This window comes from Cenococcum geophilum (genome assembly GCF_001692895.1).
Source record: "Cenococcum geophilum 1.58 unplaced genomic scaffold K441scaffold_11, whole genome shotgun sequence".
Classification (NCBI taxonomy): domain Eukaryota; kingdom Fungi; phylum Ascomycota; class Dothideomycetes; order Gloniales; family Gloniaceae; genus Cenococcum; species Cenococcum geophilum.
Genome location: NW_027137569.1, coordinates 2,172,650 through 2,230,004, shown reverse-complemented (window position 1 = coordinate 2,230,004; position 57,355 = coordinate 2,172,650). Strand labels below are relative to the sequence as shown.

Sequence of the window (57,355 nt, the reverse complement as noted above, 5' to 3'; positions counted from 1 at the left end):
GCAGAGTTACTATGTAGTAAAAGGGATAAGGCTAGTAGATAATATATATATATAGAGGGATAATAATATGCTATAAGAAACAAAAGAATGTTTAATTAGAAGTTTTGCGTTTTGTTATAATAATATATACTAAATTTATAAGGACGCTAAGTACGGCGCAAGCTATTAGCTATAGGATCTAAGTTTATTAAAATATTAAGGAACTAATAAACTAGTTCGCAGATTGGATATTAAGGATAATAAATTTAATATAGGCGAAATATTCCGTAACAATAAGGTAATAAAGGTGGTTTACTAGGAACGTGCAGCTATTAGAAATATTATACTAAAGGTAGAAGATAATTCTACTATAGAATAGGGAACATTAGTAGGGATTAAGACCCTACTAGATATAATGTCTATCGCTTCGCAAGACGTAAAAGAAGTAGGACAGTAAGCTACTTTGGCACTTAAAAAAGGCAAAAGGCCAAAAGCTTAAGATTCTTATAACAAGATGCGAGACGACTAAGATTCTCAGAATAAGATAAGGTAAGCTTAAGGACCCACAACGAATAATAACCGATGGAGTAGAGTAATAGCTTAGTTTAGTAATATACGAATAAGCTTAGGACGAAGTTTCCTATAGGTATAAGACTCTTAAGACAAGATAAGTAAGATTTAAGACTTTTAAGATAAGATAAGAACACTAAGTAAGCCTAGTTAGACTAAGGCTGGAGCTAAGCTTAAGTTAAAAGTAAGCTTAGGATTAAAAAATCTAAGGGACTAAAGATTTAGAGTACGAATAAGGGAACCTATAAGTAAGAGGCAAGAGGCTTCTTTATAGATTAAAGAATCTATAGCGTAAATAGTAACTAAACTAGGAGACAGATATATAGACCTAGAAGACTTACTAGGGGAATATAGTGTTCGGCCTAAAGATTGAAAAGTTAATACTAGGATTAAGAAGTAAGACAACTTTAAGGATTAATCTATAAGACGTAAACCGAAAGAAACTATAGAAGAGTTTAGGTAAAGAATTATCGTATAGTAAGAACAGAAACTAGATAAGAGATCTAGCATATTGGGACGTACTAGGGATAGAGCGCTAGTATAAAGAATTACTAATAGGCCTAGGGCAGGTTACTAAGAGCTAAATAGCTTACCAAACTAGAAAATAAAGAGGATTTAGGAATTCTAACTAGATTTAAGGAACGATATATAAAGGGCTGTTATAACGTAGTAATAAGAAGATACTTCCTTATAGATAAGCCGTATATACTCTAATAGCTGTACTAAAAGTGGTATAGACAGCGACACAATAATAAGTAGAAAGATTTCTATATATAGTTAGATAAAAAAGTTATCTAAGACTACCTAATTATAGAAAAGGTAATAAGTCACATTAAAGGGGCCTTAATTATAATGTTAAAGGATCTAAAGGAATAATTAGAGGACTAGAGAAGCGAGAGACGCATCTTAGTACCTATAAATAAAGTTATAACATTTAGATTAGTATAATAAAGGTTTAAACTTAAAGATAAAAATAAGTTAAGAGTTAACCTAAAGCACCTAGTATACTATACGCTATTATAAATTATATATATAGATAATATATGCAAGATATATAAGAATCTAAAGGAAAAGAATCGGAAATACCCTATAAGGATATACTGGATAATAGATAAATAATAGTATAGGAATACTAAGTATATATATAGATAGCATTTAGTAGAAGTCCAAGAGGAAGAAAATTTAATACTTTAGCCAAAAAGATTCCTTATAGAAGAATACTTAGACGGACGATAGTAGTGGGAATGCCTAGAGAATACGTGTCTATAGTATATTAAAGATAAAAAGCGAACTAGGTATTAGTTAAAGAATAAGCTAAGTATAACAGGATTAAGCAGCTAATAGTTAGGAAAAGTAAAGGCCTATAGGACTAGAGGGAGCTAGTAGTAGAGCCTTAGACCCTTAAAGGAATTTAAAAACAATACCTAAATTTATAAGTTAAATAGCTAGATTAGTAGTTTAAAGCGCTAATAGATAGTAAAGCAACGCGAAACCATATCTTACTAGTAGTAGTTAAGAGAATAGAACTACCTTATAGATAGAAGGAGTAACCTTACCTATTAGTTACGATTTTAAGAGATCTAATAGCCTATAGAGGAGGGATTATTAACCTTAAAATAGGACCTATTTAGATAACTATTAAAGGAAAACAAATTAAGATGTTTTTTAATATCCTACTATTAGGACGGGATAAGGCAGTATTAGGGATGCCTTAGTTATAGGAATATAATCTAAAGATTAATTAGATTACAGGTTAAGTTAATATTAGAAATACTTAACGCCACAAGATATAATAACAGGCTAAGTTAGTATAGTACTAAGTTGGAGCAACATATAAAGAGACTAAGTAAGGCTTAAGTTATATACTAAAAAGATACTATAAATATAGTAGGAAACTATAGTCACCAGAAAGTAAAAAGCTATTAGAGTATATAGTATAAGACTATAAGATAGAATTAAAACCAGGAATAAGTCTAAGGTTCTTTCTAATCTATAAGCTTATTAAAAAAGAAGGTAGAGCATTAAAAGAGTTTATCTAAGAAAATCTATAAAAGGGATATATTAGACTATCGCAGTTATTAGCGGGTTATCTAGTACTATTTGTACCAAAAAAGAATAGCAAACTAAGGCTATATATCGACTATAAATAGTTAAATAGTATTACCAGAAAGGATAGGTATTCTTTACCCTTAATTAGCGAAATCTAGAATAGGATAGGCAACGCGCAAATTTTTACGAAAATAGATCTAAGATGGGTATACCATTAGGTTAGAATTAAGGAAGACAATAAATAGAAGGCAGCCTTTAAGTTAAAGGAAGGACTATATAAACTATTAGTTATATAATTCGGGCTTATAAACATATTAGCAACGTTTTAAAAGCATATTAACAATATATTAGGAGAACACTTAGATAAATTTGTTATAGCATATTTTAACAACATTATTATCTACTTAATAACTAAAAAAGAACATAGAGAATACGTTAAATGGGTTTTAAGGAGACTATAAGAAGAACAAATACTAGTAGCAATTAAAAAATGCGAGTTCTTTACTAGGAAGACCAATTTTATTAAATTTATTATTAAACTAGGCCAACTTAGTATAGATCTAAAGAAGATTAAGGCTATAGTAAATTAGTAAGAACTAGAGAACATTACGTAATTAAGATTATTTTTAAGGTTTTACAATTACTGCAGAAGGTTTATAGCGCAATAATTAAAGAATATTAAGCTATTTACGCGATTAACAAAGAAAGAAGAACTGTAGGTATGGGGAGAGGAACAGCAGAAATTATTTAAGGAAGTTAAGAAATTGTTTACCTAGGAGCCAGTTCTTAAAATCTATTAACTAAGACTAGAAACGGTTATAGAGACGGATATATTAAACTATATACTAGGGGCGTGCTTTATATAGAAATATTAAAATAGATAGCACCTAGTAGCATACTATAGTTAGAAGATAACACTACTAAAGTTAAACTATAACATCTATAATAAGAAGTTACTAGGTATAGTTACAGCACTAAAGAAATAGAGAGCATTCTTATAAGGCATAGAAAAACTATTTATAGTTAAGATAGATTATAAGAACCTAATAGGATTCCTAACGATAAAGGAACTTAACTAAAGATAGGTTAAATAGGCAGAGATACTTACAGAATACTATTTTAGGATTTAGTATACTAAGGGTACAAACAATATGCGAGCAGACGCTCTAAGTTAAAAAGCTAAACTATAAAATAACAAAAAGCCATTAGGGGCTTTACTGCAAAAAGATATAAACAGATTAATTAGATATAATTATCCAAAAATCATAGCAACTTAAGAGAGTAATAAACTAAAGAAAGTCTATAAGATACTAGAAAGCTTTTAGGCACAAAAAATTCTAAAAGTACAGCTAGAAGATCTATAGACGGATATATACAAAAATTAAAAAGTAAAGTATATCCTAAAAAGTATAGCAAAGTAATTTATAGAAGAATTCTATAAGGGATTAACTTAAGGACATAACGGAGCTATAAGCTTAGTGTTAAGACTCTAGGAGGAGTATATTATTAATAAAATCTAGGGCTTAATACAAAAAGTTATAAAAGAATGTCTAGATTATTAAAGAAATAAACTAATAAGGCATAAGCCATATAGAGAGCTATAACCTATTAAAATACCAGAGAGACTATAGGAGGTTATATTATAGGACTTTATTATTAAGTTACTAAAGTTAAGAGATCCTATTACCGGATAAGATTATAACGTAATCTTAGTAATAGTAGATAAGCTTATAAAGTGGGGATACTTTATAGTATATACGGAAGAAATATTAGCAGAAGATGTCGCTAAAATCTATATTAAGGAAGTGTTTATAAAATATAGAGCACTAAATAAAATTATATCAGATAGAGATCTAAGATTTATAGCAGCATTTTAGAAGATATTCTTAGCGGAGTAAGGAGTTTAAGCAGCAACTTCCACTATATATTATCCGTAGATAGACGGTTAAACAGAAAGACTAAATTAGATACTAAAACAGTATCTAAGGCATTATATTAATTATACACAGAACAATTAGGTATTATTATTACTAGTTATATAGTTTATATATAATACAACACCTTAAGAAGGACTAGGCATATTACTATTTAAGGCAAATTACGGATATAAGCTAAGAATATTATTGTTACCTTAATAAGCGAAGAAAACGAGTAGCACAGCTAAAAAAAGAATAAAGACGTTAATAAATCTTTATATAGACCTTATAGAATTAATAAAAAAAAGTATAAGAGAAAATAAAAAGGTACTATAATGCTAAGAGATCTAAGGGACTAGATCTTAAGGAGGGAGATAAAGTATAGCTACTATACAAAAATTTTAAGAGTTAATAACTAAGTAAGAAGTTAGAATATGTTAAACTAAGACCTTTTAAAATTATATAAAAGATTTTACCAGTTACATTTAAATTAAACTTACTAGCTAAAATAAAAATTTACCCTATATAGTATATTATAATGCTAGAGCCAGTATATAGGAATATTAAGCCACTAGTTTATAAAGTAGACACATATAGAGGATAGAAAGAAGATAAATAGTAAGTTTTAAAGATTATTAGTTATAAGGACGTTAATAATAAAATATAGTACAAGGTTAAGTAAATAGGCTATACTAAGACTACCTAGGAGCTACTAGAAAATTTAAAGAATACTATAAGAAAGGTATAGGAGTATTAAAGGAGATTAGGTTAGGCAGTATTAATAAAGAAGAATCGCCAAAGAACAAGTTACCTAAGGGGAACTTAAGAAGAGCAGTTGCCGAACTACTTAGATTTATTTCCTTCTCTATTAGAAGAGAATCCGTTCTTTTATTACTAAGTTCCTACAAACCTTATTCTACTAGCTTCCACTCCTTAGATTAAACCTTCTTACGAACTTTCTTAAGACGGATTAAATAAGTAGACGCAGCGAGATAAGAATTAAGGGCTCTTTGCTAAGCTTTAGTAGCCTCTTATTTAGCATTACAGGAATAATATAATTCCGCCAGAGTAACAAATAGTTTATTATCTAGCTGTGTAGCAGTAGATTAAATATAAAACTCTAAGATAAATTAATTAGGAAACCAGATAACTATTAAGAGTAATAGGTCGCGTATATTTAGCATTAAAGATAAAGCAAACGTCATAGGACGAATAAATATTTGCTTTAGTGCACTTTAAATAAAAGGACGGTTATCGCAAAGATGGACTCGCTAATATAATATAAACTAACCCCTCTTTTAAACAACGAGAACACGGAGACGGCATTATCTCACTAAGAGATAATATTACAGCAACGGTACGAGACCTATAAGCTATAGAGGAAGAAGAAATTGCTTTAGGTATAATAAGCAAAGATATTAACTAAATTAATTAAACGGATATTATACCTCTAGTAAACAACTTGGAGATATTTAGGATCTTTAAGGACGAAGATAGAGAGGAGGGAGATGGTGTTATGGACGCTTTAAGTATAATATTACGACTACTTAGAGAAGAGTTAGAAAAAGCTAGTTAGTTAATTTAAGCACGGTCTAGAATAGAGCCGGTAGAGCTATATAACGAGGAATAGTAACTAAGGTTATATGGGGTAATCTATATAATCTATAGGATCTATATAATCCGTAACAGAGTAGATAAAGTATACATATATTACGTATAAGAAGGATTTTATAGGAGTACGGTTGTGTATTTAAGGACCCTTAGTCCCTACCTAGATAGTTCCTTCCTTATAGTAATTCTCAGAATATAATTAGAGTTAATCTGTTAGGCAACTACTCCACTAGTTGTTATTATATTGTTAACTATTGTCTTTGCATTTCCTATACACCTAGCCTATTAACGAGCCCATTGTAGTTCCTGCTACAAGGTTCCGTTACAGCTGTACTAAAAGTAGTATAGGCAACGATATAATAATAAGTAGGAAGATTTTTATATATAGTTAGATAAATAAGTTATCTAAGACCACCCAATTATAAAGAAGGCTATAACTTATATTAAAGGAGCCTTAATTATAACGTTAAAAGATCTAAAGGAATAATTAGAGGACTAGAGAAGCAAGAGGCGTATTTTAGTACCTACAAATAAAGTTATAATGTTTAAATTAATGTAATAAAGGTTTAAACTTAAAAATAAAGACGAGTTAAGAGTTAACCTAAAGCACCTAGTATATTATACGCTATTATGGATTATATATATAGATAATATATATAAAATGTATAAAAATCCAAAAGAAAAGAATTGGAAATACCCTATAAGGATATATTAGGTGCTAAATAAGCAATAGTATAAAAATACTAAATATATATACAGATAGCATCTAATAAAAGTTTAGGAGTTAGGAGACTTAATACTTTAACTAAAAAGATTCCTTATAGAAGAATACTTAGACGGACAATAGTAGTAGAAATGCCTAGAAAATATATATCTATAGTATATTAAGGATAAAAAGCGAACTAAGCATTAGCTAAAGAGTAAGCTAAGTATATAAGAATTAAGTAGCTAATAGTTAGGAAAAGTAGAGGCCTATAAAACTAGAGGGAGCTAGTAGTAAAGCCTTAGACCCTTAAAGGAATTTAAGAATAATACTTAAATCTAAAAGTTAACTAGTAAGATTAATAGTTTAAAGTATTAATAGATAGTAGAGTAACGCGGAACTATATCTTACTAATAGTAGTTAAAAAAATAGGATTACCTTATAGATAGAAGAAGCAATCTTATCTATTAGTTATAATTTTAGGAGATCTAATAGCCTATAGAGGAGGGATTATTAATCTTAAAATAGGACCTATTTAAATAACTATTAAAGAAAGATAAACTAAGATATCTTTTAATATCCTACTATTAGGACGGGATAAGGTAGTACTAAAAATGCCTTAGTTATAGGAATATAATTTAAGGATTAATTAGATTACCGGTTAGGTTAATATTAAGGATACTTAATAATATAAGATATAATAGTAAACTAAGTTAATATAATATTAAGTTAAAGTAATATATAAAGAGATTAAGCGAGACTTAAGTTATATATTAAAGAGATACCGTAAATATAGTAAGAAACTATAGAGCCTAAAAAGTAAAAAGCTAGTAGATTATATAGTATAGGACTATAAGATAGAGTTAGAACTAGGAATAAGTTTAAGGTTCTTTCTAACCTATAAGCTTACTTAAGAGGAGTTAAAAGCACTTAAGGAGTTTATCTAAGAAACCCTATAAAAGGGATATATTAGACCATTATAGTTATTAGTAGGTTTTCTAGTATTGTTCGTACTAAAGAAGAACGGGAAACTTAGGCTATATATTAACTATAAATAGTTAAATAGTATTACCCAAAAGGATAGGTATCCTTTACCCTTAATTAGTAACATTTAGGATTAGATAGGTAATGCGTAAATCTTTATAAAGATAGATCTAAGATAGGTATACTATTAGATTAAAATTAAGGAAGGTAATAAATAGAAGGCAGCCTTTAGGTTAAGAGAAGAATTATATAAACTATTAGTTATATAATTTAGATTAACAAATATACCTATAACATTTTAGAAAAGGATTAATAGCGTATTATTATAGTATACCTTAATGATATTATTATCTACTTAATAACTAAGGAAAAGTATAGGGAATACATTAAATAGGTTTTAAGGAGACTATAAAAAGAACAGATGCTAGTAATAATTAAAAAGTACGAGTTCTTTATAAGAAAGACCAACTTTATTAAATTTATTATTAAACTAGGTTATATTAGTATAGACCTAAAGAAGATTAAAGCTATAGTAAGTTAGTAAGAAATAGAGAATATAACACAGTTAAGGTTATTTTTAGGGTTTTGCAACTACTATAAAAGGTTTATAGTATAATAGTTAAAGAATATTAAACCGTTTACTAGGCTTATAAAGAAAGAGAAACTATAGGCATAGGGAGACGAATAAAGGAAGTTATTTAAGGAATTTAAAGAACTATTTACCTAGGAGCTAATCCTTAAAATTTACTAACTAGGATTAAACACGGTTATAAAAATAGATATATTAAACTATATACTAGGAGTATGTTTACTATAGAAGTATAAGGACATATAGTATCCAGTATTATATTATAGTAAAAAGATAACACTACTAAAGTTAAACTATAATGTCTATAATAAGGAGTTATTAAGGATAGTTATAGTACTTAAGGAATAGAGAGCATTCTTATAAGGCGCGGAGAAACTATTTATAGTTAAGATAGATTATAAGAACCTAATAGGATTCCTAATAACAAAAGAACTTAATTAAAGGTAAGTTAGATAGGTAGAGATACTTATAAAATACTATTTTAAAATTTAGTACACTAAAGGGAGTAAGAATATAAGAGTAGACGTATTTAGTAGAAAAGCTAAACTATAAAATGACGAGAAGCTATTAAAAGTAATACTATACAGAGATAAGGATAGATAGATTAGATATAATTACCCTAAACTAGTAATAACTTAAAAAGATAATAAACTAAAAAGAGTCTATAAGATACCTAAGAGCTTTTAGATATAAAGGATTTTAAAAGCATAGCTAGAAGACCTATAAATAGATATATATAAAAATTAAGAAGCGAAGTATATCCTAAAAAACATAGCAGAGTATTTTATGGAAGATTTCTATAAGGGAATAACTTAAGGGCATAATGGAGTAATAGGCTTAGTGTTAAGACTTTAGGAAGAATATATTATTAATAGGATTTAGAATATCGCAAGAAAAATAATAAAGGAGTATTTAGATTGCTAAAGGAATAAACTAATAAGATATAGGCTATATAGAGGGCTATAACCTATTAAAATACCAGAGAGACTATAGGAGGTTATATTATAGGACTTTATTATTAAGTTACTGAAATTAAGAGATCCTATTACCGGACAAGAGCACGATATAATCTTAGTAATAGTGGATAAGTTAACTAAATAGGGCTACTTTATAGTATGCATAGAAGAAATCTTAGCGGAGGATATTGCTAAAATCTATATTAAAGAAGTGTTTATAAGATATAGAGCACTAAATAAGATTACATTAGATAGAGATCTAAAATTTATAGTAGTATTTTAGGAAGTATTCCTAGCAGAGTAAGGAGTTAGAGCGGTAACCTTTACTATATATTATCTACAGACGGACGGTTAAATAGAAAGATTAAATTAAACGCTAGAACAGTATCTAAAATATTATATTAATTACGCATAGAATAATTAGGTATTGTTATTACTAGTTATATAGTTTATATATAATATAACACCTTAAGAAGAAATAGATATATTACTATTTAAGGCAAATTACGGATATAAGCTAAGAATATTATTATTACTATAATAAGTAAAGAAAACGAGTAGTATAGCTAAAGAAAGGATAAAGATACTAATAAATCTTTATATAGACCTTATGGAATTAGCAAAAAAGATATAAGAAAGAATAAAACGGTATTATAATACTAAGAGATCTAAGGGACTAGATCTTAAGGAGGGGGATAAAGTATAGCTACTATATAAAAATTTTAAGAGTTAAACTAAGTAAGAAGTTAGACTATATTAGACTAGGACCTTTTAAAATTATATAAAGGATTTTACTGGTTATATTTAAGTTAAACCTACTAGCTAAGATAAAAATCTACTCTATATAGTATATTATAATGCTAGAGCCAGTATACAGGAATATTAAGCTATTAGCCTATAAAGTAGACATGTATAGAGGATAAGAGGAAGATAAATAGTAAGTTTTAAAGATTATTAGTTATAAGAATATTAATAATAAAATATAGTATAAGGTTAAGTGGATAGGCTATAATAAGACTACCTAGGAACTATTAGAGAATCTGAAAAACGCTATAAAAAAGGTATAGGAGTATTAGAAAAGATTAGGTTAGGTAGCATTAATAAAAGAGAATTATTAAAAAATAAGTTACCTAAGGGGGACCTAAAAAGAGTAGTTGCTAAACTACTTAGATCTATTTCCTTTTTAGCTAAAAGAGAATCTATTTTTTTATTACTAAGTTTCTATAAACCTTATTCTATAAGTTTCTACTCCTTAAAATAAACCTTCTTACGAACCTTCTTAAGATGGAGTAATTAAGTAGACGCCGCGATATAAGCATTTAGGGCCTTTTATTCCGCATTATAAGAACATTTTAACTTAGTAAGGGCTTAAAATAACTTACTATTAAGATAAGTAGTAGTAGATTAAATATAAAACCCTAAGATAAATTAACTAGGGAACTAGACAACTATTAAGAATAATAAAACGCGTATACTTAGTATTAAAAGTAAAGTAAACGTTACAGGATAAATAAATATTTACTTTAGTATACTTTAAGTAAGAGGACAGTTATTGTAAAGATAGACTCGCTAATATAATATAGACTAACCCCTTTTTTAAGTAATAAGAATATAGAGATGGCATAATTTTACTAAGTAATAATATTGCAGTAATAGTGTGAGCATAACATTAGGCGTATAAAGAAGAAGAAGTTTTAGGTATAATAAGTAATAATATTAACTAGACTAATTAAATAGATATTACACCTCTAGTAAACAACTTAAAGATATTAAGAGTCTTTAAGGACGAAGATAGAAAGGAGGGAGATAGTATTATAAACACTTTAAGTATAATATTACAACTACTAGAAGAGGAGTTAGAAGCAGCTAGTTAGTTAATTAAGATATAGTTTAGAATGGAAGTAGTAAAACTATATAATAAGGAATAGTAACTAAGGTTATATAACGTGCTATATATTAAATAAGAGGAATAGGGGGAACTTATATACCTTATATATAAGACGTACCTTACGTATAAGGAGGATTTCTTAGGAGTACGGTTATATATTTAAAGGATCACAGTCCCTACCTAGATAGTTCTTCTCTTTATAGTAAATCTTAGAATATAATTAGAGTTAATCTATTAGGTAACTACTCCACTAGTTATATTTACGTTGTTTACTTCTTATCTACCTATATACCCAGCCTATTAATAAGTCTACTATAGTTCCTACTATAAGGCTTTATTATAAGACTCTAACATTTAATAAAGGGGTAAGGGCCTACTAAACAACGTAGAGTTGCTATATAAGCTTTATAAGGCTAGTATTAATTAGCTTTCTACCTTATACAAGTAATATAGGTTACTTATAGTTGTATTTAGAGACCTACGGCTTTAAATTAGAATTGTATTTATATATAAGGGCCTTCCTATCTACACCTACCTCTTTAATATATCCCTAACCTAAGCCTCTATATTAATCGTTAGTAAAGCTTTTACCCTCTTTTACTTATTCTAAGAGTAGTTAGTTATATAAGTATATTATATAAAGAGGAGAGTTTACTTATAGTATAGTAATATTGCCAGAGAATCTATTATACGGTAGGATAAGAAGTATACTAGACAATTATATTTTCTAATTCTTAATAAAAAACAACGTTAGTAGGATTTAAACTTATAATCTATTAAGTTTAAAGTTAGTATATATTTACCTATACTACCTATATGCCTTTAGTGGTTACCTTTTACCTATCACAGTGCTGCAATGAAGTAGACTAAATAACTACGTTGTGGTATAAAGAGGGGAAGAAGGTGGAAAGGGGGTATTGTATATAAATAGTAGGGCCGGCCGCTAAGTCGCTAGTGGTGGGCTAGCTAATAGTAGGAAACAGTATAAGACAGTATGAAACAGTATACGTTAGGTCAGTGCCGTAATAGTACTCCTCTCCCCTAGATGGTTTGGTCCTTAAACTAAATAAATAACTTAAAAATAGGCAGTGTACGAGGTTGCCTATTTTTTACCATAAAGATATTAGTTCCGCTTACCGCCCTTAACTAAGCTAATAGCAATTTTTTATACCGGGTATAAAAAATCCTAATTAGTTAGTTTAGTAAGTAAGGTTAGCAGAACTCCATACTACCACCCAAATTAATCCGCATGGCGTTTCTTGGCAAGAATTTAGCTAATTAGATAACTTTAACCGCTAGTTAAAGTTCTATAATATCTTAACTACTACAAATTTTAATACGGTGGTCGACCGTGACCTTAGTATAACTTTTCCTTATCTTATACCCAGTCTAGGGGTCCTAGCTTCTTAGGGTGTTGCTTATAAAAGCGCTGTATAGCTTATTTATAACCCTTTAGGTTTTCCTCTAGCTGCCAGGTTGTATCCTTGTAATATTTCCATTTAATCTTATAAGTTAGGCCCTAGGGGTCTTCGTTGTATATATTAAAGATTTTCTTAAACTCCCATTTGTCTTCTATATTGCCATTATTATCTCTCTCTACTACTTATCCTTATATATTACAACGCTTTATAGTATTAATATTTGCTTAGCTAGGGATCTCTTTAGTAGCCTAAAGGCGGACCTTAGATGTATAAAAGGATTTATTTACTTAGATGTAGTTTAGGAGGTCTACTATAACTGCCCCTTAGTATACTACGAGTACAGGGTATAGGCCATCCTATTTATTATCCCATTTCTTCTTAAGTCTATTTATCTTTATATTTTCTGGGCTAACTGTAACTATATCGCCTTTATAGAATAACACGCTCTCGTCCCTACGGGTATTAGTATTATCTTTATAGCGTTACTATAAAATCTAGGCTAGGGCCTTAAGCTATATTAATATCCGCTTAAAGTAGTTGGCCATAGAGTCTACGCGGAAGAACTCCTTCTTTGCTTATACTAATAGTGTTAGTAAGTAGGGGCCAGTAGGCTCGATTCTAAGGCGAGGGTTAAAGCTATAGTTTGCAAAAAACGGGGAGATACCTATATTCTCGTTAACTTGGTTATTTATAATAAACTTAGTAACCGGCAGGTAGTTAACCTAGTTGTCCTATATAAAGCTAATAAAAGTATAAAGGTATTTATTTACAGCAGCGTTAATAATTTCGGTTTAGCCGTCTGTTTCTAGGTGCTAGGCTAAGCTTAGTCGCAAGGTTGTCTTAAGGTGTTTACTTAGTTATTACTAGAAGTCGCTAATAAATTATATGCTATAATTGGAGATAATCGTGCTTAGTGTACCGTAGAGCTTATATACGTTGTTAACAAAGCCATTAACTAGCTCCTCTATTAAGAGTCCTATTACTAGGACAAGGTATCGCATTTTAGTTAGGCGGTCTATAATAATAAGGATATATTCGTATACCTTACTATAGCGTTAGTATACTGGCAGCGTTATAATATAGTTAATTAAGATATTAGTTTATGGGCGGGTAGGTAATTCTAGTAGCTTTAAAAAACCGGGCGGGGCAGAATAGGGGGTCTTAGTGCGAAAGTATAGGGTATAGTCTTTAATAAAGGTAGCCGTAAACTAGGAGATTCCTAGCTACTAGTATATTCGGTTTAAGAGGTTAAAAGTCTTAACCTAGCTAGGGTAACTAGCGGGGCCGCTGCTATAAGAGTAATAGGTAACTTCTAGGCGGAGGTCTAGGGTATTAGGGATAAAGAGATATTAGCGGAAGTAGATCTGTCCGTTAATAATACTATATTCTAACTTATTATAACGGAGTGGTTTCCTAATCTTCTTTAGCTAACGGTAAGCTTTTTAATTACATAGGGCTGCCACTATATCTCTTGCGAGTTTGTTCTCCTAGTATCCTAGCCAAATTAACTTATCTAGTGACTTTTCGGCTATTTTAGGGTCTAAAGCGGCTATAAACTCTATATTATTAGAGTTACGGGACTTATATAGTAATTTTTCTAAGATTATAGGGTTAACTTTCTGGGGTAGTATAACAACTTAGGCTTAGTAGCGGAGGCGTTTGTTATTGGCGTCCTTAGGCCTTATTCCTAATAGCTAGCTTAGGGCGTTAGGGAGCGTGGCTTTGCTATTAGGTCTATATATAATTATAAAGTTAAACTATAAAAGGAACTCTACCTACTAGACTTAGCGCTAGTTTAGCTACTTAGTAGTTATAAACATCTATAGGTTCTTATAGTCAGTAATAATTTTAAATAGCTCCTTAGTCCTTTATAACTTAGGACGCTATTCCTCTAAAGCCTTAACAATAGCTAAGAGTTCTTTATTATAGATCTTATAGTTATACTCTAGCGTAAAGTGCTTTGCGGAGAAGAATGCGACCAGTTTTAATTTTCCGTTATTATTATACTAGGAAAGGACTCCGCCGGAAGCCTAATTTAATACGTCTATCTCTACTACTGTTTTCTTTATATAGTTATAGTATGCTAGTACTGGTGCTAAAGTAAAGGCTCCCTTAAGGGCCTTAAATAATTTAGCTTGTTCTAGTCCCTATAGCTATCTAATATCCTTCTTTAAAAGTTTTATTATAGGTATAGTAATAGCAGAGTAGCCTTAAATAAATTGTTAGTAGAAGTTCGCGAAGCTAAGAAATTGTTATAGTTCTTTAATTAATATTGGGTCCTTCTATTCCTATAAGGCCTGTACCTTCTTAGGGTTTATAGTTATGCTATTAGTTAAGATAATTAAGCTAAGGTATTTTATTTTAGTAGAGTAGAACTTAAACTTATTAATATTAATCTAAAGTCCAGCATTGCCGAGTCTTTAGATGACTTTATTTATATACTTAGTATACTTAGCGCGTATTTTAAAAAAGATAAGGACGTTATTAAGGTAGGCAGTATAGTAGTTATTAAGGGCGTTGTGTAGAATATAGTTAATATAGTTTTAAAATATAGTGGGTGCGTTATAGAGGCTAAATAGTATAACTAGTATTTTATAGAGTCCGAACTAGGTAATAAATACTATAAGTTACTTATAGCCCTCCGTAATCCGGATCTAGTTAAACGCAGCAATTATATTAAGTTTAGTAAAGTACTTAGCACTATAGAGTGCGTTAAGTGTCTCGCGGATTAGTAGCAGTAGGTATTAATTCTTAATAGTAACTATATTTAGGCCTCGGTAGTCGTAGTAGATTTATATACCGCCGCTAGGCTTAATAGCAAAGAGGAGTGGTACGGTAGCTAGTAAGGTTAATTTACGGATAAAACCCTTATCTAGTATCTTATTAATCCACTTCTTTATACACCTAAGTTTAGTAGGTAAGAGTGGTCTATTTTTATAGTACGGGGCCTAGTTTCCGGAGGTAATCTTAATTTTATAGTCCTATAGTCAGTAAGGGGCCAGCTTATCTATATTCTTAGGGAGGAAGTACTTAATATATTTACTAAACTCCTTTAGTAGGCGTTATAAAATGTCTTCGCGGGTTAATCCCGGTTTACCTTTTAGAAAAATTTTAACATTAGTGTTAACTATCTTCTAATATAAAAGCTCGGGTTTAGTTTTTAAATTTATTTTAAGGAAGTTATAGAAATAGGGGGGGAGCACTTTATGGGCTTCCTTTATTATATAGTCGCCTTTTACCAGTTAGCGGAAAGACCTTTCTAATAGGTTTGGTACTTTTATTAGGCCTATAGGCAGCTCTTTAAGCAGCTATCGGTGCTTATCTTATTTAACTAGTTTTACTAGCTCCGCCATATAGATCCTTATTACCTTTACGTCTTTTTATTTATAGAACTAGGTAAAATTAATAGTATAAGTGCATTTAATATTATCTAGGTTAGGGCGTATCTAGTTCTCTAGTACTATAGCTAGGCTGGCACAGCTTAGTTAGCCTAGGGGGGTAGAAATAAGGCGGCGGCCCTATACGGTACGCGCGGGAGACAGGTATAAGGTTAGGCGTTACGGTAGTGCGGTTTCTATTATCCGGGTCTTAGTAGTTCTATAGCCAGTTCTTGCTATAACATAAGCTGTAGTATACGTATATAGCATATGGCTTAGTTCTAGGTATTAGGCTAGGCGGTTAGGGTTTAAATAGTGCCTAAGTTAGGGTTAGATTCTTAATAATAGCGGCGCAAAGTAGGCCTTCTTCCTTAGTCTCGGCAGGGCTAGCTAGCCCGTCATTTTAGTCTTAAGTGCTAGGGTAGTCCAGTCTTCCACTATCTCGTTTCTTTACAGCTATACGGGCTCCCCTTTATTAGGAACGTCTTCTACTATTAGGGCTTTATATATAGTCCTAGGCACTAGGCTTAGTAGTGTTAAGTATCTATATAGGGCGTCCCTGCTAACGTCGGCTATCCCCTATAGGAGGTAGTATTTAGAATAGTAGTCTAAGTTAAAGCGGATCTTAAGTTTTCTAAAGCTAGGACGGGGCTTATGCTTCTAAAGCTAGGGCATACCTAGGATAATTAGGGTAGTGGGTAAGAGTTTAGTAATAAAAAAGAGCATGGCTTTAGTATAGAGGCCGATTAATATTTAGGCGGTAAAGTAGTCCGTAATAAGTAAAGTTGGGATATTATCTGCGAGGCGTAGTGGCCTAGGTGCTAGTAGCTTCTTAGTTGTAACGTTATACTTTCTTATAATAGACTCTATGTTAGCAAATGCTATTATAGTACTACTAGAGTCTACTAGGCTTACTATATTAATATAAACTTAGGGGTATAGGTTACATAATAAGGAGAGTTAGGTTTAAATAAGGATTGATTTTTTATTACTATTTGCTAATTTAAGATTAAGTAGCAGTTTACTAATAGAAAGGACTAATTAATCTAGTAATAAAGACCTAATCTTCTCATCTTTCTCCTTATATGGTTTAGACCCTTAAACGCAACTTAGTCTAAAAATCTGCCTTTTAACAATTAGGGTATAGGGCTGTCTTAGCGGGGTAGTCTAGTGTCCGTCTAACTAGTAGTGTTGGTTTTAGTTTTAGTTAGGGTATAGGAAGACAATACCTTGCTAATAATATAGCTATATTCGTATTTGCTAGCGCGAAGTTACTAATACTAGGCGTTATTAATGGGTTGGGCTCCTATATAGGGTATAGTTTAAAGTAACTAAGCTATAGGGTTAAAGGGGGGGGGGGTTATCCGCTGCGGCTATAATAGGCTCCGCGGTTACCGCGTCTATAATAGACTCTATAGTCGCTATATCCGCGGTTATTAGTTCGCGTTATTTAACGGGGTGGTATTAGGACTAGGTTTACTGTCTTAGCGGGGTTATAGGCATCCTTTTAGTGGCTAGGCAGGCCATAGATAAGGTATAGTCTATTATTAACGTGGCGCTTACGCTCTGTATTTAAGATTCTATTAAGGTCTATAGGTTCTTTAGTTACTACTAGGGTCGGGGTTAATATAGGGGCGGGGGCTTAGGTAGGTAGGCGGTGGTTAGTATTCTTCTTAAGGTTGGCTTGGTGTATATAGTTTGTAAGGTTTTTAGCAAATATATCCATCTACTTACTCCAACCTATATAGTTACTGTTATTAATTTCATAGGCAAGTCTAAGTACCAGCTCTTCTATCTTTAGAGAGATAAACTTTTAAAGTAGGTCTATCTTCTATTCGTCTATCTTTTTAGCGCGGACTATTAGCTTATTAAGCTCTCCCTTCTAGGACTAGTAATTACGCTCGCCCTAGGGGAAATGGTTAAGCTTATTCTTTATAACTTAGGTTATATTAAGGACCTTATAGTGGGCAGTAAGGTCTTTAAGTATATCTTCCTTAGTAGGCTATTTTTATATAGATATATTATTTGGGTTCTCGTATATAAGCTTTAGGCCCTACTTAATAAACTTATAGGCCTTATCCTCTAGCATATCTAAGATATAAAGAATTTGGGACTAAACTATATTAAAGTAGTCCTAGTCCCGGTTAAAGACTCTCTTAATCTTAATATGCTAGGTCTTAAAATTAGCTTATTGTTCTAGTAGGGTACCTTTTCCGCTGAATATTAGTAGGTCTTTAGATCTCCATTTTTTCTACTAGGTTACTACCATTATTATAGGGGTTAATTGTTTTAGAACGGTGATAGTCTCTATTTAGGAGTTAATAGTTTCTATCTAAAAAGCAATAAGGGCACTAAGGTTTTCGTTAGCTTTTTTATTGGCGGTGTTTGTGTTATATATACACTATAGTCCTACTTTAATGTTATTAAGGAACTTATTGGTATAGTTAATAAAGGTAAGATAAGCTTTACTAGGCTTAAAGGTCTTAGGTTATAGTAGGGAGCGGCGGATTGTCTATATAATATTGGGGTATATCTTTATAAAGAGGTCTACAAAGACGTCGCGGGGGTTTTAGGTTTCGGCCATTTTGGCATCGTTAGTGTTACCTATCTAGGCGCTAGGTAAAAACTAAGGATTATTCTAGGACTGTGTTGGGGACGTATTAGTTTCAGTAGAGGCGCGCGTAGGTTGCGATTACTCTAGGGCGGAGGTTAATTAGCTAGGGTATAAGGAATTAGTAATCGCGATAGGGCGTAAATTAAAGATACCATAAACTATTACAGTGCTGCAATAAAGTAGATTAAATAACTACGTTATAGTATAAAGAGGGGAAGAAGGTAGAAAGGGGGTATTATATATAAATAGTAGGGCCGGCCGCTAAGTCGCTAGTGGTGGGCCAGCTAACAGTAGGAAATAGTACGAGACAGTATAAAACAGTATGCGTTAGGTCAGTGCCGTAACATTACCTAAAATTATTTTATTTATATACCCCCCTACCCCCCTTTAGTATTATACAACATACCCCTTATATACTTTCCCTTATACAACTATAAGAAAATACTTAAAATCTTATAAGCTGCCTAGTCCTTCGCGCATTCTAATACCTTAAATATTTATAGAGTAGTACTTATATAATCTCATAGAACGCAATATTAAACCCCTAAAAATACTCTCTCTAGCTTATTACTTATTCTAGGTATTAAGAGAACTTTAATTATAAGCTATAAGAGTTATAGAAATCTTATATACTAAAGAGGCTAGTTTTACTATTATATAGCTATTATATAGCTATTAAGCGGAATTAAATTCTTATTAATATAGTTATTAAACTTATCTAGACTCTATAAATAAGTATATTTTAAATAATACTAAAAACAAGCCTTATAGAAGGTAGAGAGGTTTTCTTTAAACTCTAAAGGCGACCTTTAAGTTTTCTTAGTTATCCGCCCCACGGACTATTCGCTTACGCTCATAGTCCTACNCAGCTCAACGGAACACCGAGCTCAACGGAACACGAGCCCCACCACATGATTTTAAAGCCGTAGATTTCTACGTAGGCTACATATATACAGAAATCCTTGGTGGAGCACCTTGAGCAATAGCCTAGCTACAATCCTGCCAAATATTACGAGTCTGAGGCCTCTGCACGTTGTGTAGCGTCCTCCTTTGCCTGCTTCTTTACCGCACGTGCAGCCGCCCTACCTGCCTTCTCTGCTTCCTTTTGAACTCGTTGTGATACTTTAAGCCGTCCATCTACTGCAGATATTAAGCCTCCCTTTTAAACAACCCGTTAGTTGGTCTTTTAACGCTTTGCGCGGGCGCGTACTGCTACCTACATTAAATGTAGGTCCTCCTCTACTAATAAGCGAAGCACGGTATTCTTCCTAGCGCTCTTGCAAAGCATTAACAAAGGATTCCTTACCCTATTAGGCTGCTAAATAATAAAGCTGCGAACCCAATTTATCGTTATCTGTAAGCTGCGCGGTATATTAGGTGTTTGTAGCACTATAGGTCATGGCCGCGGTAGCTGTAGTGTCGTAGGTAGTGGCGTAGATGGACGCACCATAGCTGTTTTAACGTCGCAATCTGGTTAATATAACCTCAGGATTATATAGAATAAGGCCAGTTTTTGCCTATCCTAATAGGATAGATGAGGATTTAAATGTAGTTGTACGAATTTAGTGCAGAGCGTGGAGGAATTCAATAGTATTAAAGTTTGTGTAGCCTGTTCGCACAGCCATCTTAACAGCCTGTCTATGGTAGTGCTTAAACAGCTAGAAGAGAATAATATTAAGTAGTTGCAGGGAGTGGCTTATATGGGGCGGAATAGCTAATAAATGGATGTTCTTCTCCTTATAATATTCTGCAAATTCCTTTATAAGGTATAAACCATAGCCATCTAGTAATAGTAGCTGATGCGCACCCATCTATTGAGCAGCGCTTTGCCTATTAAAGTGCTAAATCCAATTAAACGCGAGGTCGTTATTTAAATAGCCTTTGGTTTGAGCGCCTAGCATATAGTTACTAGGTATACTTATATCATTAAGGTATTAATACATAATTTGTTAGCCCTTAATAATAACTGCTGGAGTAAGTATAACTCCATTACTAGATATAGCCTCTAACACCGACGCAAAATCGCGATTTGTTTCGCTAGCTAAGTGTATCCTCTTAGTGTCTGATACACGCGTAATTATCTACTAGCTGCCACCAATTCTAATACGAAATCCAGACTCGTCAAAGTTGTATTCGTTGTATGGTAGAATACCCCATTGCTCCTTCGTATTCCTATATAAAGTATACCATTCCTATATTACGGTAGGATCGTTCGCAGCAGCTTAATCAATCTCTATAGGCTTCTGCTTAACCTTATATACTATTGGGTTTTGTTTAAGGAATCTCTTAGTCTAGTCGCGTCTAAGAGTAGGTAGTTTGGTGTCGTCAGGCGCATAGAGCTTAAGGATACGCTGCGCGCAATTGTGGACTTGGTGGAATAGCGCGCCGACTCTAAGGCGGTCCATTTAATCGATATAGGATAGAAGTATAGCCTCTTGGTATTAATTAAGCATCTTATTACTACCAGGCCTCTGCATCTTGCTTTTAATGCCGTTGACGCGGTTATAGACACGTTTGAACGGCGCGTTATGTAGGCGGGCTACCAATTAAATATTGGGTATTTCCATGCGTAATAACTCACGAAGTGCATCTTGCACGCGTATCTCAATAATTTCAGATTCTGTAGGCATGGTTGTGGTGATTTAATTGTATGAGGAAGTAGGTGAGGCTTGATCTTGGGTAAACGTTCCGTTGAGCTCGGTGTTCCGTTAAGCTGCGTAGGACTATGAGCGTAAGCGAATAGTCCGTGGGGCGGATACGTATAATATAGTTAAACCTAAAAGTATTACTTTTTTATGGAATCTCTCCTAGAGCTTTTATACGCTAAAAAGCTTCTTTTCTCCTTTAACGGTAATATAATTGTTCCAATCTTTTAAGAAAGCCGTATAACACTCTAGGTTAAGAACTTATGCCGCTAAATAGTAGGGAAAATTATTTGGCTTTTTAACGTACTTTATAAGCTTTTCCTTAGCACGTTAGAGTTAAGAAGTTATAAACTTATCCTTAGCCTTAGTAGCTATTACCTATAGGAAAGTTAGCTAAAGAAATATTAAGAGTATTATATAATATACTAATACGGTCTATATTATATCCTTAAAAATATTAACTAATTCTAGAACCCTCTTTAGTATTATATAATCTCCTTAAAGAAATAGAGTTGCTTTATAAAAAGACTAAAAGAAATTATAAATTATATAAAGATATATCCATTCGCTTATTAAGAAGATATTATTTTTTAAGTTATCCTTATAGTACTCTACGTATAGTTAAAGCCTAGCCTTTGCCTTATCCTCTAAAGCTATATATAGCATAAGAAACCAGCTATTCTATCTTATACGGTTATTAAAAGGAACTATTTTACTAGTATATTTGGTAAACTATATTATATAGTTAGCTAAGCTATAAATATAAACGATATAGTTATAAAGCTTTCCTATTAGCCCTATAATATTTTAAATATTTTAATCTCTTTTACGCTTTTTGTCTAATGCTAGCTCTAATTCTTTATCCTTCTTTTTCTTTTTAACTAGCAGTAGTACTTATTATATAACTTCTTCTTCTTCCTCCTTTTTTTTAATCCTATTCTTTATCCTCTTTATTATATAAGTTTATAAGCTTCTTATCCTTTTTTAAACTAAATAGAAAGGCTTAAATAATAAGATTAATAACGTGCCCCTAATAGCGAATTCTTTAATACGTTGGAATTTAGTTAATTTTATACTTAAGGCTAAGCTATTAGCCAATCATATAATAGAGAACATTGTTTAATCCAGTATTATTACTAATAAAAGCTCTAATCTTTGTTTTAATGCTATATTTAATAAGAACTAAATAAAGCGCCTCCTGTTAATCTATATTACTCTAACTAAATACTATATAAAGGGCAATTAAGGGGTTCTGGTATTTATCCTAGATATTAATAAAGCTAGCACAAATTCCAAAAAAAGAAAATAACTTAGAGAGGTCTAGATATCTATAGTAAGGTAAATATTTATTTTTATAGATTAAAGTACTTTTTATACAATATCTTAACTCTTAGTAAAGTATTTAAAAATCTAGGCTATAATTATTAAGTAGTATATAGGGATAATTAAGGGTAATTCTTAATTTAATGCTTTTATAAAAGTATAAAATTCTAGCCATTCTATATATAAGAAGGGAAGCCGTTATATAATAATTAGATCTAAAAGTGCTTACTTTATAGTATTTTAATATACTATACGCTTTAGAACCTTACCCTTAAAACCTTAAACTTCTCCTCTTACTAAAAGCTTTTAATATAGTTCTAAAAGAGATCTCTCCTCCTAATCTTTTACTATTGTATACTCCTAGTTCTCTACTAGATTCTATTTAATAATAATTTTTTTAAAATAGCCTTATAATCCAACGGTTAAGAAATAGTGTCCTTTTAGGTCTTAAGGTGTTACGGAACAAGAGCAGTGGCTATAGAGCGTATATATTTAAGGAGTTTATAAAACGTTACGCGATCGATTATAAGGGTCGAGGGCGTAAGGAGGTGATATACCTACGCGTAGCTGATATAAGCTGTACGCGAGGTATATATAAGAGCATAGGGTTTTCCTATAGAGGCCCCTACGGTAGGGTTCTGTAATACTACCCCCCCTTCTATAGAGGCGGAGCTCCGGTAACGCTGTGGTTACTATATATATAAAAGGGACACTTAAGGTATAGAAAAGAAGAAAGGGGGGTATTATTAAAGGCTTAAAACAACGTTATATAATAAGGCTTAGCATTTAAGAATCTAACTAATTAGATAACTTTAACCGCCAGTTAAAGTTGTTACGGACGCTTTAAGTACGACATTACGACTACTTGGAGAAGAGTCGGAAGAAGCTAGTTGGCTAATTTTAGCACGGTCTAGGATGGAACCGATAGAGTTATATGACGAGAAATAGTAACTAAGGTTATATAACGTTATACGTAGTGTATATAGTGTATAAAGGGAACGTATGTATAATATGTATAATACATACCTTACGTATAAAGGGGATTTCTTAGGAGTACGGTTATGTATTTAAAGGACCATAATCCCTACCTAGATAGTTCTCTCCTTTATAGTAAATCTTAGAATATAATTAGAGTTAATCTATTAGGCAACCACTCTACTAGTTATTATTACGTTGTTAACTTCTTATTTACCTATATACCTAGCCCATTAATAAGTCTACCGTAGTTCCTACTACAAGGCTTTATTATATATTTACTACTAAAGTTACAGTATTAATAAAGTTAAACAACATGCCATTAAAAGCAGCTACTATAACGCTATTAACGGCGGTAACTATATTAAAATTAGGTAACGACACTAGTATAGCAGATACTAACTTATAGTAACCAGTAACAGTTAGATAATTATAAGAAATAGTTAACTAGTTAACGGAAAATAATATAATGCTAGAAAATAGGATTAATGGGATAGGAGTAGTAAAGATTAAGCTACTATTAATAGAAAGGTACTTAGGGGAAAGATTAAAACTTAAAGGATTCCTTATATAAATGCACTTTAAGGTTATATAAGAAGGAGTAAAGCTGCTAATACCTATAGATTAAATAGTATATACGGGACTATTCCTATTAGGAAGAGCACTTAAGTAGTTTAAGCCTTACTTTACGGAGATATAAGCGAACGGAATAGCAACCACTAATTAAGAAGTGTGGTTTATATTTATAAGCTAGGAAGGGTTTATAAAGCGACTTATATAAATATTTAAAGACCTAAAGGTGTAACGGAACCTTATAGCAAGAACTACGGTAGGTCCTATTATTAGGCTAGGTATATAGGAAATGCAAGTACTAGGAGTCAACAAGTAATAACAACTAGTAGAGTGGTTGCCTAACAGATTAACTCCAATTGTATTCTGAAAATCACTATAAGGAAGGAACTATCTAGGTAGGGACTAAGGGTCCTTAAATATACTACTCTTAATAGTTGTCTGGTTCCCTAATTAATTTGTCTTAGGGTCTTATATTTAATCTACTACTATACGGCTAGATAGTGAACTATCTTAAGCCTTTGCTAAGTTAGAACGTTCTCATAATGCGGAATAGAAGGCCCTGGATACTTGGATCGCGGCGTCTACTTATTTACTTCGTCTTAAGAAGGTTTATAAGAAGGTTCGTTTTAAGGAGTAGAAACTTATAGAATAAGGTTTATAGGAACTTGGCGATAAAAAAATAAATTTTCTTCTAATAGAGAAGGAAACAGATCTAAGTAGCTCGGCAACTGCTCTTCTTAGGTCCCCCTTAGGTAACTTATTCTTTAGTAATCCTTTTTTATTAATGCTACCTAACCTAATTTCTTCCAATACTCCTATACCTTTTCTATAGCGTTTTTTAAATTCTCTAGTAGCTCCTAGGTAGTCTTAGTATAGCCTATCTACTTAACCTCGTACCATATTTTATTATTAATGTCCTTATAACTAATAATCTTCAAAACTTGCTATTTATCTTCTTCCCGTCCTCTATACGTGTCTGCTTTATAAACTAGTGGCTTAATATTCCTATATACTAGCTCTAGCATTATAATATGCTATACAGGGTAGATCTTTATTTTAGCTAGTAGGTTTAACTTAAATATAACCAGTAAAATCCTTTACGTAATTTTAAAAGGTCCTAGTCTAACGTAGTCTAACTTTTTACTTAGTTGTTAACTCTTAAAATTTTTATATAGTAGCTATACTTTATCTCCCTCCTTAAGATCTGGTCCCTTAGATCTCTTAGCATTATAGTACCTTTTCATTCTCTCTTATACTTTCTTTACTAATTCCATAAGGTCTATATAAAGATTTATTAATATCTTTATTCTTTCTTTAGCCATACTACTTATTTTCTTTACTTACTATAGTAATAACAATATTCTTAGCTCATATCTATAATTTGCCTTAAATAATAATATACCTATTCCTTCTTAAGGTATTGTATTATATGCGAACTATATAACTGGTAATAGCGATACCTAATTATTCTATATATAATTAATATAATGCCTTAGATACTATTCTAGTGTCTAATTTAGTCTTTCTATTTAACCGTCTATTTGCAGATAATATACAGTAGAAGTTACTGCTTAAACTCCTTACTCTACTAAGAATACTTCCTAGAATACTGCTATAAATCTTAGATCTCTATCCGATATAATTTTACTTAGTGCTCTATATCTTACGAATACTTCTTTAATATAGATTCTAGCGACATCTTCCGCTAATATCTCTTTTATGCATGCTATAAAGTATCCCTACTTTATAAGCTTATCTACTATTACTAAGATCGCGTTATAATCTTACCCAGTAATAGGGTCTCTTAACTTTAGTAATTTAATAATAAAGTCCTATAATATAACCTCCTATAGTCTCTTTAGTAATTTAATAGGTTATAGCCCTCCATATAGCTTATACCTTATTAGTTTATTTCTTTAGCAATCTAGATATTTTTTTATAACTTTTCTAGCTATCCTCTAGATTCCATTAATAATATACTCCTTTTAAAGTCTTAACACTAAGCCTATAGCTCTATTATATCCTTAAGTTAATCCCTTATAGAATTCTTCCACAAATTACTCCGCTATGCTTCTTAGGATATACTTTACTTCTTAATTTTTATATATATCCGTCTATAGATCTTCTAGCTATGCTTTTAGAATCCTTTATACCTAAAAGCTTTCTAGTATTTTATAGACTTTTTCTAGCTTCTTATCTTCCTAAGTTACTATAATCTTTGGATAATTATACCTAATTAATCCGTCTGTGTCTTTTTACAGTAAAGCCCCTAATAGCTTTTTATCATTTTATAGTTTAGCTTTATAGCTTAAAGCATCCGCCCGCGTATTATCTATACCCTTAGTATACTAAATCTTAAAATAGTATTCTGTAAGCATCTCTGCCCATCTAACCTATCTTTAGTTAAGTTCCTTTATTATTAGGAATCCTATTAGGTTCTTATAATCTATCTTAACTATAAATAGTTTCTCTATACCTTATAAAAATGCTTTTTATTTCTTTAATACTATAACTATACCTAATAACTCCTTATTATAGATATTATAGTTTAACTCTAGTAGTATTATCTTTTAACTATAGTATGCCACTAGGTGCCATCTATCTTAATATCTCTATATAAAGTACGCCCTTAGTATATAGTCTAATGCATCCGTTTCTATAACTATCTCTAGTCCTAGTTAATAGACCTTAAAAACTAGCTCCTAGGTAAATAACTCTTTAACTTTCCTAAAGAGTTCTTACTGTTCCTCTCCCTATACCTATAGTTCTTCTTTCTTTATTAACCGTATAAGTAGTTTAATGTCTTTTAACTACTGCGCTATAAACCTTCTATAGTAATTATAAAACCCTAGAAATAATCTTAATTACGTAACGTTCTCTAATTCCTGCCAATTTGCTATAGCCTTAATCTTCTTTAAATCTATACTAAGTTGGCCTAGTTTAATAATAAATCCTATAAAATTGGTCTTTCTAGTAAAGAACTTGCATTTTTTAATTGCTACTAGCATCTATTCTTCTTATAGTCTCTTTAAGACCCATTTAACGTGTTCTCTATACTCTTCCTTAGTTATTAAGTAGATAATAATATTATTAAGATATACTATAACAAATTTATCTAAGTATTCTCCTAATATATTATTAATACGCTTCTGGAATATTACTAATATATTTATAAGCCCGAATTATATAACTAATGGTTTATATAGTCCTTCCTTTAATTTAAAGGCTGCCTTCCATTTATCGCCTTCCTTAATTTTAATCTAATAGTACGCCTATCTTAGATCTATCTTCGTAAAGATTTATACATTACCTATCCTATCTTAGATTTTGCTAATTAAGGGTAAAGGATACCTATTCTTTCTTATAATGCTATTTAACTATCTATAGTTAATACACAGTCTTAGTTTACTATTTTTCTTTAGTACGAATAGTACTAGATAACCCGCTAATAACTGCGATGGTCTAATATATCCCTTTTATAAATTTTCTTAGATAAACTCTTTTAATGCCCTACCTTCTTCTTTAGTAAGCTTATAGATTAGAAAGAACCTTAAACTTATTCCTAGTTCTAATTCTATCTTATAGTTCTATATTACATATTCTAATAGCTTTTTACTCTTAGGTAACTATAATTTCTTACTATACTTATAGTATCTCTTTAGTATATAGCTTAGCCCTTTTTCTATCTCTTCGTAGGTTACTCCTACTTAGTACTATACCAACTTAGCTTATTATTACATCTTATAGCGTTAAGTATCTCTAATATTAACTTAACCTATAACCTAATCGATCTTTAGATTATATTCCTATAACTAAGGTATCCCTAGTACTGCCTCGTCCCGTCCCAATAGTAGGATATTAAAAGATATCTCAATTTATCTTCCTTTAATAGTTATCTAAATAGGTCCTATTTTAAGGTTAATAATCCCTCCTCTATAGGCTATTAGATCTCCTAAAATTATTACTAATAGGTAAGGCTCCTCTTTTTATCTATAAGGTAATCCTATCCTTTTAACTGTTACTAGCGAGATATAGTTCCTTATTGCTCCACTATCTATTAATGCCTTAAACTATTAATCTTGCTATTTAACTTATAGGTTTAGGTATCATCTTTAAATTCCTTTAAGGGTCTAAGGCTCTATTACTAGCTCCCTCTAGTTCTATAGGCCTCTACTTTTCCTAACTATTAGCTGCTTAATCCTTATACACTTAGCTCATTCTTTAGCCAATGCCTAGTTCGCTTTTTGTCTTTAATATACCATAGATATATATTCTTTAGGCATTCCCACCACTATTGTCTATTTAAGCATTTTTCCGTAAGGAATCTTCCTAGTTAAAGTATTAAATCTCCTTCCTCTTAGACTTCTGCTAGATACCATTTATATATATATTTAGCATTCCTATACTATTACTTATTTATTATCTAGTATATCCTCATAGAGTATTTCCAATTCTTTTCTTTTAGATTTTTATGTATCTTATATATATTATCTATACACGCAATCTATAATAACGTGTAGTATACTAGGTGCTTTAGGTTAACTCTTAGCTTGTCTTTATCCTTAAGTTTAAACCTTTATTATGCTAATCTAAACGTTATAACTTTATTTGCGGGTACTAAAATACGTCTCTTACTTCTCTAGTCCTCTAAACATTCCTCTAAATCCTTTAACGTTATAATTAAGGCTCCTTTAATATAAGTTATAGCCTTTTCTATAATTAGGTGGTCTTAAATAACTTTTTCGTCCAACTATATATAGAAATCTTCCCACTTATTATTATGTCGCTGCCTATACCACTTTTAGTATAGCTGCTAGAGTATATACGGCTTATCCGTAAGGAAGTATCTTTTTATTACTATATTATAATAGCCCTTTATATGTCGTTCTTTAAACCTAGTAGGAATTCCTAGATTTTCTTTATTTTCCAGTTCGGTAAGCTACTTAGCTCTTAGTATACCTACTCTTAGCCTATTAGTGGTTCTTTATACTAGCGCTCTGTCCCTTATACGTCCTAATATACTAGATCTCTTATCTAGTTTCTGTTCTTACTATACAATAATTCTTGCTCTAAATTCTTCTATAGTTTCCTTTAGTTTACGCCTTGCGCTTAGATCCTTAAAGTCGTCTTACTTCTTAATCTTAGTATTAACTTTTTAATCTTTAGTCCAAACACTGTATTCTACTAATAAGTCCTCTAGGTCTATATATCTATCTCCTAGTCTAGTTGCTGTTTATATTGCAGATTCTCTAATCTATAAAGAAGCTCCTTACTTCTTACCTATAGGTGTCCTAATTTATACTCCGAATTCTTAGTCCCTTAGATTCTTTAATTTTAAGCTTACTTCTAACTTAAGCTTAGCTCCAGCCTTAGTCCAACTAGGCTTACTTAGTATTCTTATCTTATCTTAAGAGTCTTAAATCTTACTTATCTCGTCTTAAGAATCTTATGCCTATAGAAATCTTCGTCCCGAGCTTATTCGTATATCTTTAAACTAAGCTACTACTCTACTCTATCGGTTATTGTCCGTTATGGGTCCTTAAGCTTACCTTATCTTATCTTAAGAATCTCAGTCGTCTCTTATCTTATCTTAAGAATCTTAAGCCTTTAGCTTCTTGCCTTTATTAAGTGCCAAAGTAGTTTACTATCCTACTTCTCTTATATCTCACGAAGCGATAAACATTATGTCTAGTGGGGTCTTAATCCCTACTAATATTCCCTATTCTGTAGTAGAATTATCCTTTACCTCTAGTGTAATATCTTTAATGGCTACGTGTTCCTAGTAAACCGCCTTTATTGCCTTATTGTCACGGAATGTTTCGCCTATATCAAATTTATTGTCCTTAATATCCAATTTATAAACTAGTTTATTGGTTCCTCTACATTCTATAGGTATTAGCTCCTATAGCCAGTAGCTTACGCTATACTTAGCGTCTTTATAAATTTGGTATACATTGTTATAACAAAATATAAAACTTTTAATTAAACACTCTTTTGTTCCTTATAGTATACTATTATCCCTTTATATATATATATTGTCTGCCGCTAGTCTAGTTCCCTTTATTGTATAGTACTTCTAACCATCTTTATAATCCCTCGCGAAGTAACCTTATTTTCCGCAATTTATATAAGCTCTATCTCTAAACCATTAACTTTGCTATAGAGTCTGCCTAAACATCTTCTACTGCTAAGATCCCTAGTTTAGCCTCTGCTTCTTAGTCCTGTAATTACTAGATCCTTAACCTCTAGGTTTCTATAGTTTCTTACTCTATCTCTTATAGGCTTCCTTAGTACTACTTAGGTCTATTAGCTCTACGCTATACTATAGTTTCTAACTTAGCTTTAGTTATTACGTACTCTGCGCCTTATATAACTATAGAACTCTATCTTAACCTCTCTTAGTCTATTCCCTCTAGTAGATCCTATTATTAATCTTTATTACTTAATCTATTAATTCCCTTAGGGTGTCCGCATCTTTTATCAGAATAATTACGTCCTAGACTTTAGCCTTAAGTCCCTATTTATACTGTGCCATAAGCGCCCTATTATTCTACTTAACTTATATTGCTAATATCTGAAACTGCGTTATATACTTAATTGCTAAGGTTTACTACGTAATATCTTAGAGTTTTCTTTCCGCTATAGTTACTACCTCTAGGTCTTTAAATATTTATATAAGTTACTCTACAAATATATTCTAGCTTAAGAATATAAACCGTACCTCTTAGTTCATAGTCGTTATTCTATTTGCCTAGATTTCCGTAAGGTAAGACTTAAACTACTTAAGTGCTCTTCCTGTTAGGAACAATTCTGCGTATGCTATTTAATCCATAGGTATTACTAGCTTAGCTCCCTCTTACGTAACCTTAAAGTGCATTTATATAAGGAATTCTTTAAGCTTTAATCTCTTTCCTAAGAATCTTTTAATTAATAGTAACTTAACCTTTGCTGCGCTTATCCCGTTAATCCTGTTTTTTAACATTATATTATTTTCTATTAACTAGTTAACTATCTCTTATAGCTATCTAACCGTTATAGGTTGCTATAAGTTAGTGTCTGCTATACTGGTGTTGTTACCTAACCTTAATGTAGTTGCCGCCGTTAATAGCGTTGTGGTAGCTGCTTTTAGTGGCATGTTATCCGACTTCCTTATATTAATACTATAACTAGGTAGTAATTATATAACGGAACCTTATAGTAAGAACTACAGTAGGTCCTATTATTAGGCTAGGTATATAGGAAATACAAGTACTAGGAGTTAACAAGTAATAATAACTAGTAGAGTAGTTGCCCAATAGATTAACTCCAATTATATTCTAAAAATTACTATAAGGAAGGAACTATCTAGGTAGGGACTAAGGGTCCTTAAATATACAACCGTACTTCTATAAAATCCTTCTTATACGTAATATACGTCTTATACATAAGGTACGTAAGTTCCTCTTATTCCTCTTGTTTAATACGTAGCACATTATATAACCTCGGCTACTATTCCTCATCACATGGTTCTACCGGTTCCATCCTAGACCGTGCCTAAATCAACTAACTAGCTTTTTCCGACTCTTCCCCAAGTAGTCGTAACATCGTACTTAAAGCGTCCGTAACAAAAGGCAGTAACCACGGCGGAAAAAAAACTCTAAGACATTATATAATAAACCTTAGTAATTAAGTATATAACGCAGTTTTAGACGTTAGTAATATAAGTTAAGTAGAATAATAAGGCGCTTATAGTATAGTATAAGTAAGGACTTAAGGCTAAAGTCTAGGACGTAATTATCCCAATAGAAGATATAGAAACCCTAAGGGAACTAATAGATTAAGCGATTAAGATTAACAATTAGATTTACTAAAGGGAGCAGGCTAAAAGAGGCTAAGATAGAGTTCTATAGTTATATAAGGCGTAAAGTACGTAATAACTAAAGCTAAGTTAAAAACTATAGTATAGCGCAGAGCTAATAGACCTAAGTAGTACTAAAGAATCTAAAAGATAAAATAAGAAATTATAGAAACCTAAAGGATAAAGATTAAGTAATTAAAGGTCTAAGGAGCAGAGGCTAAACTAGAGATCTTAGTAGTAGAAGACGTTTAGGCGGACTCTATAGCAAGAAAAATGGTTTAAAAAAGGAGCTTATATAAATTGCGGAAAATAGGGTTATTATATTAAAAACTATAAAAGTAGTTAGAGTTACTACGTAGTAAAAGGAATAAGACTAGTAGACGATATATATATATAGAGGGACGATAATATACTACGAGGAATAAAAGAATGTTTAATTAAAAGTTTTATGTTTTGTTATAATAACGCATACCAAATTTATAAGGACGCTAAGTACGGCGCAAGCTATTAGCTATAAGAGCTATAATTAGCAGAATATAAAGGAACTAATAAACTAGTTCGTAGATCGGATATTAAAGATAATAAATTTAATATAGATAAAATATTTCGTAATAATAAGGTAATAAGGGTAGCTTACTAGGAGTATATAAACCTTAGAGATGTTATATAAGAGGTAAAGAATAATTCCACTATAGAATAGGGAACATTAGTAGGGATTAAGACCCCACTAGATACAATATCTATTGCTTTATAAGATATAAGATAAGTAAGGCAGTGAACTACTTCGGCACTTAATAAAGGTAAAAGGCTAAAAGCTTAAGATTCTTAAGATAAGATAAGGTAAGCTTAAGGACCTATAATAGACGATAACCAATAGAGTAGGGCATTGGCTTAGTTTAGCAATATATAAATAAGCTTAGGACGAAGTTTCCTAAAAATATAAGACTCTTAAAACAAGACGAGAATACTAGTAAAGCTTAGTTAGGCTAAGGCTAGAGTAAAGCTTAAGATAGAAGTAAGCTTAGGATTAAGAATCTTATAGGACTAAGATTTTAGTAATAGAATAAGGACTATTAAAGAAATTGTAAGCAAGGCTTAGTAATAGAATTAAAATATTAATACTAAGATTAAGAAGCAAGAAGACTTTAAGGATTTATCTATAAGACGCAAACTAAAAGAAACTATAGAAGAATTTAGATAAAGAATTATTGTATAGCAAGAATAGAAACTAGATAAAAGATTTAGTATATTAGGACGTATAAGGGATAGAGTACCTATATAAAGAATTACTAATAGGCCTAAGGCAGGCACGTTAAGAGCTAAATAGCTTATTAAATTAAAAGATGAAGAGGATCTAGGGATTCCTACTAGGTTTAAAGAATGATATATAAAAGGCTATTACAACGCAGTAATAAGAAGATACTTCCTTACGGATAAGCTATATACACTCTAGCAGCTATACTAAAAGTAGTATAGGCAACGATATAACAATAAGTGGGAAGATTTCTATATGTAGTTAGATAAATAAGTTATCTAAAACTACCCGATTATAGAGAAGGCTATAACTTATATTAAAGGAGCCTTAATTATAACGTTAAAGGATTTAAAGGAATAATTAGAGGACTAAAGAAGCAAGAAACGCATCTTAGTACCTATAAATAAAGTTATAACGTTTAGATTAGTATAATAAAGGTTTAAACTTAAAGATAAAGACAAGTTAAGAGTTAACCTAAAGCACCCTATATACTATACGCTATTATAGATTATATATATAGACAATATATATAAAATATACAAAAATCTAAAGAAAAAGAATCGGAAATACCCTATAAGGATATATTAGGCGCTAGATAAGCAATAGTATAGGAATACTAAGTACCTATATAGATAGCATTTAGTAGAAGTTTAAGAGTTAGGGGACTTAATATTTTAACTAAAAAGATTCCTTATGGAAGAATATTTAGATAGATAATAGTAGTAGAAATGCCTAAAGAATATATGTCTATAGTATATAGAAGATAAAAAGCAAATTAGGTATTAGCTAAAGGATAAGCTAAGTATATAAGAATTAAGTAGCTAATAGTTAGGAAAAGTAGAGGCCTATAAAACTAAAGGGAGCCAGTAGTAGAGCCTTAGACCCTTAAAGGAATTTAAGAATAACACCTAAAATTTATAAGTTAAATAGTAAGATTAGTAGTTTAAAGCACTAATAGATAGTGGGGTAATATAAGACTATATTTTACTAATAGTAGTTAAAAGAATGGGATTACCTTATAGATAGAAGAAGTAATTTTACTTATTAGTTATAATTTTAGGAGATCTAATAGCCTATAAAGGAGGGATTATTAATCTTAAAATAGGACCTATTTAGATAACTATTAAAGGGAGATAAATTAAGATATCTTTTAATATCCTACCATTAGGACGGGATAAGGTAGTATTAGGTATGCCTTAGTTATAGGAGTATAATCTAAAGATTAATTGGATTATAGGTTAGGTTAATATTAGAAATACTTAATAACGTAAAATATAATAGTAAACTAAGTTAGTATAGTACTAAGTTGGAGTAATATATAAGGAGACTAAGCGAAGCTTAAGTTATATACTAAAGAGATACCATAAGTATAGTAAAAAACTATAGAGTTTAAAAAGTAAAAAGCTAGTAGATTATATAGCGTAAAACTATAAGATAGAGTTAGAACTGGGAATAAATCTAAGGTTCTTTTTAACCTATAAGCTTACTAAAAAAGAGTCTAGAGCACTTAAAGAGTTTATTTAAGAAAACTTATAAAAGGGATATATTAGACTATTATAGTTATTAGTAGGTTATCTAGTACTATTCATACTAAAGAAAAACGGAAAACTTAGGCTATATATTAATTATAGATAGTTAAACAGCATTACCCGAAAGGATAGGTATCCTTTACCCTTAATTAGTAAAATTTAAGATTGGATAGGTAACGCGTAAATCTTTATAAAGATAGATCTAAGATAGGCGTACTATTAGATTAGAATTAAGGAAGGCAATAAATAGAAGGTAGCTTTTAGGTTAAGAAAAGGACTATATAAACTATTAGTTATATAATTTGGATTAATAAATATACTAGCAACGTTTTAGAACCAAATTAATAGTGTATTAGGAGAATACCTTAACGAGTTTGTTATAGCATACCTTAACAATATTATTATCTACTTAATAACTAAGGAAGAACACGGGGAATACGTTAAATGGGTTTTAAAGAGACTATAGGAAGAATAGATACTAGTAGTAATTAAGAAATATAAGTTCTTTATAAGGAAGACCGGTTTTATTATATTTATTATTAAACTAGGTTATATTAGTATAGACCTAAAAAAGATTAAAGCTATAGTAAGTTGGTAAGAACTAGAGAATATAATATAGTTAAGGTTATTCTTAGGGTTTTGCAACTACTATAGAAGGTTTATAGCATAATAGTTAAAGAATATTAAACTGTTTACTAGGCTTATGAAGAAAGAGGAACTATAGGTATAGGGAGATAAATAGAAGAAGTTATTTACCTAAGAGCTAATCCTTAAAATCTACTAACTAGGATTAGAAACGGTTATAGAAACGGACGTATTAGACTATATATTAGGAGTATGCTTACTATAAAGGCATAAGGACGCATAGCATCCAGTATTATACTATAGTAGAAAGATAACACTATTAGAGTTAAACTATAACGTCTATAATAAAGAGCTGTTAGGTATAGTTATAGTACTTAATATTACGGACGCTTTAAGTACAATGTTATAACTACTTAGAGAAGAGTTAGAAGAAGCTAGTTAGTTAATATAAGCACGGTTTAGAATGGAGCCGATAGAGCTATATAACGAGGAATGGTAGCTAAGGTCATGTAATATAATCTATATAATTTATAGGATCTATATAATCCGTAATAGAGTAGATAAAGCGCACGTTTATTACGTATAAGAAGGATTTTATAGGAGTACAGTTGTGTATTTAAGGACCCTTAGTCCCTACCTAGATAGTTCCTTCCTTATAGTAATTCTTAGAATACAATTAGAGTTAATTTATTAGGCAACTACTCCACTAGTTATTATTACGTTATAACTTTAATTTACATTACCTATACATCTAGCCTATTAACGAGCCCATTGTAGTACTTGCTATAAGGTTCCGTTACATAATTACTACCTAGTTATAGTATTAAATATAGAAAGTCGAATAATATGCCACCAAAAGCAGCCACCATAACGCCATTAACGGCGGCAACTACTTTAAGGTTAGGAGGTGATACTAGTATAGTAGATACTAACTTATAGCAACCTGTAACGGTTGGACAGCTATAAGAGATAGTTAACTAGTTAATAACTAACAATATAGCGCTAGAAGAAAGGGTTAATAGAATTAGAGCAGCGAAGATTAAGTTACTATTAATTAAGAGGTACTCTAGAGAAAGATTAAAGCTTAAAGGATTCCTTATATAAATGCACTTTAAGGTTATATAAGAAGGAGCCAAGCTATTAATACCTATAGATTAAATAGCATATATAGGACTATTCCTATTAGGAAGAGTACTTAAGTGGTTTAAGCTTTACCTTATAGAAATATAAGTAAATAGAATAACAACCACTAATTAGGATGTACGGTTTATATTCTTAAGCTAGGAAGGGTTTATAAAGCAATTTATATAAATATTTAGAGACCTAGAGGTAGTAATTATAGCGAAAAGAAAACTCTAAGATATTATATAATAAACCTTAGCAATTAAGTATATAACGTAGTTCTAGATGTTAGCAATATAAGTTAAGTGGAATAATAAGGCGCTTATAGCATAGTATAAGTAAGGACTTAAGGCTAAAGTCTAGGACGTAATTATCCTAATAGAAGATATGGACACTCTAAGGGAATTAATAGATTAAGTAATTAAGATTAATAATTATATCTACTAAAGGGAATAGGCTAAGAGAGGTTAAGATAAAGTTTTATAGTTATATAAGGCGTAGAGTACGTAATAACTAAAGCTAAGTTAAAAACTATAGTATGGCGCAGAGCTAATAGACCTAAGTAGTACTAAAGAATCTAAAAGATAAAATAAAAGATTATAGAAACCTAGAGGGTAAAAATTAAGTAATTAAAGACCTAAGGAGCAGAGGCTAAACCAGGGATCTTAGTAGTAGAAGACGTTTAGGTGGACTCTATAATAAGAAAAATAGTTTAAAGAGGATGCTTATATAAATTGCGGAAAATAAGGTTATTATATTAAAGACTATAAAAGTAGTTAAAGTCACTATATAGTAAAAGGGATAAGACTAGTAGACGATATATATATATAGAGGGATAATAATATGCTATAAGGAATAAAAGAGTGTTTAATTAAAAGTTTTGCATTTTGTTATAATAACGCATACTAAATTTATAAGGACGCTAAGTACGGCGTAAGCTATTAGCTATAAAAGCTATATTTAGCGGAATATAAAGGAACTAATAAACTAGTTCGCAGATCGGATATTAAGGACAATAAATTTAACGTAGGTGAAATATTTTATAATAATAAGGCGATATAAGCGGTTTACTAGGAATATATAGACCTTAGAGATGTTATATAAGAGGTAGAGGATAATTCCACTATAAAATAGGGAATATTAGTAGGGATTAAGACCCTACTAAACACAATGTCTATCGCTTTATAAGACGTAAGAGAAGTAAGGCAGTAAACTACTTCGGCACTTAATAAAGGCAAAAGGCTAAAGGCTTAAGATTCTTAAGATAAGATAAGAGACGACTAAGATTCTTAAAACGAGATAAGGTAAGCTTAAGGACCTATAACGGACGATAACTAATAGAGTAAAATAATAGCTTAGTTTAGTAATATATAAATAAGCTTAGGACGAAGTTTCCTAAAGGTATAAGACTTTTAAGATAAGATAAGTAAGATTTAAGACTCTTAAGATAAGTTAAGAACACTAATAAAGCCTAGTTAGACTAAGGCTGGAGCTAAGCTTAAGCTAGAAGCAAGCTTAGGATTAGAAAATCTAAGGGACTAAAGATTTAAGGTATAAATAAGGACATCTATAAGTAGAAGATAAGAAATTAGAGAATCTGTAATATAAATAGTAGTTAAATTAGGGGATAGATATATAGACCTAAAAGACTTACTAGGGGGACGCAGTGTTCGGCCTAAGGATTAAAATGTTAATACCACGATTAAGAAGTAAGACAACTTTAAGGATCTATTTATAAGACGTAAACCAAAAGAAACTATAGAAGAATTTAGGCAAAGGATTATCGTATAGCAAGAACAGAAACTAGATAAGAGATTTAGCATATTAGGACGTATAAGGGATAGAGCACTAGTATAAAGAATTACTAATAGGCCTAGAGCAGGCATACTAAAAGCCAAGTGGCTTACCGAACTAGAAAATAAAGAGGATTTAGAAATTCCTATTAGGTTTAAAGAACGATATATAAAGGGCTATTATAATATAGTAATAAAAAGATACTTCCTTACAGACAAGCCGTATATACTCTAATAGCTATACTAAAAGTAGTATAGGCAGCGATATAATAACGAGTGGGAAGATTTCTATATATAGTTAGATAAATAAGTTATCTAAAACCACCTAATTATAGAAAAGGCTATAACTTATATTAGAGGAGCCTTAATTATAATATTAAAGGATCTAGAGGAACGATCTAAGGACTAGAGAAGTAAAAAACGCGTTTTAGTACCTGTAAATAAAGTTATAATGTTTAGATTAATATAATAGAGGTTTAAACTTAAAGATAAAAATAAGTTAAGAGTTAACCTAAAGCACCTAGCATACTATACGCTATTATGGATTATATGCGTAGATAATATATATAAGATGCACAAGAATCTAAAGAAAAAGAATTAGAAATACCCTATAAGGATATATTAGGCGCTAGATAAGCAATAGTATAAAAATACTAAGTATATATACGGCTGGTATTTAATAGAAGTTTAAGAGTTAGGAGACTTAATACTTTAACTAAAAAGATTCCTTATAGAAGAATACCTAGACGAATAATAGTAGTGGGAATACCTAGAGAATACATGTCTATAGTATATAGAAGACAAAAAGCGAACTAGGTATTAGCTAAAGAGTAAGCTAAGTATAATAGGATTAAGTAATTAATAGTTAGGAAAAGTAGAGGCCTATAGGACTAGAGGGAGCCAGTAGTAAAGCCTTAGACCCTTAAAGAAATTTAAGGATAATACCTAAATTTATAAGTTAAGTAGTAAGATTAACAGTTTAAAGCACTAATAGATAGTAGAGTAACGCGAAACTATATTTTACTAGTAGTAGTTAAGAGAATAGGATTACCTTATAGATAGAAGGAATAACTTTACCTATTAGTTATAATTTTAGGAGATCTAATAGCCTACGAAGGAGGGATTATTAGTCTTAAAACAGGACCTATTTAGATAACCATTAAAGGGAGATAAATTAAGATGTCTTTTAATATCCTACTATTAGGACGGGATAAGGCAGTATTAGGTATACCTTAGTTATAAGAATATAATCTAAAGATTAATTAGATTATAGGTTAGGTTAATATTAGAGATACTTAACACCGTAAAATATAATAGTAAACTAAGTTAGTATAGTACTAAGTTGGAGCGATATATAAAGAGACTAAGCGAGGCTTAAGTTATATACTAAAAAGATACTATAAGTATAGTAAAAAGCTATAGAGCCTAAAAAGTAAAAAGCTAGTAAAATATATAGCATAGGACTATAAAATAGAGTTAGAACTAGGAATAAGTTTAAGGTTCTTTCTAACCTATAAGCTTACTAAAGAAGAAGGTAGAGCATTAAAAGAGTTTATCTAGGAAAACCTATAAAAGGGATACATTAGACCATCGTAGTTATTAGTAGGTTATCTAGTACTATTTATACTAAAGAAAAATAGAAAACTTAGATTATATATCGACTATAGATAGTTAAATAGCATTACTTAAAAGGATAGGTATTCTTTACCTTTAATTAGCGAAATCTAAAATAGGATAAGTAATGTATAAATCTTTATAAAGATAGATCTAAGATAGGCGTACCATTAGATTAGAATTAAGGAAGGCAATAAATAAAAAGCAGCCTTTAGATTAAAGGAAGGACTATATAAACTATTAGTTATATAATTCGGGCTTATAAACGCACTAGTAATATTCTAAAAGCGTATTAACAATATATTAGGAGAACACTTAGATGAATTTGTTATAGTATATCTTAACAACATTATTATCTACTTAATAACTAAGGAAGAATATAGGGAATACGTTAAATAGGTCTTAAGGAGACTATAAGAAGAATAGATACTAGTAGCAATTAAAAAATACGAGTTCTTTATAAGGAAGACCGGTTTTGTTAGATTTATTATTAAACTAAACTAACTTAGTATAGATCTAAAGAAGATTAAGGCTATAGTAAATTAGTAAGAACTAGAGAATGTTATATAGTTAAGGTTGTTTTTAGGGGTTTGTAATTACTATAGAAGGTTTATAGCGCAATAGTTAAAAGATATTAAACTATTTATATAATTAACGAAGAAAGAAGAACTATAGGTATAGGGAGAAGAGTAATAAGAATTATTTAAAAGAGTTAAAGAATTATTTACCTAGGAGCTAGTTCTTAAGATCTATTAACTAAAACTAGAGATAGTTATAGAAATAGATACATTAGACTTTATACTAGGGGTATACTTTATATAGAAATATTAAGATGGATAGCACCTAGTGGTATACTATAGTTAGAAGATAATACTACTAGAATTAAACTATAATATCTATAATAAGGAGTTACTAGGTATAGTTATAGCACTAAAGGAATAGAGAGCATTTTTATAAGGTATAGAGAAACTATTTATAGTTAAAACGGATTATAAAAACCTAATAGGATTTCTAATAATAAAGGAACTTAACTAAAGATAGGTTAGATAGGTAGAGATACTTACGGAATACTATTTTAAGATTTAGTATATTAAAGGCACGGATAATATATAAGTAGATGCTCTAAGTTAAAAAGCTAAACTATAGAATAACGAAAAGCTATTAGGGGCTTTACTGCAAAAAGATATAGACGGATTAATTAGGTATAATTATCCAAAAATTATAGCAACCTAAAAGAAGCTAGAAAGAGTCTATAAAACACTAAAGAGCTTTTAGAAGTATAGCTAGAAGATCTATAAACGGATATATACGAAAATTAGGAAGTGAAGTATAGTAGAGCATTTCGTAGAGGACTTTTATAAAGGAATAACTTAAGGATATAATAGGGCCACGGGCTTAGTGTTAAGACTCTAGGAAGAATATATTATTAATAGAATCTAAAATATCGCAAAAAAGTAATAAAAGAGTGTTTAAATTACTAAAGAAATAAACTAATGAGGTATAAGCTATATGGAGGGCTATAACCTATTAAAATACTAGAGAGACTATAGGAGGTCATATTATAGGACTTTATTATTAAGTTACTAAAGTTAAGAGATCCTATTACTAGACGGAATTATAACATAATTTTAGTAATAGTAGATAAGCTTATAAAGTAGGGATACTTTATAGTATGTACAGAAGAAATATTAGTAGAAGATGTCGCTAGAATCTATATTAAGGAAGTATTCGCGAAATATAGAGCACTAAGTAAAATCATATTGGATAGAGATCTAAGATTTATAGTAGTATTCTAGGAAGTATTCTTAGTAGAGTAAGGAGTTAGAGCAGCAACTTTTACTATATATTATCTATAAATAGACAGTTAAACGGAAAGATTAAATTAGATGCTAGAACAGTATTTAAGATACTATATTAATTATATATAGAATAATTAGGTATCGCTATTACTAATTATACAGTTTATATATAATATAATACCTTAAAAAAGAATAGGTATATTACTATTTAAGGCGAATTATGGATATAAGCTAAGAACATTATTATTATTATAGTAAGTAAAGAAAATAAGTAGCATAGCTAAAAAAAAATAAAGACGTTAATAAATCTTTATATAAACCTTATGGAATTAGTAAAGAAAGTATAAGAAAAAATAAAAAAGTACTATAATACTAAGAGATCTAAGGGACTAGATCTTAAGGAGGGAGATAAAGTATAGCTACTATACAAAATTTTTAAGAGTTAATAACTAAGTAAGAAGTTAGACTACATTAGACTAAGACCTTTTAAAATTATATAAAGGATTTTACTAGTTACGTTTAAGTTAAACCTACTAGCTAAGATAAAGATCTACCCTATATAGCATATTATAATGCTAGAGCTAGTATATAGGAATATTAAGCTACTAGTTTATAAAGCAGACACGTATAGAGGACAGGAAGAAGATAAATAGTAAGTTTCGAAGATTATTAGTTATAAGGACATTAATAATAAAATATAGTATAAGGTTAAGTGGATAGGCTATACTAAGACTACCTAGGAGCTACTAGAAAATTTAAAAAACGCTATTAAAAAGGTATAGGAGTATTAGAAGAAATTAGGTTAGGCAGCATTAATAAAAAAGGATTATAAAAAAATAAGTTACCTAAGGGGGACCTAAGAAGAGCAGTTGCTAAACTACTTAGATCTATTTCCTTCTCTATTAGAAGAGAATCCGTTTTTTTATTACTAAGTTCCTATAAACTCTATTTTATAAGTTTCTATTTCTTAAAATAGACCTTCTTATAGACCTTTTTAAGACGGATTAACTAAGTAGACGCCGTAAGATAAGACTTAAGGGCCCGTTATTAAGTATCGGCAGCCTTCTATTCTATATTATAGAAATAGTATAACTCCGCTAGAGTAATAGACAGTTTATTATCTAGCTATATAGCAGTAAATTAAATATAAAATCCTAAGACAAATTAATTAGGGAACTAAACAACTATTAAGAGTAATAAGTTATATATATTTAGCATTAAAGACGGAGCGAACGTTATAGGACGAATAAATATTCGCTTTAGTGCACTCTAAGTAAGAAGACAGTTATCGCAAAGAAGAACTCGCTAACGCAATATAAATTAACCCCTCTTTTAAACAGTAAGAATATGGAGATAATATAATCTTACTAAGAGATAGTATCGCAGTAATAGTGCGAATATAACAAGCAGTTAAAGATAAAGAAATTACTTTAGGTATAATAAGTAACAATATTAACTAAATTAATTAGATAGATATTATACCTTTAGTAAATAACTTAGAGATATTAGGAATCTTTAAGGACAAAAATAAAAAGGAGGGAGATAGTATTACGGACGCTTTAAGTACAATATTATAACTACTTAAAGAAGAGTTAAAAGAAGCTAGTTAGTTAATATAAGTACGGTTTAAGATAAAGCCAATAGAGCTATATAACAAGGAATAGTAGTTAAGGTTACGTAATATAATCTATATAATCTATAGGATCTATATAATCCGCAACAGAGCAAATAGAGCGCACGTTTATTATATATAAGAAGGATTTTTATAGGAGTATGGTTATGTATTTAAGGACCTTTAATCCCTACCTAAATAGTTCCTTCCTTATAGTAATTTTTAGAATATAATTAGAGTTAATCTATTAGGCAACTACTCCACTAGTTATTATTACGTTATAACTTTAATTTGCATTACCTACACACCTAGCCTATTAACGAGCCTATTATAGTACTTGCTATAAGGTTCCGTTATACTTAAGGAATAGAGAGTATTTTTATAAGGCGTAGAGAAACTATTTATAGTTAAGACGGATTATAAAAACCTAATAGGGTTCCTAATAATAAAGGAACTTAATTATAGATAAGTTAAATAGGCGGAGATGCTTACAGAATACTATTTTAAGATTTAATATACTAAAGGAACTAAAAATATAAAAGCAGACGTACTTAGTAAAAAGGCTAAATTATAAAATAATAGGAAGCTATTAGGAGCAATACTATATAGAGATAAGGATAGATAGATTAGATATAATTACCCTAAACTAGTAGCAACTTAAGAGAATAATAGGTTAGAAAAAGTCTATAAGATACTAGAGAGCTTTTAGGTATAGAAAATTCTAAAAGTATAGCTAGAATATCTATAGATGGATATATACAAAAATTAAAAAGTAAAGTATATTCTAAAAAGCATAGCAGAGTATTTCGTGGAAGATTTCTATAAAGGAATAACTTAAGGACATAATAGAGTAATAGGCTTAGTATTAAGACTTTAGAAAGAATATATTATTAATAAAATCTAAAATATTATAAGAAAAGTAATAAAGGAGTATCTAGATTGCAAAAAAAATAAACTAATAAGGTATAAGCTATATAGAGAACTACAACTTATTAAAATACTAGAGAGATTATAGGAAGTTATATTATAGGACTTTATTATTAAGTTACTAAAGTTAAGAGACCCTATTACTAGGTAAGATTATAACGTAATCTTAGTAATAATAGATAAGTTAACTAAATAGGGCTACTTTATAGTATATATAGAAGAAATCTTAGCGGAGGATATTGCTAAAATCTATGTTAAAGAAGTGTTTATAAGGCACGGAGCACTAAGTAAGATTATATTAGATAGAGATCTAAGATTTATAGCAGTATTTTAGAAAGTATTCTTAGCAGAGTAAAAAGTTTAAGTAGTAACTTTTACCGTATATTATCCGCAGATAGACGGTTAGATAGAAAGACTAAATTAAACACTAAAATAGTATCTAAAATATTATATTAATTATACGCAGAATAATTAGGTATCGCTATTACTAGTTATATAGTTTATATATAATATAATACTATAGAAAGGAATAGGTATATTACTATTTAAGGCAAATTATAGATATAAGCTAAGGATATTACTGTTACTACGGTAAGTAAAGAAAACGAGTAGTATAGCTAAAGAAAGAATAAAAATATTAATAAATCTTTATGCAGACCTTATAGAATTAGTAAAAAAGGTATAAGAAAGAATAAAAAGGTACTATAATGCTAAGAGATCTAAGGGACCAGATCTTAAGGAGGGAGATAAAGTATAGCTACTATATAAAAATTTTAAGAGTTAATAACTAAGTAAGAAGTTAAACCACGTTAGACTAGGACCTTTTAAAATTATATAAAGAATTTTACTAGTTATATTTAAGTTAAACCTACTAGCTAAGATAAAGATCTACCCTATATAGTATATTATAATGCTAGAACTAGGATATAGGAATATTAAACTACCGGTTTATAAAGCAGACATATATAGAGGATAAGAAGAAAATTAATAGCAAGTTTTAAAGATTATTAGTTATAAGGATATTAACAATAAAATATAGTATAAGGTTAAGTAGATAGGCTATAATAAGACCACCTAGGAACTACTAGAGAACCTAAAAAATGCTATAAGAAAGGTATAGGAGTATTAGAAGAAATTAGGTTAGGTAGTATTAATAAAGAAGGACCGCTAAAGAATAAGTTACCTAAGGGGGACCTAAGAAGAGCAGTTGCCGAACTACTTAGATCTATTTTCTTCTTAGTTAAAAGAGAATCTATTTTTTTATTACTAAGTTTCTATAAACCTTATTCTATAAGTTTTTACTCCTTAAAATAGATCTTTTTATAAACCTTTTTAAGACGGAGTAACTAAGCGGACGCCGCAATATAGGCCTTAAGAGCCTTCTATTCTATATTATAAGAATATTTTAACTTAATAAGGGCTTAAGATAGTTTACTATCTAGCTATATAGCAGCAGATTAAATATAAGACCCTAAAATAAATTAATTAAGGAACTAGACAACTATTAAGAGTAATAAATTGCGTATATTTAGTATTAGAGATAGAGCGAACATTATAAGATAAATAAATATTCGCTTTAGTGCACTTTAAGTAAAAGGACGGTTATTAAGAAGATGGACTTGCTAATATAATATAAACTAACCCCTTTTTTAAACAGCGAGAATATAAAGATAGTATAATCTTACTAAAAGATAATATTATAGTAACGGTACGAGCACGATGTTGCGCCTATAAAGAAGAAAGAGCTTTAGGTATAATAAAGAAGAAAGAGCTTTAGGTATAATAAGTAACAATATTAACTAAATTAATTAAATAGATATTATACCTCTAATAAATAACTTAGAGATATTTAGAATCTTTAAGGACGAAAATAAAAAGGAGGGAGATAGTATTATGGATACTTTAAGTATAATATTATAACTACTTAGAGAAGAGTTAAAAAAAGCTAGTTAGCTAATTTTAGTACGGTCCAAGATGGAACCAATAGAGCTATATAATGAGGAATAGTAACTAAGGTTATATAACGTTATATATAGTATACGCAGTATATAAAGGGAACGTATATATAATATATATAACACATACCTTATATATAAAGGGGGTTTCTTAAAAGTACGGTTATATATTTAAAGGACCACAGTCCCTACCTAGATAGTTCTCTCTTTTGTAGTAAATCTTAGAATATAATTAGAGTTAATTTATTAGGCAACTACTCCACTAATTATTATTACGTTATTAACTTCTTATTTACCTATATACCTAGCCTATTAATAAGTCTACCGTAGTTCCTGTTATAAGGCTTTGTTATAAAAGTTTCTAAATATCTTAATAATATTCCGGTTATATAATTGTACTTTACCGCAATCTAATAGTAATTTAATAGTAATTTGCCCTTATATAGTAATATATAACGGTTTAACTCTATAAGGGCTCCTATAAAGGATTAGGTATAAAATCTTTGCTTAGGCCTAGTTTCTATAGGTTTGCGTAGTAAAAGTTGCTAATTAAATCCTTTATATTTTTAAAGTCTTCCTATAGTTGCTATTCTAGCTAATCTATATTAAATCCTATATATATAGCTCTATAGTAAAGCCATTATTCTCTACCTTTACTAAAGTATTTAGAGTTAATAATTTGTTTAACGGTCCACCCCTTATAGTTCTTATCTTTATTTTTATCTTAAATTAGTACTAATAGGGGTTTAGGCTATATCTGCCCTAGTAAGGGGTTAGGCTAATAAAGATATAGTAGCTATAAGTAAAATATAGGCTATATCCTATAGGTGGCTAGGGTAAGTAGGAGTTCTAGCTTATATATAGCTCCCCTATTAATAGCTTATTTAATTAAATAGGGGCTAAGGTTTTTATAATTAAGTGACTTTATAGGCCTCTGTATAGAGATATTATATATATTTAGCTATACCTAGTCGCCAGCACGTATCTCCAGTAGTAGCGTTCTATAATAATTAGTAAAGTAGGCCTACTTTACTTAAGCCCAGGCCATTTCTCCCTTATAGTAGTTAAGTAGATTTTTTATACGGTCTATATACTAGTTAGTAAGTANNATNTTAAGGCGTTTTCTATATNGNAGTTTNTTATTAATAGNTTCTAGTAGCTNTATACNAGATTAGNNGTAATAACCCTTATTTATAAAGAACGGGGTAAGTCCTATAGTGGTTAAGATATAGTTATTCGCTATAAATTTACCTAGTAGGAAGTAATCTACCTAGTTATCTTAACTATAGGCGACTACCTATTATAGGTGTACTTTTATACTAGTATTAGCGTTTTCTAGTTACTTAGTAGTTTTATAGTAAAAGGATATAGATATCTTAACGGAGATGCTAAGGCGTTAGTAGATTTATCTCTATATATTAGAGTTAAATTATATACCTTAGTTGGACGTAATCGAGTTAGGTAACCTATATAGTCGGTAAACTTTATAAAGGAAGGCATTAATAATGTCGCTAATGGCTACGCCTTTAGTTGGGATGTAGTGGCGCTCTTTTATAAGTTGGTATATTATTATAAGAATATTCTTATAGGTACGGCCGTATTATTTATAGGGTGGTAGGTTAATAACGAAATTTATAGTAATATCTGCCTATTATTATATAGGTACTAGTAGAGGGTATAGTAGTCTTTAGTACTTTATATTAAAGGCCATAGCGCGCTTATAACCGTAATAGGCGCCTATAAAGTGTTTAACTAAGTCTATTATTTTTAGCTAGAAGTAGTATTGGCTAAGGAGCTTATAGGTTCCTCCTCTACTTAGATAGCCGCTTAATTAGAGGTTATAAGCCATTTAGATTAGTTGCCGTTATAGATTTTCTAAGTTAGGGATAAATAGGCGGCCTTTATAATAGAGCCTATTCTCTTTTACTTTTAAGGCTGCTATATTAATCTAGCCTAAGCTTTAGAGGTTAGTAAGTAGCGTATAGGCGCTAGCAGTCTTTACGGCAATAAGTTAATAGAGGTATTATATGCCGTAGTAATAAGCTTATTAATTTTGGGAGGTAACTTTAGTTCTGTAGTATAAAGCTAAGGTATAGTTAGTTTTATTATAGGTAGTATACCTAGGGCTAAATTTTATACTTTTAGAATTATCTGTTATTAGAACTAATTATAGGGGTTATTTTTAAACTAAGAAAGGCCTTATAAGCGGCGTATTAGGCTATTAGGTTTAGTACCTTATACTCCTAGTCTATATATAATTTTAAAGTTAAAACTAGAAAGGAACTCGTTCTAATATACTTAGTATTAGTTTAGCTACTTTATAGTTATAAAGTACTTAAGGTTNNNATNGTCNNTAANNACTTTANTTAGNTANNNNGGCTNTNCTAANNNNAGTTCTNNTTANAATTNTTTAAACGCTTATATAATTATAAGGAGTTCTTTATTATAGATCTTATAGTTATACTCTTATAGTATAAGCTTAAATAAGTAGAATACGACTAGGTAAAGAAGACCGTTATTACCTATTTAGAAGAGGATGCTTACATTAACATAGTCTAAGGAGTTAGTTTTAAGATAGAGTTGTTGTTCTAGTATAAAGTAAGCTAGAATAGGTACTTTAGTAAAGGCATTTTTAAGGGTTTAGAACGCTTTTTTGTATTTAGGCGTCTAGGTAAAGTATAGGTATATTTTTCTTCCTTTTACAAAAAGGCCCTTTATTCGCATTATTGCTATAAATAGTACTATTACGCCTAAGAAGTTATATATAAATTTCTAATAAAAGTTAGCGAAACTAAGGAAGGCTTATATGTCCTTAATGTAGTTAGGGGCTTGCTATTTAGTAATTATATATACTTTTTTAGGGTCTATATAAACACCCTTAGTAGTAATAATTAGTTTAAGGTATTTTACTTCTATAACTAAGAATTTATATATTTTTTTAAAATTAATATAAAGTCCTGCGTCCCTAAGGCGCTATGGGACCTTTTAAATATATTTAGTATACTTAGAAGGGTTATTACTATAAATAAGTATATCGTCTAGGTATGTAGAGCAGAAGTTATTAAGGTAGTCCTATAAGGCGTTATTAATATAGCTTTAGAAGGTGCCTAGGCCGTTATATACGCTAAAGGGTATAACGGTATATTTAAATTGGCTAAAGTGTAATATAAATACGGTTTTCTATTCGTTACCTTCCCGTATTTAGAGATAGATAAAGGCGGCAATAATATTAAGCTTAGTATAGATTTTGGCTTAGCTAAGCCGCTTAAGGGTCTTACGTATAAGTAGTACTAGGTATTAGTTTTTAATTATAATAGTGTTAAGTCCTCTATAGTTAATATAGAATTAAATACTTCCTCCTAGTTTCTTAGTAAAAAGGATAGGAGCGGCTATTAGTAATATACTAGGACGAATAAATCCTTTATTAAGGTGCTCGTTAATATAATTTTTTATAACTAGAAGTTTATCTTTTAATATTAGGTAGGGTCTTTTATAAAGTAGTATTTTTCCTTATTTAATATTAATGGTATAGTTATTAGGTTAATATAGGGGGAGTATATCTACGCCCTTTTATAAGCATATATTAGTAAAGTTATANTACCTCTTANNGAGGAGCTTNCGGAGTTNTTTATTAGTAAGTCCTTTTTTAAGCTTTATAAACTAAAGATAAAAGTCCGTAGAGTTCTATAGGGGCGTTATCTTCTAAAAAGTCGACTATATCTATCCTATTACTATAAAGGACGTAATTTTATTCTTTATTAAGCTTATATAGTTATAATTAGGAAGCTATAGTAATAGTCTAGCCTTTCCTACATATTATACGGTAAAAGGCTAGGGTACTTATATAGTAGTAGTTAGTTATAGATAGAGTAATAAGGGGTTCTATAGGTTAATATCCTAAAAAGTAAATAGAGGCGGCTAGGCTATACCCTAGGCAAGTCTCTCTATAGTATTTAGAGTTAAAAGTTACTTTTTTCTTCTTCCAGTTAATAGCGGGGTTGTATTATTTAAGCTAGTTTATTCTAAGGATAATAGGGTAGTTAGTAAGTATTATAATATAGGCCTAGAGTTCTTCCTAGTGCCTATTTATATTTAGGTGGAGTTATACTATATAGGTAATCTTTTATACGGTATAATTACCGTTAGTAAGTTATAGGGCGTGGGCTTTAGTAAGGGGTAAGGTAAGTAGGTTATAAATGCGCATAAATTAGGTATCTATATCGGCAAAATATGGTACCCTACTAATGACCTCAATGGTTAGTGGTTGACGCAATTGGCGCGCAGTTGAGGGCATTTAGCAACTCGACCGACTAGCCTATATTGTGTTTTTTTTATATATAGCCTGCGCGCAACCTGCCAGCAATCTGCGCATTTAGTAACTATAATTACATTTACCTCTTTTAAATAAACAAATGCTACTTTAAGGCTATTTATAAGGCTAGCAAAATAAATATTATTTTAGATAATTTAATATAATATATCGATGGTTCTCTTCTACCTATCTACCTATTAACTTACTTACCTACCTATCTACCTACCTGCCTACATCGCCTACCTATCTACATCACCTACCTATCTACATTGCCTACCTGTCTGCATCGCCTACCTATTTACATCGCCTACCTGTCTATATCGCCTACCTATTTATATCTGCCTACCTATTTATATTTGCCTATCTGTTAGCATCTACCTACCTATCTATATCTACTTACCTGTCTATATCTACTTACCTATCTATATCTACCTACCTGTTTATATCTACCTACCTATCTATATCTGCCTACCTATCTATATCTACCTACCTATCTATATCTATCTATCTATCTACATCTACCTACCCGCTAGTATCTCCCTATTTATACCTACCTGTCTATACTGCCTTAATTTAATCAATCAATTAAATTGTTTATAGTATTCGCTAGCTAGTCGTTATTGTCTAGCTCTAGAGACAGTCGTCTAGTTCTGGCAACGGTTATCTAGTTTTAGTAACGGTAGTCTAGTTCTAGCAATAGTAGTCTAGTTCTAGTAACGGTTATTTCCTACCTACCTACCTGCCTACCTACCTGCCTGCCTGCCTGTCTACCTACCTATATTAGTGTATAATTTAATTTAGGGGAAGGGTTGGCTTAATTAAAGGCCCTAATTATATTTAAACAGTAGTTATCTAGGGTGCCTCCCTAGGAGGCCTTAATTCGATTTAGTAACGGGCTAATATTAAAGCTCTAGTTTAATTTAATCAATTAATTAATTAAATCGTTCGTAGTATTTACTAGCTAGTTATTTAAACGGTCGTTGTTTAGTTTTAGTATTAGTTGTCTAGTTCTAGTAACAGTTATCTGGTTTTAGTAATAGTTCTCTACTAGCTGCCGTTCTGGTGCCTCCCTAGGTAGGGAGGATATAAGGAAAAAAGGGTAGAAAAAATAAGGTGGCTATATAGGGCAGAGGTATATGTAGAGGCTGTTGGGAATATAGCGGGGATCCGATGTAGAGCTTCGTGTAGAGCCTCTATACGTAGAGCTTTACGCAGAGCCTCGTGCAGAGCCTTTATACGTAAAGCTTCGCGCAAAGCCTCGTATAGAGCCTCTATACGTAAAGCTTTGTATAAAGCTTTATATAGAGCTTTGTACAGAGCTTTATATAAAGCCTCTATACGCAGAGCTTTATATAGAGCCTTATATAAAGCTTTATATAGAGCTTCGTGTAGAGCCTTATATAGAGCCTTATATAGAGCCTTATATAGAGCCTTATATAGAGCCTTATATAGAGCCTTATATAGAGCCTTATATAGAGCCTTTAAGTAATAAAACTATATAAGATTATATAAGATTATATTAGACAATATATAATAGTTAAATATATAGTATATAACTTTACCTTAATTACATATTAAGAAATATATAGTTACCTTTTAAAGTTGCTAAGTAGGTTAACTGCGTATCAAGGAATATATAGTTAGCTTTTAAAGTTGTTAAGTAGGTTAACTGCATATTGTTTAACTTTTAAATATATTAAGTAGGTTAACTACATATTAAGAAATATACAGTTAGCTTTTAAAGTTGTTAAGTAGGTCAACTACGTATTATTTAACTTTTAAATATATTAAGTTGGTCAATTGCGTATTAAGTTAGTCAATTACGTATTAAGTTGGTCAAATTATATATCAATTACGCGAAACGCGAAAACTAAAGTCTACTTAAATCTTATCCTATAAATATTTTCCCAATATATAAATTTATTAGTAGCTTTGCAATTAATTATAGAACAGCTTTTATATTTTTTTTAGTAGTAGTTCCTATTATAAGTAAAACTATCTATTTCCGTCTATTTATCTTTACTAAGTTATTTATTAAGTAAGCTAATATATAGATCCCTCTATTATTAGGGCGTCCTAACCTATAACTTAGAGCTAGGACTTAGCGTTTTCCGCTTCCATATCTAACTCTACCACTATTCCTATATTTTTATCTTATATAGTAGTAGTAGATAGCGATATATTTAGTATTTAGGGTATTAGGCTAAGTACTAAGCGGCAGCTACTAAACCTAGCTATTAGGTAGTTTGGGTTATTATAATAGTAGCCTTTTTAATAGTATTTATAGTAGCGTCCTAGTTTCTAAAGTAGCTCGCGCTCTTTATCTAGGAGTTTTTATAGGAAGGTTAGTATAGAGAAATTAATATTAGCTCTAGTAGTACTTAAGGTAGTAGGTGTTAGTAGCTTAGTATATATAGGTTTAGTAGGCCTAAAAGGCTTCTATAGAGAGGTTTTTAGGTAAAGATTAATAGTAATAATCTAATTTAGTTGTTATTTAATCTTCTATCCTATGCGCTAGTGACGTCCCTTTTTAGCGTATAGCCTATGCGCGAACATTAAAATATTAATAGTTGTCCTTAGTATAGGCCTCTAAAGAGCCTTCTATCTTAATTATCTACTATAATGGGCTGTAAACGTACATCTAATAATGTAGACTTTGTTTAACCTACTTAATATATTGTTCTAAAGAATAAGAAAGCGAAAGAACGTCCTCCCGAGCTATAGCCACTGCCTAAATTTGACCCCCTTCCTATTAGCAGTCCCTATATCGATGGCAGTGTAAATCTGCCTAACGACATAAATACGAGCAATCCTTTTAATTTATTCAAGCTTATATTTACGGACGATATTATAGAGATGCTTATTACCTATATAAATGAGTATACAGCTCTATACCTAACTAAAAAAAAGAATGTAAAGTAAATTCGCCTATAGGTACAGACCTCTGTTTAGAAGCTCTATGCGTACTTTACAGTAACGATTAATATAGGTATCTATATAGAATCTAACACTAAGGACTACTGGAATAGAAACCTTAAGGAGGGACTGCTATATACTAAAGTTTTTAACTATATATTGCTTATTTAATAGTAGTAGCTTAATCGCTAGTTTTATATATTAAAACCGAAGCCTACTGACAATCCTAGGAAGGAACCTCCTTTTAATAAGATTTATACACTTAGTAAGCATATATAAGACCGCTTTTAACGCTTCTGGAAGCCAGAAACGCACCTTACTATTAATAAGACAATTAAGCGCTTTACTAGCCGAGTATTTAAAACTTCTAATATACCAAGCAAACCAACTCCTAAGGGCTTTAAGATATGGGTTGTAGCCAACTAGGGCTATGTATTAGACTAGCTATAGTATACTAAAGGTAATTATAAAGGCCCTATTAATCTAGATAAGTATTAGATAAAGGATAAGGGCTTTTTAAAACCCTAAGTAGTAGTAATAGATTTACTAGTAAAAGAGCTAGATAGAAAACGCTATTTTAAGCGCGGCAAGCATATCGTTTAGTTAGATAACCTCTTTATAAGCGTTAAGCTGCTTGCCCAGCTTTATAAGGAAGGGATTAGAGTAGTAGGAACGGTACAAACTACTAAAATAAGACGTGAGGTGGTAAAGGAGTGGGGCGCTAAGCATATGGAGCTAGCTCTAGGTACTAAACAAACTCCTCCTAAGCAAATTAATTGATCGCTTTTAGACCTTAAACTAGTATATTCAAGCCAGATTAAATAGGGAAAATTATACAGCAGGCTCTTATAAAACGGCACTGTTATATAGTTTGCCTAGAAGGACGCTAATATAGTACTTTTTATAAGCACGGTTAATTTTAGTAAGTTCTTACACCCAAAATAAGGCTTTGCGGATAGTGACGTTATATATTACTAGGTAGAGTAAAGGTTCGCCAACAGTAATAACGCCCTGCATTTACCGCTTCTGGAGCCAGACAAATGTGTAAAGTCTTCGGCGACGAGGCTATAAAGGAACTCTTAATACTACAGTTTATTAATATATATAACCACTTTATAGGGGGCGTTAATTAAGCTAATTAACTAAGGTCTTACTACACTAGCTAAGGAATTAAATGCAAGTCCTAAAAGCCTCTATAGCACTTCCTCCTTAATATAACTATCGTTAACTGCTATAAGCTATCTAAGGACGCTGCTGGCAAAGTATAGCCCCGTTAAAGCCCTTATTAACGCCTTATTTAAATAATTAGAACGCCTTATAAAACTAACCTACCTAGCCTCTATAATAAAGGATAAGGATATATATAAGGCACTAGCTTAGGAGCATGGGTAAGGGCCTATTTAGGTGTTTAGCAAGCCCAAAAGCTGCGCAGCCTATATTAGTGCTAGTAGAAAGATAATAAACAAGCTAAGGCCTAAAAAGCCTCTTATAAAGCTTTCAGTCAACACTATAAGGAAGCCTCGCGATAGCAAGGATTGGGTAAGGCCTATAAGACCTCCTAAGACGTATATAGGCTGCGCGCTCTATAAAATAGCGCTCTATAAGGAAGGACCTTACTAATAAGAACACCTTAATTAAATTAAGTCTCTATAGTATTAATATATATTAAATTTGGGCTTTATTATAGCTCTACTAAGCTTTAATTAATTAATTAAATCTATAGCTATAATTTAACGAGGATATAAAATTTAAGCGATCTAATTAGTTACTAAAAAGGGATATGTCTTACTAGCGCATGGGATAGAGCTGCTACTATATTATAAACATTGTTATAGTTATAGCTGGCGGCTGCGTAACTAAAGCGATAAGTAACTTTTTTAAGGAGGTCCTTTTAGTCTTTAGTATTATCTTAGGTAAGGGCTCTAATATATTTCTAGAATTTAATATAAAATTTGTTAAATAATTTAGTAGGGTTTATTTTTAGGGTATATAGTTTAGCTTAGCTAGTGGCTAATAGGTTATAGTCGCGGTATATTAAGTTAAGATTATTAAAGACTTTTTAGTAGGACTGCTACTTTTAAGGGCTATTCGTCTTCTATTAGGCGAAGAGTTTATTAAATAGTATACCCTTTATTTGCCTAATAATATAACTAATCTTAGTGTCTTTTATAGGAAAAAAGTAGGCACTTTAGGTTAGTTTCTTGCGGATTTATATCTTCTAGTAGCTATATTTCTTATAGTCTTCCTAAAAAACTAAGGGATTAGAGTAACGTATATTAAACTATATAGTAGCAGCTTAGGTCTAATTATTATAGCTTTTATTATTGCTGCTTTAGTAGGGGTTCCTATTAGGTAAAGCTACTTAGCGCTAACCCTCTATTAAGTATTAAGTAGGTAAAGTTATTAAGGGCGTAAAGACTTAGGTAGCGTTATATATAGTAAAGAGGTATTTAATGTTATTATAAATATACTCGTTAAGCTAAGATTATAGGTATTTAATTATGCCGTCTTTTTTAGTAACTGTAATAATAAGTATAATTTTAGCCTTCTTTAACTGTTAGACGTCGCGTTTAAACACACGGAGGTTATCTTTAGTCTTTTAGCGTATATTATTAGCGAGCGCCTTATAAGCTTATAGGTCTTAGATAATATCGCAATCTTAGGTAGTATGCATTTTAGCTTATATAAGCTTTAGGTAGTAGTTCTATAGAAGGCGGTAGTTATTATAAACGCTTTAAGTACAATGTTATGACTACCTGGAGAGGAGTTAAAAGAAGCTAGTTAGTTAATTTAGGCACGGTCTAGGATGGAGCCGATAAAGCTACGTAATGAGGAATAGTAACCAAGGTTATATAACGTTATACGCAGTATATGTAGTGTATAAAGGGAACGTATATATAATATATATAACATGTATATTACGTATAAGGAGGATTTTATAGGAGTACGGTTGTGTATTTAAGAACCCTTAGTCCCTACCTAGATAGTTCCTTCCTTATAGTGATTCTCAGAATACAATTAGAGTTAATCTATTAGGCAACTACTCTACCAGTTATTATTACGTTATTAACTTTAATTTGTATCACCTATATACCTAGCCTATTAACGAGCCTATTGTAGTACTTACTATAAGGTTCCGTTATATAATTACTACCTAGTTATAGTATTAAATATAAAAAGTTAAACAACATGCCACTAAAAGCAACCACTATAACGCTATTAACGGCGGCAATTATATCAAGGTTAGGTGACACTAGTATAGTAGATACTAACTTATAGCAACCTATAACGGTCGGATAACTACAAGAGATAGTTAACTAGTTAATAACTAATAATGCGGCGCTGGAAGAAAGGGTTAATAGAATAGGAGCAGTAAAGATTAAGTTACTATTAATTAAAAGGTACTTAGGAGAAAGATTAAAGCTTAAAGGATTTCTTACGTAAATACACTTTAAAGTTATATAAGAAGGGGTAAAGCTACCAACACCTATAGATCGAATAGCCTATGCGGGACTATTCCTATTAGGAAGAGCACTTAAATAGTTTAAGCCTTACCTTACGGAAATATAGGTAAATGGAATAACAACTACTAATTAAGAGGTGTGGTTTATATTCTTAAGCTAGGAAGGGTTTACGGAGCGACTTATATAAATATTTAGAGACCTAGAGGTAGCAACTACGGCGGAAAGAAAACTCTAAGATATTACGTAATAAACCTTAGCAATTAAGTATATAATGTAGTTCTAAACATTAGCAATATAAGTAAAGTGAAATAATAAGGCGCTTATGGTATAGTATAAGTAAGGACTTAAGGCTAAAGTCTAGGACGTAATTATTCTAATAGAAGATACGAATACCCTAAGGGAGTTAATAGATTAAGCGATTAAGATTAATAATTAGATCTACTAAAGGGAATAGGCTAAAAG

At 30.7% G+C, this 57,355-nt stretch overlaps 2 protein-coding genes across 2 annotated transcripts; both read right to left on the bottom strand.

Moving 5' to 3' along the window:
* Positions 1–20,151: 20,151 nt before the first annotated feature.
* On the bottom strand, positions 20,152–20,468 carry K441DRAFT_712513 (uncharacterized protein; the record flags this gene model as incomplete). The annotated part of the gene is made up of 1 exon (XM_067653922.1): positions 20,152–20,468. One exon carries the CDS (start codon positions 20,466–20,468, stop codon positions 20,316–20,318), a length of 153 nt encoding a protein of 50 aa, XP_067506561.1. The 3' UTR covers positions 20,152–20,315.
* A 273-nt stretch (positions 20,469–20,741) lies between these two features.
* On the bottom strand, positions 20,742–21,348 carry K441DRAFT_656405 (uncharacterized protein; the record flags this gene model as incomplete). The annotated part of the gene is made up of 4 exons (XM_067648003.1): positions 21,239–21,348; positions 21,119–21,196; positions 20,859–20,878; positions 20,742–20,819 (listed from the first exon to the last, which is right to left on the bottom strand). Exons 1-4 carry the CDS (start codon positions 21,285–21,287, stop codon positions 20,742–20,744), a joined length of 225 nt encoding a protein of 74 aa, XP_067506560.1. The 5' UTR covers positions 21,288–21,348.
* Positions 21,349–57,355: the final 36,007 nt, after the last annotated feature.